The 64,446-nt window shown below is 37.0% G+C and overlaps 2 protein-coding genes across 3 annotated transcripts; one reads left to right on the forward strand and one right to left on the reverse strand.

Moving 5' to 3' along the window:
- The first annotated feature begins 3,536 nt into the window (after positions 1-3,536).
- LOC128203604 (uncharacterized) lies at positions 3,537-10,580 on the forward strand. Its single transcript, XM_052905090.1, has 3 exons — positions 3,537-3,951; positions 6,995-7,129; positions 9,890-10,580. The coding sequence occupies exons 1-3, from the start codon at positions 3,897-3,899 to the stop codon at positions 10,063-10,065; spliced, it is 366 nt and encodes a 121-aa protein (XP_052761050.1). The 5' UTR covers positions 3,537-3,896; the 3' UTR covers positions 10,066-10,580.
- A 26,082-nt stretch (positions 10,581-36,662) lies between these two features.
- LOC128246692 (claudin-10-like) lies at positions 36,663-57,105 on the reverse strand. 2 transcript variants are annotated; one of them, XM_052965047.1, is made up of 5 exons: positions 55,279-57,077; positions 48,700-48,859; positions 48,026-48,175; positions 45,400-45,626; positions 36,663-38,533 (listed from the first exon to the last, which is right to left on the reverse strand). In XM_052965047.1, the coding sequence occupies exons 1-5, from the start codon at positions 55,345-55,347 to the stop codon at positions 38,459-38,461; spliced, it is 681 nt and encodes a 226-aa protein (XP_052821007.1). In that variant the 5' UTR covers positions 55,348-57,077; the 3' UTR covers positions 36,663-38,458. The 2 variants fall into 2 exon arrangements, with proteins under 2 accessions (XP_052821007.1, XP_052821008.1); XM_052965048.1 differs by lacking the exon at positions 36,663-38,533 and having other exon boundaries at positions 44,751-45,626; positions 55,279-57,105.
- Between the last annotated feature and the right edge of the window lie 7,341 nt (positions 57,106-64,446).

Genomic DNA, 64,446 nt, shown 5'->3' on the forward strand with positions numbered 1-64,446 from the left:
ACCGTGGCTGCCGTGGCAATTTTTTTGAAAGTTTAAAATTCTGGCCCGGCATGCACGGCAATAACGGTCTGTCACGTGTGCATATCTCGTTCCCTCGCGCTGTCTCACGTTTATCCCGTTTTCTCCACAGTGGTCTGAAACGGGGCTACCGTGGGCTGGCCACCGGGAACATAGTGTAAACGTTGCATTACTGGTTTAATAAAAATCCAAATAATAAAAAAGTCTCAAGGAAACCACAGATGTTGCTTTAAAGTCACATTATGTTTTGGTGATGGAAGTTTATTTTCGTGTTTGTATATCAAAATGGCTCTTCTTAACCATTTTAACATTTTTACCCCCCCCCCCCCCCCAAAAAAAAAAAATATAAAAAAATGCATTTATCGCAATTACAAAATGCAACAAAACCAAAAGTTTCTATTAGTATAATCTAAATTTAGAGCGCACAACGTCATTACGAAATTTGCGTATCACGTGATATTATGCAAGTTACTCGTCAATAATAATCAACGAATGCGAGGTGTGCAGGGACAGTGCAGTTAGAAAGTTGCAGCTTTGTCAGCATTTAAAGCTCACAGAAGGACAGATGGATCCTATAGCAAATATCTGCATTAATAACATTAGGAACTCCTCGGCCATTTCCCATCAAAAACGACCGTTTTAATGTGTATCATGTATCCGTATTAATAACATTCGGAACTCCTCCGCCATTTTCCATCGAAAACAACCTCCGATATATGCCGGTTCATCATAAGAAGTAGTTCGTAAAATTTTACATAATAACATAAACTATTTGTTATAATGTGTAGTGTGTATTACAAAGTCAGTACACAGCTGCTTGTTTTTGAAAACTTTAATGTGGACTGAGAGCGCATGTGACATCATGCAGAGGTCTCACAAATCTCATGTACACTCGTTATGTCGAACTATGTTGTCTCGATGTTCAAGTCATGTCGAACCTTTTTGAATTTTTTCGGTTTAATTTTACAATCTATAATTCGGTTATATCGAATACGCGTTACTCGAAATAATTTACAGGTCCGAACGATTTCGACATGGCGAGTTTTTACTATATACATACATTTTGCTATAATAATTGTGTTGTTTATATCTAAGGGAACGGATTTTTAGGGAGGTAACTTTTAGAGTAAGAAGGATACTTCTGTGATTACTCAGAATTCATCAGTGCCACTTAATTGTTTTATACATAAATGAAATAGTACCATAAAGGCACAACACAAATGAATCAGAAAGACAATTAAGTTCTTTCGATTCAAATTTCGCACATGACTTAGACAATTTACCCAGTAAAGTAAGTATTTGACAATGGTAGAGTATCCTTTGACCAGGCTCCAATATAATTTCTCAATCTCAAGCTCAGCTCATGTTATGATTCAGAACTCATGTCGAATCATTTTTAAAAAGCGCACTATTATATACATTATATCATTAAGGCCAAAAAAATAAATATGTCTGGTTCAGGAAACCCGACCGACCCTATTTTTTACCCGCCGACCCTAAACTTTTTTTTCGAAATCGCGGCCGAAAACCGCTATACTGCGTATTGAAAATTTTCTTTTCTGTAGTTATGGCTCTTTGGGTTAATAAAGCGCGTTTATATCGATCTTTGGGTTAATAGAGCGCACAACAATGGCGGCGCCCATGGCGTGTTCACCAGCCACTTTGATGGCCATAAAACTCCAAAAATGTGAACATGGAGCAGAGCGGCAGGTCATGAAAGCGGTCCAGCATGGTTGCACAGCTTCGGAAGTATTCGAGGAGCTCCATGGGCCAACCAACCCCAAACTGTTTGCCACCAAATATGAAGCCGCAACTAGTTTAGGCCCGGGCGGAACGTTTTGGCAGGTGAAATGTGCCTTCCTTTGCTTTTGAAAAAAAGATCGAATTTAATATTTGTATTTTTGATGTCTTTTAAAATTAATACCAGAAAGGTACAGGTAGTTGATAAAGCCATAGGAGGTCAGATTTATTTAAAATAAATACTCAGCCAGTCAGATATATCAACAGTCAATTAATAATATTAAACTCACAAAGTATTGGATAATACTTTTGTTGCTCTTCTAACCTGGACCCCTAGGTCCTCAGTGCACTAAGGTTGCCTAGCTAATGCCTTATATGATTTTGTGCAACACCACTCACAATGTGCATTTGATACAATGACAGAATTCACAAAAGAGATGTATTAAAGTGACTTATCTTTACAAGATATTTTAAACAAAATTGTCGACAGAACTCTTTAAAAAATGGAATTTTTATAAAATACTAGGTTGTACATGAATCTCTTTTGTGAACTCTTTGTGCAGGTTAGCATTGTACAGAGGGTGACTAAAAGGCATAGGGTACATAAACAGCAAGCATAGAAAAGGAAAATAATGTGAATAAACAAAGATGATACATGGTTAGATAGATTAGATAGATTTATTTGACATAAAAATTGCATATAACATGACAAAAACAAATTTAAACATGTATAAACATATATAACATTTATGTCAAGGATAACACAAAAAAGAGCTAAAATAAAACCTTATTTCCATTGTGGTCCTTACAGATAATACAGGGTTGAAATGCTCTGTTATTATGTGGTTAAATGACTGCATTGAAACAAGCACACATCACAATACCACATGCTGGGAGTTACAAAGTGATCTGACTGCTCTGTGCATCGTCTACTTATAGACAACATACGTCCAAAAAAAAAAAAAAAAATGGAAAAAATGCCTACCCTCCTAATTTTTTGGGACAACGTTTCCTGAACCAGACATATTTTTTTTTTTTGGCCTAAGCGTCATTGCACAATTTTATAAAGAAATTCATTTTAACGCTGCACTCTCACAGATTGAACGTTTTGACAACATTTTTTTGTCTTGGAACGAGCCTGTTTTTGCCGAACCAGTTTTATAAGAATGCTGACATAAACTTAGATCACAGATTTTATATTTAAGTTAAAAAAAATGATGTTTTATGCATTTTTCTTAAACTGTTCAAGTCATAAAACATTTATTTTCGAACGGAAATATAAAAATCTACGATCTGATTTGTTGTCAGCAATATTATATCATTGGTTTGCAGATATTTATGCAAAAGTTTGCTCTTTCCAAGACAATTTTTTTTTTTAAAAGTTGTCAAAACGGTAAATCTGTGAGAGTGCAGTTTTAAAAGCACAAAATGTATTTAAATCAACACACAAATCTTAATAAATTGGACTTAAGTATATGTTCAATAACTTATTGTTCAAATATGTACATCAATATTATTTATGAAAGACAATTTAAAAAAAACAACATTATGAGCATTGTTTTAATATTGTTCATGGTATGCAGTAATATGAGCCGCTATAAAGCAGGCTCTAAAGCGTTGCAACCCATAGATATTATAATACGACTTGATTGATTATGGCCTTCAAGTTTATCTGAAAAAAAAATCTCAAATACCTCAATACCGTAGCCAACTTTTAATAACAAAACAACTCTTGAAGAATTACGTCAGTTAGCATTTTTGTTAACGACCATCTCAGATAAAGCCAAGTATAAGGAGCTGGACTGTTCGTGTATAAGGCAAGGAGGCTCACCCAGACAACGCCAAGCATAAGGAGCTGGACTGTTCGTGTATAAGGCAAGGAGGCTCACCCAGACAACGCCAAGCATAAGGAGCTGGACTGTTCGTGTATAAGGCAAGGAGGCTCACCCAGACAACGCCAAGCATAAGGAGCTGGACTGTTCGTGTATAAGGCAAGGAGGCTCACCCAGACAACGCCAAGCATAAGGAGCTGGACTGTTCGTGTATAAGGCAAGGAGGCTCACCCAGACAACGCCAAGCATAAGGAGCTGGACTGTTCGTGAATAAGGCAAGAAGGCTCACATCTTCAGTTCTTCAAAATGACTTCCAGCGTTGTTGTGTTATTTCTGATCGGAGCAGTTGTTCTTCTGGCAGGTACGTGATTTTTTTATTTTTGATGTTCATGAATTTGCGTATATTCATGTTATTTCTTATATATATGCATACATATCAATTACAATGTACTATATTGATAAACAACCGTCTTGCCGATATTCAGGGACCCGTATATTTTTAAAGCGACGGTGGTTTTGTATAATTTCGGAAAGTCGCGGTTATCTTAGGGTATTGCGGCATCCGTGTGTTATTGTCACATATTCTTCGGGACCGTACTATAGGTGCCTTATGAAGTTTTCTCGACTCAAATTGCAAGGCGCCCGTGCCTAAGTCGCATGGGTACCGCATGATTAGGCCTAAAAATGGTTCGGGTTAACCGACCCTATCTAGGATGTAGGCGCCGACCCTACCGTTTTTTATTGTCCGTTGGTGAAAAACAAAAATTGATAATAAAAATGCCTACATACCCCACCGTTGGCCGTATTCTGCTGCAACCCTGCATTTGATCCAGTTTCAAACACCGTATTGGGCACTTGACGGACTCCCATGCACATCGCAAGATCGTCGAAAGGTGATCATGAACATGCTTCGGGTGTCGAACATTTGAGGTCTCAAATGCTCGTCCCTAAGTAGTCCGACTTCCGTATGAACGCTGATTGGAGGGGGTCGGATGTTGCCGTAAATGCTCTCATATCCTCGCCCCTAACTCGTCCGTCATCCTAATGAACGCTTAGGGGGCCGCGTGTTACCGACCAATGCTCTAAAATGCTCGCCCCTATCTCTCCTGAGCACTGAGGGGGCCGCGTGTTGCCAAACAATACTCTCAAATGCTCGTCACAGACTCATCAAGCATCTGTGTGAACGCTGAGGTGCCCGCAAGTTGCCGAACGATGCTCTCAAATGCTCGTCCCTAATTTGTCCGTCATCCGTATGAACGCTGCGGGGCCTGCTGTTGCCGTAAAATGCTCTCAGATGCTCGTCCCTAACTCGTCCGGCATCCGTATGAACGCCGAGGGGGGATGTTGTCGTTGAATGTTGTTCATAGGGTTTCTATGCGCTTAAGGCAGGTTTAACTTTCTACGAAACATAGTTAACCGTTTATTCCACCCTAAAAGCTCACGATAAACGCTTTATATATATTAATGATATTATGTCGATGGCACCCACAATTCGAATGATTCCACAAAAATTCGAGCGCTCAAGCGTGAGAGTATAATTTCGAACACGAGGGAAGTTTTGTGCTAACGTGCAGTTTTTAAAAGTTAATAGTGTTGTTATTTTCCATCATGCTAGTTACTGAACGGCTAAGCTCCGCCTAGTCGTAACCATTTCGATATGGGAGTAATGTAGAAACGAAACAAAGAAAACCCTCTCAAACATGGTTCGGATACATGGGTGGTCTGAAACATGGTACAAGTTCGGATACATGTGTGGTCTGACACATGGTACAAGTTCGGATACATGTGTGTTCTGAACTATGATACAAGTTCGGATACATGTGTGGTCTGAAATATGCTCCAAATTCCGATACATGTGTGATCTGAAACATGGTACAAGTTCGGATTTATGTATGGTCTGAACCATGGTATGAGTTCGGATGCATATGCGGTCTGAAACATGGTACAAGGTCGGAAACATTTGTGGTCTGAACCTAGTATAAGTTCGGATGATGTGCGGTCTGAAACATGGTACAGGTTCGAATACATGTGCGGTTTGAAACATGGTACAAGTTTGGGTGCATGTGCGGTCTGAAACATGGTGGAGGTTCGGATACATGTGCGGTCTGAAACATGGTACAAGTTCGGATACATGTGTGGTCTGAAATATGGTACAAGGTCGGATACATGGGTGGTCTTAAACATGGTACAAGTTCGGATACATGTGCGGTCTGAAACATGGTACAAGTTCGGATACATGTGTGGTCTGAAACATGGTACAATTCGAATACAGGTGTGGTCTGAAACATAGTATAAGTTCGGATACATGTGTAGTCTGAAACATGATACAAGTTCGGATACATATCTGGTCTGAAACATGGTACAAGTTCGGATACATCTTTGCGCTAAAACATGGTTCAAGTTCGGAAACATGTGTTGTCTTAAACATGATACAATGTCGGATACATCTTTGCGCTAAAACATGGTACAAGGTCGGATACATGTGTAGTTTGGAACAAGGTACAAGTTCGGATATATGTGTGATCTGAAACATGGTTCAAGTTCGGATATATGTGTGATCTGAAACATGGTTCAAGTTCGGAAACATGTGTTGTCTTAAACATGATACAATGTCGGATACATCTTTGCGCTAAAACATGGTACAAGGTCGGATACATGTGTAGTTTGGAACAAGGTACAAGTTCGGATATATGTGTGATCTGAAACATGGTACAAGTTCGGATATATGTGTGATCTGAAACATGGTTCAAGTTCGGATACATATGTGGTCTGAAACATGGTACAAGGTCGGATACATGGGTGGTCTTAAACATGGTACAAGTTCGAATACATGTGTGGTCTGAAACATGGTACAAGTTCGGATACATGTGTGGTCTGAAATATGGTACAAGGTCGGATATATGTGTGGTTTGAAATATGGTACAAGTTCGGATATATGTGTGGTCTGAAACATGGTACAAGTTCGGATATATGTGTGGTCTGAAATATGGTGCAAGGTCGGATACATGTGTGGTTTGAAATATGGTACAAGTTCGGATATATGTGTGGTCTGAAACATGGTACAAGTTCGGATATATGTGTGGTCTGAAATATGGTGCAAGGTCGGATACATGTGTGGTCTGAAACATGGTACAAGTTCGGATACATGTGTAGTTTGGAACAAGGTACAAGGTCGGATACATGTGTGGTTTGGAACATGGTTCAAGTTCGGATACATGTGTGGTCTGAAACATAGAACCACTTCGTGGTTGTTTTTTTTTCTACGGTGGAGTTTAATATGTAACTCTTTAGCAAACATGATGTTCTCTTTTTTGGCTAATGGGCTTCTCCCAGTATTCTCCATTATATCATTATTGAGTCGGCTGTTCACAATCTACTCAAATGTTTCTGTTTTGCACGTTTAGTTGGCCAGACAGATGCGATCGAGTGCTACGTGTGCGGGCTTAGCTTTGCCTGCAATGACAACCCAGATCTCGCTCACACCGATGTCACGACCTTGACAGGTTGCCAATCGTGCTCCAAGATCAAGATCAACCGCTGTAAGTTTACTCTAGCACATTCTCTTACGTGCGTCAATATCATTCTTACTTATATTATCGTCAATGGTTACCAACTCACAATGCTATTATTGCAGGCGTATAATAATCATGAATGTATCTTGATACGAAACCGGCCTCATTTGTTTAAAAGGAATGACTATATTTATTAATCGTATATATGTAATCGAAGTGCTAAACCAGTTGTTTGTTTTACTCTGATTGCTAAGGCGGTATTATCCGTTACGGGGTAACTAGTAGGTGACCGACTTACCCCGTAACGTATATTTCACGTCTACAATCTGTTAGCATTGATCAGTTTATAAGAAATATTTCTTTTTATCTTCGGAATCGGAAAATAGACGCATTAAAATTATTTCGATACGATATACAGTATATAGTTGTCCAATATGGTTAATTATAGAGTCACCACATGATCAGTCCTGTACCAATGGCGTTGCGTCATTCGCGTTGGAAGTGGATACATTGTTATGCAGTATATTATTCCGAAAGTTAAATTTGTGTTGTTCTACAGAAATTACTGTTACGATTAATTATGAATGTAACCTGCTTGTTACTCTACAGGATAATAAAAATCATGTTGTCTCTCAAAGCTTATAAGTAGCTATCATGTGTTTCCGGTACGGATAGAAAAATCCGACCCGAGGGCACGTGCGTAAGCCGGGAACGAGGCTTGCGAAAAAACTGATATTTTTTCTTGCATATCTAAATATATATTAATTTGTGGAAAAAATGACGTTGAAAAAGATTTTTTTTTGTACAATCACACCAAAAAGCGCGTTCGACGTTGCTTTCCGACGTCATAATGTGCAGTAATTTTGAATTACTAAAACTAGCGTTTTTAACGATTATTTATGTTCAATTTTATTTTAAAGTCTTGCAAACATTTATATTTGATTGTGCTTAATTGAAATGGCATAACATATTTTTCATAAACCATACATCTAATGAAATAAGAAGTGGCGCGTTGTTGCGCGTGACTCATTTACATGGGGTATGTAAGATACATGACCGGTATGCAAGAAAAATCGTTCTGTTATGGTACAGGATATTATAAATCATGTTGTCTCAAAGCTAAACCGGTGTTTTGTGTTACAGTATATTACTAATCGTGTTGTCTCTGAAAGCTAAACCGGTGTGTTGTGTTACAGTATATTACTAATCATGTTGTCTCTGAAAGCTAAACCGGTGTGTTGTGCTACAGGATGATATAAATCATGTTGTCTCTGAAAGCTAAACCGGTGTGTTGTGCTTAAGTATATTACTAATCATGTTGTCTCTGAAAGCTAAACCGGTGTGTTGTGCTAAAGTATATTACTAATTATGTTGTCTCTGAAAGCTAAACCGGTGTGTTGTGCTAAAGTATATTACTAATCATGTTGTCTCTGAAAGCTAAACCGGTGTGTTGTGCTAAAGTATATTACTAATCATGTTGTCTCTGAAAGCTACACCGGTGTGTTGTGCTAAAGTATATTACTAATCATGTTGTCTCTGAAAGCTAAACCGGTTTCTTGTGCTACAGGATGATATGAATCATGTTGTCTCCTATAGCTAAACCGGTTTGTTATTATACAGGATATCATGAATCATGTTTGTCTCTAAAAGCTAAACCGGTTTGTTATGCTACAGAATATCATGAATCGTGTTGTCTCTGAATAATAAACCAGTTTGTTATGCTACAGAATATCATGAATCGTGTTGTCTCTGAATCGCGTTGTCTCTGAAAGCTAAACCGGTTTGTTATGCTACAGAATATCATGAATCGTGTTGTCTCTGAAAGCTAAACCGGTTTTTATGCTACAGAATATCATGAATCGTGTTGTCTCTGAAAGCTAAACCAGTTTGTTATGCTACAGAATATCTTGAATCGTGTTGTCACTGAAAGCTAAACCAGTGTGTTATGCTACAGAATATCATGAATCGTGTTGTCTCTGAAAGCTAAACCAGTTTGTTATGCTACAGAATATCATGAATCGTGTTGTCTCTGAAAGCTAAACCAGTTTGTTATGCTACAGAATATCATGAATCGTGTTGTCTCTGAAAGCTAAACCAGTTTGTTATGCTACAGAATATCATGAATCGTGTTGTCACTGAAAGCTAAACCGGTTTGTTATGCTACAGAATATCATGAATCGTGTTGTCACTGAAAGCTAAACCTGTTTGTTATGCTACAGAATATCATGAATCGTGTTGTCACTGAAAGCTAAACCAGTTTGTTATGCTTCAGAATATCATGAATCGTGTTGTCTCTGAAAGCTAAACCGGTTTGTTATGCTACAGAATATCATGAATCGTGTTGTCACTGAAAGCTAAACCGGTTTGTTATGCTACAGAATATCATGAATCGTGTTGTCACTGAAAGCTAAACCAGTTTGTTATGCTACAGAATATAATGAATCGTGTTGTCTCTGAAAGCTAAACCGGTTTGTTATGCAACAGGATAATATGAATCATGTTTGTGTCCTATATCAATACCGGTTTGTTATTCTACAGGATGTTATGAACCAAGTTTGTGTCCTATATTAAAACCGGTTTGTTATTCTACAGGATGTTATGAATCAAGTTTGTGTCCTATATCAAAACCGGTTTGTTATTCTACATGATGTTATGAATCAAGTTTGTGTTCTATATCAAAACCGGTTTGTTGTACGCCATGAGTGATTGTTATTATTAATCATATACATGTACATATATAACTATATATATACATCCCAGTGCTTAACCATGCTGTTGTTTTTGCAGTTGTAACCCGAGAGTGTTTATTGACCGCCCACGCGGAAAGTTGCTCAGAAATCGATCTATTATCGACCCACACGTGCTACTGCAGCACAAACCTCTGCAATAGCGCCAGTCACGTGACTGTATCCATGGCTATCGCTCTTGTCCTCGCCTTCGTCGCTATGCTGTTTAGATTTTAAGGATATATGGATATTTCAAAATGTCTCCCAAGTTGATCATGTATATGTCTTTACATATACTCGTAAACAATGTATATACATGTTTGCAAGTCACATTATGAATTCGTGTATTTAAAAATCGGAGGGAACACACAGATGTTGCTTAAAGATGCACTCTTAGTCCCAAAAGAGATTTCCCACAATTAATAAGATTGTTTTAATATTCCAAATAGGATGAATAAATGTCAAACACAGTGGTTCTTATGAAGGATACCGAGTTTAATATGAAAGAAATGAGCATAAAACACGTTATTTCTACCTTATGAGACTATAGTAGACTACAGTATATCTTTTAGCATTCACCAATCATTTAATATTTTTGCGCTTTCTGCTATTATATTCACTGTTACAATCTTGTTATCTGTAGTCATTAGTTTCCATAAGTGCATTATTTAGTAAGTAGTTTAATGTTTATCAGTCAAATTATTTATGTTTGTTGGACATGTGTATGTATCGATTTTAAATAAAAGTGTATGTATTTGCATATTTAACAAGTTACTTGTTTATGAATATCATTGAATGCTTGCATTTAGTGATGCGCAGGGACGGTGCAATTAAAATGAGACAGCGATTAAGGATAAAACTGCACATTCGGAACTCCTCGACCATGTTCCATCGAAAACAACCTCGGATGTAAATGAGTGGTTACCGATGTCAGGAATCCAAACAGTTTAACTACGATGCAAGAAGATCGCTTAGCAATTCCAATCTAGCAGTTAACAGTGTGTGTATACCACGTGATAAATTGCGTCATAAATGCTACGTCGGAAGGCAATTATTTGTTTCGAATGAAGACTTAAAACGAAGATAACTTTACTATTTCTTCACCATTTTAACTGAAACATAGCACAGTCTATGCCTCTTACGGAGCCCCGCCTTCAGTATTTGCCAGCGTTTGATTCAGAGTTTAGTTTCTTATAACACTTCGACAAACCTTTTCACAATACGGCCGTCTGACGGAGCACTGTCAGGACATTAATTTGGACACAAGTTTGTCGAAGTGTTTGATGAAACTAATCAAACTTAGGCAATAAAACGAAGGCGGGGCTCTTTAAGCGGCATAGACTGCCCTTTGATTTATTTAAAATGGTATAGTAAAAGAAAAGTTATCTTCGATTTAAGTCTTTATTTAAAGCAAAATATTGCCTTCCGACGTAGCATGTATGACGTAATTTATCACGTGGTATACATACACTGGTGAAACCATTCGGAGCTCCTCGGCCATTTTTTTCAAAAACAACCTCGGATGTATTTGGACGGTTTACATACTAAAAAAGACGTACGTTTAAGTCCGCTGCAAGAAAACGCGTAGTGATTTTATTTAGCTGTTTAACTTTTTGACTTTACTCTTGGAAATCTTAATTATGTTTGCAATAATATACTTCACTGGCAATCAGTTTAAACTTAGATCAATAAATACAATTCTAAAACACTACATTTCTAAAATGATTTAATTAAAAAAAAATACGAACTACTTTAACTGATGTACCGGCATACATCCGAGGTTGTTTTCGATAAAAATGGCCGAGGGGCTCCGAATGTTGTGAAACTTAATAACTTTACTCTTGGAAATCATAATTATTTATGCGATACAGTCAAACCCGTTGGCTCGAACTCCCAGGGACCGGCGAAAATATCCCGAGCCTCGAAAAATTCGAGCCAAGCGGGAACGTTAACCTTCAATATAAAGAAACCGTCCCATGCATCTGATTCGAGCCAACGAGTAATTCGAGCCAAGCGAGTTCGAGCCAACGGGGTTCGACTGTATAAACATCAAGGATAATCAATAACGACTTAGTAATACACAATACACGTTAAAACAGTTCAATAATCAATTATATAATTTAAGATTTTACGAACTACTTCTTCGGATGTACTGGCACACATCCGAGGTTGTTGGCTCAAGACCACAGTTATCTGCCCCACGTTGACAAAGACCCGGATGTGAATAAAGAAAAAATAGTTCTTGTGTTAAAGTATCAATATCTAATTAAAATTTAATGAAAAGAGGAAAGAAAGTTATATTTGCAGAGTACTTAACTGAATTTGACACTCCATTGCATAAATTGTTGTTTCCAGTGTAAATATTGAAAAATCGTAGCCAGTGGAAGTCTGAAAATTAGCTGTTTGTAGCCGATTGACTCCTTGGTGTTAGAGTTATATATTTGTATTCGATTTTGACAGGTGGGTCAATTGTCAACTTGGTGTTTTCTTGTCATTATAGTTTGTGTCTTGAATTGATCGTCGCTAACTCGTCCGGCATCCGTATGAACGCTGGAGGGGCCCGGACGTTGTCGTAAAAACCGTTCAAATGCCCGCCCCTAACTCGTCCGTCATCCGTAAGGATGCTGAGGTGGCCGGATGTTGTCGTGAAATGGTCTCAAATGCTCGTCCCAAACTCGTCCGTTATCCGTATGAACGCTTAGGGGCCGGCTGTTGTCGTAAAATTATCTCAAATGCTCGCCCCAAACTAGTCCGGCATTCGTATGAACGCTGAGGGTGTTGTTGTTGTGAATGCTGTTCATAGGGTTTCTATGCGCTTAAGGCAGGTTCAACTTTCTACGAAACATAGTTTACCGTTTATTCCACCCTAAAAGCTCACGGTGAACGCTTCTTATATATTAATGATATTATGTCGATGGCACCCACAATCCGAATTATTCCACAAAAATTCGAGCGCATCAGTGCGAGAGTATAATTTCAAACACGAGGGCAGGAGTTTTGAACTATACATGTATATTCAAGATAACGTTTAATAACTAACGTGCAGTTTAAATGAATAGTGTTGTTATTTTCCATCATGCTAGTTACTGAACGGCTAACCTCCGCCTTCTCGTTACCATTCCGATATGGGAGTAATGTAGAGACGAAACAAAGAAAACTCCCTCAAACAGAGAGGTCTGAATCATGGTACAAGTTCGGATACATGTTTAGTCTGAAACATGGTACGAAGTCGGATACATGTGTGGTCTGAAACATGGTACAAGTTCGGATACATGTGTGGTCTGAAACATGGTACAAGTTCGGATATACTAGTATAGGTGGTCCGAAACATGGTTCAAGTTCGGATACATGTGTGGTCTGAAACATGGGTCAAGGTCGGATACATGTGTGGTCTGAAACATGGTACAAGGTCGGATACATGTGCGGTCTGAAACATGGTACAAGGTCGGATACATGTGCGGTCTGAAACATGGTACAAGGTCGGATACATGTGTGGTCTAAAATATGGTACAAGGTCGGATACATGTGTGGTCTGAAACATGGTACAAGTTCGGATACATGTGTGGTCTGAAATATGGTACAAGTTCGGATATATGTGTGGTCTGAAACATGGTACAAGTTCGGATATATGTGTGGTCTGAAATATGGTGCAAGGTCGGATACATGTGTGGTCTGAAACATGGTACAACTTCGGATACATGTGTAGTTTGGAACAAGTTACAAGGTCGGATACATGTGTGGTTTGGAACATGGTTCAAGTTCGGATACATGTATGATGTGAAACGTAGTACCACTTCGTGGTTGTTTTTTTTCTACGGTGGAGTTTAATATGTAACTCTTTAGCAAACATGATGTTCTCTTTTTTGGCTAATGGGCTTCTCCCAGTATTCTCCATTATATCATTATTGAGTCGGCTGTTCACAATCTACTCTAATGTTTCTGTTTTGCACGTTTAGTTGGCCAGACAGATGCGATCGAGTGCTACGTGTGCGGGCTTAGCTTTGCCTGCAATGACAACCCAGATCTCGCTCACACCGATGTCACGACCTCGACAGGTTGCCAATCGTGCTCAAAGATCAAGATCAACGGCTGTAAGTTTACTCTAGCACATTCTCTTACGTGCGTCAATATCATTCTTACTTATATTATCGACAATGGTTACCAACTCACAATGCTATTATTGCAGGCGTATAATAATCATGAATGTATCTTGATACGAAACCGGCCTCATTTGTTTAAAAGGAATGACTATATTTATTAATCGTATATATGTAATCGAAGTGCTAAACCAGTTGTTTGTTTTGCTCTGATTGCTAAGGCGGTATTATCCGTTACGGGGTAACTAGTAGGTGACCGACTTACCCCGTAACGTATATTTCACGTCTACAATCTGTTAGCATTGATCAGTTTATAAGAAATGTTTCTTTTAATCTTCGGAATCGGAAAATAGACGCATTAAAATTATTTCGATACGATATACAGTATATAGTTGTCCAATATGGTTAATTATAGAGTCACCACGTGACCAGTCCTGTACCAATGGCGTTGCGTCATTCGCGTTGGAAGTGGATACATTGTTATGCAGTATATTATTCCGAAAGTTAAATTTGTGTTGTTCTACAGAAATTACTGTTACGATTAATTATGAATTTAACCTGCTTGTTACTCTACAGGATAATAAAAATCATGTTGTCTCTCAAAGCTTATAAGTAGCTATCATGTATTTCCGGTACGGATAGAAAAATCCGACCCGAGGGCACGTGTGTAAGCCGGGATCGAGGCTTGCGAAAAAACTGATATTTTTTCTTGCATATCTAAATATATATTAATTTGTGGAAAAAATGACGTTGAAAAGATTTTTTTTGTACAATCACACCAAAAAGCGCGTGCGACGTTGCTTTCCGACGTCATAATGTGCAGTAATTTTGAATAACTAAAACTAGCGTTTTTTAACGATTATTTATGTTCAATTTTATTTTAAAGTCTTGCAAACATTTATATTTGATTGTGCTTAATTGAAATGGCATAACATATTTTTCATAAACCATACATCTAATGAAATAAGAAGTGGCGCGTTGTTGCGCGTGACTCATTTACATGGGGTATGTAAGATACATGACCGGTATGCAAGAAAAATCGTTCTGTTATGGTACAGGATATTATAAATCATGTTGTCTCAAAGCTAACCCGGTGTTTTGTGTTACAGTATATTACTAATCGTGTTGTCTCTGAAAGCTAAACCGGTGTGTTGTGCTAAAGTATATTACTAATCATGTTGTCTCTGAAAGCTGAACCGGTGTGTTGTGCTACAGGATGATATAAATCATGTTGTCTCTGAAAGCTAAACCGGTGTGTTGTGCTAAAGTATATTACTAATCATGTTGTCTCTGAAAGCTGAACCGGTGTGTTGTGCTAAAGTATATTACTAATCATGTTGTCTCTGAAAGCTAAACCGGTGTGTTGTGCTAAAGTATATTACTAATCATGTTGTCTCTGAAAACTAAACCGGTTTCTTGTGCTACAGGAAGATATGAATCATGTTGTCTCCTATAGCTAAACCGGTTTGTTATTATACAGGATATTATGAATCATGTTTGTCTCTAAAAGCTTAACCGGTTTGTTATGCTACAGAATATCATGAATCGTGTTGTCTCTGAATCGTGTTGTCTCTGAAAGCTAAACCGGTTTGTTATGCTACAGAATATCATGAATCGTGTTGTCTCTGAAAGCTAAACCGGTTTTTATGCTACAGAATATCATGAATCGTGTTGTCTCTGAAAGCTAAACCAGTTTGTTATGCTACAGAATATCATGAATCGTGTTGTCTCTGAAAGCTAAACCAGTTTGTTATGCTACAGAATATCTTGAATCGTGTTGTCACTGAAAGCTAAACCAGTTTGTTATGCTACAGAATATCATGAATCGTGTTGTCTCTGAAAGCTAAACCAGTTAGTTATGCTACAGAATATCTTGAATCGTGTTGTCACTGAAAGCTAAACCAGTTTGTTGTGCTACAGAATATCTTGAATCATGTTGTCTCTGAAAGCTAAACCAGTTTGTTATGCTACAGAATATCATGAATCGTGTTGTCTCTGAAATATAAACCAGTTTGTTATGCTACAGAATATCATGAATCGTGTTGTCACTGAAAGCTAAACCAGTTTGTTATGCTACAGAATATCATGAATCGTGTTGTCTCTGAAAGCTAAACCAGTTTGTTATGCTACAGAATATCATGAATCGTGTTGTCACTGAAAGCTAAACCGGTTTGTTATGCTACAGAATATCATGAATCGTGTTGTCACTGAAAGCTAAACCAGTTTGTTATGCTACAGAATATCATGAATCGTGTTGTCTCTGAAAGCTAAACCAGTTTGTTATGCTACAGAATATCATGAATCGTGTTGTCACTGAAAGCTAAACCAGTTTGTTATGCTACAGAATATCATGAATCGTGTTGTCACTGAAAGCTAAACCAGTTTGTTATGCTACAGAATATCATGAATCGTGTTGTCACTGAAAGCTAAACCAGTTTGTTATGCTACATAATATCATGAATCGTGTTGTCTCTGAAAGCTAAACCGGTTTGTTATGCAACAGGATAATATGAATCATGTCTGTGTCCTATATCAAAACCGGTTTGTTATTCTACATGATGTTATGAATCAAGTTTGTGTCCTATATCAAAACCGGTTTGTTATTCTACATGATGTTATGAATCAAGTTTGTGTTCTATATCAAAACCGGTTTGTTGTACGCCATGAGTGATTGTTATTATTAATCATATACATGTACATATATAACTGTATATATACATCTCAGTGCTTAACCATGCTGTTGTTTTTGCAGTTGTAACCCGAGAGTGTTTATTGACCGCCCACGCGGAAAGTTGCTCAGAAATCGATCTATTATCGACCCACACGTGCTACTGCAGCACAAACCTCTGCAATAGCGCCAGTCACGTGACTGTTTCCATGGCTATCGCTCTTGTCCCTGCCTTCGTCGCTATGCTGTTTAGATGTTAAGGATATAAATTATGGATATTTAAAAATGTCTTCCAAGTTGATCATGTATATGTCTTAACATATACTCGTAAACAATGTATATACATGTTTGCAAATCACATTATGAATTCGTGTATTTAAAAATCGGAGGGAACACACAGATGTTGCTTAAAGATGCACTCTTAGTCCCAAAAGAGATTTCCCACAATTAATAATATTGTTTTAATATTCCAAATAGGATGAATAAATGTCAAACACAATGGTTTTTATGAAGGATACCGAGTTTAATTTGAAAGAAATGAGCATAAAACACGTTATTTCTACCTTATGAGACTATAGTAGACTACAGTATATCTTTTAGCATTCACCAATCATTTAATATTTTTGCGCTTTCTTCTATTATATTCACTGTTACAATCTTGTTATCTGTAGTCATTAGTTTCCATAAGTGCATTATTTAGTAAGTAGTTTAATGTTTATCAGTCAAATTATTTATGTTTGTTGGACATGTGTATGTATCGATTTTAAATAAAAGTGTATGTATTTGCATATTTAACAAGTTACTTGTTTATGAATATCATTGAATGCTTGCATTTAGTGAGGCGCAGGGACGGTGCAATTAAAATGCGACAGCGATTAAGGATAAAACTGCACATTCGGAACTCCTCGACCATGTTCCATCGAAAACAACCTCGGATGTAAATGAGTGGTTACCGATGTCAGGAATCCAAACAGTTTAACTACGATGCAAGAAGATCGCTTAGCAATTCCAATCTAGCAGTTAACAGTGTGTGTATACCACGTGATAAATTGCGTCATAAATGCTACGTCGGAAGGCAATTATTTGTTTCGAATGAAGACTTAAAACGAAGATAACTTTACTATTTCTTCACCATTTTAACTGAAACATAGCACAGTCTATGCCTCTTACGGAGCCCCGCCTTCAGTATTTGCCAGCGTTTGATTCAGAGTTTAGTTTCTTATAACACTTCGACAAACCTTTTCACAATACGGCCGTCTGACGGAGCACTGTCAGGACATTAATTTGGACACAAGTTTGTCGAAGTGTTTGATGAAACTAATCAAACTTAGGCAATAAAACGAAGGCGGGGCTCTTTAAGCGGCATAGACTGCCCTTTGATTTATTTAAAATGGTATAGTAAAAGAAAAGTTATCTTCGATTTAAGTCTTTATTTAAAGCAAAATATTGCCTTCCGACGTAGCATGTATGACGTAATTTATCACGTGGTATACATACACTGGTGAAACCATTCGGAGCTCCTCGGCCATTTTTTTCAAAAACAACCTCGGATGTATTTGGACGGTTTACATACTAAAAAAGACGTACGTTTAAGTCCGCTGCAAGAAAACGCGTAGTGATTTTATTTAGCTGTTTAACTTTTTGACTTTACTCTTGGAAATCTTAATTATGTTTGCAATAATATACTTCACTGGCAATCAGTTTAAACTTAGATCAATAAATACAATTCTAAAACACTACATTTCTAAAATGATTTAATTAAAAAAAAATACGAACTACTTTAACTGATGTACCGGCATACATCCGAGGTTGTTTTCGATAAAAATGGCCGAGGGGCTCCGAATGTTGTGAAACTTAATAACTTTACTCTTGGAAATCATAATTATTTATGCGATACAGTCAAACCCGTTGGCTCGAACTCCCAGGGACCGGCGAAAATATCCCGAGCCTCGAAAAATTCGAGCCAAGCGGGAACGTTAACCTTCAATATAAAGAAACCGTCCCATGCATCTGATTCGAGCCAACGAGTAATTCGAGCCAAGCGAGTTCGAGCCAACGGGGTTCGACTGTATAAACATCAAGGATAATCAATAACGACTTAGTAATACACAATACACGTTAAAACAGTTCAATAATCAATTATATAATTTAAGATTTTACGAACTACTTCTTCGGATGTACTGGCACACATCCGAGGTTGTTGGCTCAAGACCACAGTTATCTGCCCCACGTTGACAAAGACCCGGATGTGAATAAAGAAAAAATAGTTCTTGTGTTAAAGTATCAATATCTAATTAAAATTTAATGAAAAGAGGAAAGAAAGTTATATTTGCAGAGTACTTAACTGAATTTGACACTCCATTGCATAAATTGTTGTTTCCAGTGTAAATATTGAAAAATCGTAGCCAGTGGAAGTCTGAAAATTAGCTGTTTGTAGCCGATTGACTCCTTGGTGTTAGAGTTATATATTTGTATTCGATTTTGACAGGTGGGTCAATTGTCAACTTGGTGTTTTCTTGTCATTATAGTTTGTGTCTTGAATTGTTCAAGAGATGCCAGTTCCATGTTTTTCAATTAGGACGTGTACGAAAGTCAAAAGCCACGTAAGTGTCTATATAAACCATACAGTAAAAATAACTGTGGTCTCACGTCTGTTTTCGATAGAAAATGGCCGAGGTGTTCAGAATGGTACATTTTTAATTGTCCATAAATATCCGATAAAAAATGGCCGAGTTGTTCCCAATGATTACAATGGATTAACTAAGGAATGGTTTCTTACGAAAGTACCTCAGCAGTAGAACAGACTTGCTTAATTTTGGTTTATTGAAATTGGAATTTGAAGTCAGCGAAACCAACATAGCATATCAAAACAACGAACACATGAACCTATTACAAAAATAATTTGGAACTTATTTGTAACAAACACATAAGTATTTAAGAATACTGAGGAATGGACTTTTGGGAAAACTCCTTTACAAGTAGCGTTATTTTACAATTATACTGTCCGATAAAAATTGAGCATGGAAAAATATACCCGTTCTGAAATAACCCCAGACATATAGCATTCTTTTTAAAGATGACTTAATACTGAAAATTGTCACAAGCTTTGAGGAAGTATCTCTCTGTATTACAGTTACATTTACCAGTATATCTCAATAATACCAGTTTTGAATTTAGAAATAACCACAGAAATAGTATTTTTTTAATAATGATTGTAATCTCCGATTCTTTGAGATAGTACCTCTTGTATCACGGTTTTTATATTAAGCAGTATAGGTACACAATAATGTTAATGTGCTGTCATAGAAAGTTTGGCGTTATCGTAGATAATTCATATAAGACACAGTTTCTTTTTTCTGCTAGTATGTGTTTGGTAAATATTCACACCTAAGGTAACTTGTTCTCTTTCCCATAACAATTTAGCTATACAGGCTATGAGTTCATAAAATTGTATACACACTTACCATTGCAATTCTCATTTTGTCATGCATGTATGACATGAGTTTACTGAATAAACTTGAAACTTGAAACAGAGAAAGTTGCTTAGCTTTATTATACAGAAAGTTTCAAAATATTCGACTCAATAGGTTAAGCTTATATTGTTACAACTGGCGAAGAGATCTGGGGTTCTAAGTTTTCTCTTACTATTGAAAGTAAACATCATCACTATAGGCAGCTACTGCTTGTTGTGAATACATCGACAAACATTGAAATGGTCTAAGGTGAGAGCGGTAGAGTGCAACTACGTGTATGTCTCTCCAAGACAATTTGGTAAAAAATATACATGTACATAACACGTGAATGAACCGTTTTATATTGAATTAGCTAATGTTGTCTGGGGGAACGCTCCCCAAATGACACATGACGGCGTTTAGAGCCTATATGTTTACGTTTCTGAGGATAAAGACGTACGTCCGAAGCTGCGCCCATCTAACGTTATATCCTGGATCCACACCAAACTAATATATTGACAGTTATAGACGGCGGTTGTAAGCTTCGCCATTATAAGACACGGGAAGACATTTATAAAGCGCGTGCAGACCATATCTAGCGTGCAGATCATTATAAGGGGGCTGGTCATTAGAGGCTGCAGGCATACCATTATAAGGTGCGAACGGACCATTCTTAGACACCAACAGACCATAATAAGGGGCAGGCAGGCACGGGCAGACCATAATAAGGGGTAGGCAGGCACGGGCAGACCATAATAAGGGGCAGGCAGGCACGGGCAGACCATAATAAGGCGTGTGCGTACCATAATAAGGTGGTTGATCATTACCGCGGGCAGACCATTTTAAAGTGAGGGAAGACAATTATAAAGGGCGGGCTAACCATTATAAGGCGCAGACAGACCATAATAAGGTGCGGGCAGACCATTATAAGGTGTGTTATAAAGCGCGGACAAACCACTAAATGGCGTGGTCAGACCATTATAGGGTGCGAGCAGACCATTATACGATGCGGACAAATTACTAAAAGGCGCGGTCAGACCATTATAGGGTGCGAGCAGACCATTAAACGATGCGGACAAACTACTAAAAGGCGCGGTCAGACCAATATAGGGTGCGAGCAGACCATTAAACGATGCGGACAAACTACTAAAAGGCGCGGTCAGCCCATTATAGGGTGCGAGCAGACCTTTATACGGTGCTGACATACCATTAAAAGACGAGAGTAGACCATTATTTTGTGTGTTATAAAGCACGGACAAACCACTAAAAGGTGCGGTCAGACCATTATAAGGCGCAGGCAGACCATTAGAAGGTGCGGGCTGACCGTTATAAGGCGCGGGCAGACCATTAGAAGGCGCGTTCAGACCATTATAAGGCGCGTTCAGACCATTATAAGGTGTAGGCAAATAATTTTAAGGCGCGGTCTAACCATTATAAGGCGCGGGCAAACCATAATAATGCACTGACAAAATTGTATAAGGTGCGGGCAGACCATTATAAGGTGCGGGCAGACCATTAGAAGGCGCGTTCAGACCATTATAAGGCGCGGGTTAACCATTATAAGGTGTAGGCAAATCATTTTAAGGTGCAGGCAAATCATTTTAAGGTGCGGACAAACCATAATAAGGCACGGGCAAAATTTTATAAGGTGCGGACAAACCATTATAAGGCTCGGGCAGACCATTTGAAGGCGCGTGCAGACCATAAGAAGGCACGCACAGACCATAAGAAGTGAATTTTTTTTTATAAAGGCTAATATGTTTTATATGTACACACATAATGTTTTTTTCTTAATACTATTATAGTGATATGATGTAAACATAACAAAATAAATAAAAAAAATATTACATGAACTTATATTGTGTGCATTTAAAGGAATTCGTTCATGGATTGTACAATACACTGGGTGCGGATTTTCTATGCACATTTTATCATGAAATAAAGTGTGGCAAATCAATAGAAGTCCAAAAATAAGATACTTACAGCTGAAACCCTTCAACAAATGTTGATATATACTCAAATATTGTCTTTAAAGTGTACAATTTTGAAATGCGTTACTAACGACATTCAACAAAAGGATGTAGCTTGATTTGTTGACACGATCACGTGATGTTAGCAATGTTTCAAATAACGGTTTAAATTCCGTCAGCTTAGAATGAGTCCCTGTGGGCAAGTGGATAAAGTGTCGGTGTTCTTGACTCCCCTATAAAACCAGTTAGTTGTCTTTTCTTTTATACTTTTATTGTATTTGTTTGTGCAAATTTGGTATTAAAGAGTAAAATAGTTATAATATTAGTGTGTTCAGATGCATTACCGGGAAAATTATTATTGGTGCCAAAACCTGACCAAGTCCCTTTAATGAAAAAATGATAATCCAAAATGGCTGATTAAGCAGTCATAAAAAGTTCACTGTGTTAAGACAAAACAAAGCCGACTCTAACGACATGGGCATATAAAATCCTATTATTTTAATACTATAAGACGTTCTGATTCGTAAAGCAGATTCATTTTTTCTCCCCGTTCAACACAAAATGGAGCTTAGAAGAATAACATTAGGACTTCTATTTCTACTCTGTTTCGGTAGGTGGTTAGTTAATACAAATTTATTTTAGCTCGTTTGTGCATTCGGAGCTCCTCGACAATTTTTATCGAAAGCAATCTCGGATGTATTTGGACGTTTTACATACTCAAAAAGTGGTACGTTAAAGTCCGCTGCAAGTAGATCGCGTAGTAATTTTATTTAGCATTTAAACTTTATGACTTAACTCCTGGGAATATTCATTATGTTTGCAATAATACACTTCACTGGAAATCAATTAAAACTTAGATCAATAAATACAACTCTAAAACACTACATTTCATTAATGATATAATTACGAACTACTTCAACTGATGTACCGGCATATATCCGTTGTTGTTTACGATAAAAAATGGCCGAGGAGTTCCGAATGATCGTTTTGTGAAGACAGCTGAAAGCTGATACGAGTAGCGGTCAAGACCGTTCTCCGGGTAGAAATTATGCACCAGTCAATTGTAACCATGGGCCCTCCATGTCCGGGGGTATACCGGGGATAGCCGGGGACATGGACCGTGCTTTTACCTTTCAGGTGGCCCCGCAGTACCCGGGCTTGGCTGGACCGTAAGTCAAAGTCCCCGCCATTCCCCGGACCTGAGGGGGGGGGGGGGGGGCGTGGTTACAATTGACTGGTGCATAAGATACTGGTGTCCGTTTTGAGACGCCATTAATTTAAAAGTATCCCTGGTTGTGATCCCTGGTACCCTGGTGGACTTGGTCGACTCCTACGCCGTTCTCGTTAGATAGTTGTGTTAAAAACTATCTGAAATATAATCAACATGAAAGTATTATGTTTAATATTCTTTTTTGTATCGCAATTTACTTTAAAGGCAATTTTTCAGGATATGCATTTCCACGATGTTTATACCACGGGATTTTGACATTATTTGTTAACAAGATCTTATGGGGATTTCGGGCATTTTTCAGCCGGACATGAGGTGTACAAACCACGTGATACTGACGTCATTTGTTAACTAGATCTTATGGGGATTTCGGGCATTTTTTAGCCGGACGTGAGGTGTACAAACCACGTGATACTGACGTCATTTGTTAACAAGATCTTATGGGGATTTCGGGCATTTTTCAGCCGGACATGAGGTGTAAAAACCACGTGATACTGACGTCATTTGTTAACTAGATATTATGGGAATTTCGGGCATTTTTCATTTTTCTTGTCCTGTTGCAACCGTGTTTAATTGTAAAGAACTACTCAACATATTATTCACTTTTGACATATGTGTGTTAGATTATAAACCTATATTTCCAGCCGATGAGATCCCATATCGGCCTCCGATAAGTACAAAGTTTAAAGTTAAGATTTTTCAACAGATATGCCGACACAATTGAGTCCCCAGAGGTAAAACAACGTAATAATCTAAGTCACTTGGAACATATTGCATACACTTTTAATGAGTATCTTGCTCCGCCATTCTTAGACAGTCATTTAATAGATATTACATAATGTGTTCTAACTATAACATATAATACTACTCAACACAAATACTTGTTCTTGCATAGAATGGTCGTTCCAAGACAGGTTCACTTTATTTGTTTAAATTAAAAAAAAATCATTTGAACTTTTCGGATGCCTTTTAAAGCAGGGTTTGGCACCAACTTTCTTTAATGACTTCATGTATTAATTTCCGAATATCCGGAACGGGAACCAACGTGTAAAGTGCGGCAACAGGTGGAATTTCCGAAATGGACTTTTGCATCTTTTTCATACATTTATAAATTGTGTTGTACAGGTCAATTTGATTATGGTAATGCGATTCATTTCCACCGGTGTTGTACTAGTAAGTTGTTTAGGGTAATGCGATGCAATATATGCTGTGTTGACTAGTAAGCTGTTAATGTTAATGCGATATATTTCCTCTGATTTTGTACTAGTGAGTTGTTTATTTGAACACTTTATCGTACCGCACGTAAAATTCCTTAAATTTCAATTATTGGATTTATCAAGGTCAATTGTTTGTTTGTTGTTTTTAATCATCGTAATAACCAACAAAAACAAACGAATAGTTATAATAGAGACTATATTTCTCCCACCTCAGATAAGTAGATCCAATAATTTAACCATGCTAGATATTCTTATCTTGCCCACGGGCGAAGATAACATGCCCGTATGGAACTCTTTTGTTAATGGTCACCACATTGTAATTACCTCCCTTGTTGAAGACTGTCGTAAGTAGCATAAAGGAAATCTTGTCTTATGGTAATATTTAGAACGCTAATTAATTATTTCTCGCTTCAAATGTCACCATAAAACAGTTTTCAAGCACCATTCAAGAAATAATACTTCATCCTCCTTAGAACTATTTAAAAAGACCGATTTGACTATTAACATTAACTGGATCACTGCGCGCATATCCATGACAACCACGTGCTCGTAAACCTCGTTTCCGCAAAACACCCTACGCTCGGATCGGAATGAACCTATCTTACACTCTCGGCCATGGAAGATACTTATAATCCAGTTCTTTAACTCAACGTTGTATTACACAGTCCATTCACGCCATAGTTTAAGATTCACTTTTACTCCCAAATAAGATATACCGCAATTACAGTCGAATCCCGTTGGCTCGAACTCGCTTGGGTCGATTTCCCTGTTGGCTCGAACTGGATTTATGAACTGATTTCTTAATACTGAATTGAAGCTTACCCGCTTGGCTCGAGCCTCTGAGGCTCGAAGTATATTGCCGGTGTTTTGGAGTTCGAGCCAGGGTTCAACTGTTATACAATTGTTTTAATTTGTCCAAAATGATTAATAAATATCGAAAACAGTTCTAAAGAAGGATTTGCTGTTTAATTTGAAAGAAAGGTGCATATTAAACGGTAGATTCTACCTTATGAGACGATAGTTGATCGCTGTAAATCTTTAAGGACCCGCCAGTCATTTAAATCTGTGCGTTTTACGCTATTAAATACACGGCTACAAACTTGTTATCAGTCATCAAAATTTTCAACACATGCATTTTTTAGTAAGTAGTTTAATGTTTTTCACTCAAGATATATGTTTGCTAGACATGTGTATGTATTAATTTTAAATTAGAGCGTCACTTTAAACGTTTAGAACTAATCAGATCTGGATTTATGTTGAAAGGTCGGCCATTCATTGATACAATGTAAGTAATGTATGTTTTCGTGAAGGATTATTCTTAAGAAAATAAAATGGCATTGTTATAAATACCTTGAGAATGATGACGTATTAAATAAAGAACCATGTGTGTGAGATATAGAAATCAATTTTGAATTAAAAGGCAATACAAATTTTCTTCAATATTTAGCGACATTTGGGTGATATAATATTCAATGACATCTTGGTGAAACAATATTCAACGACATCTTGGTGAAACAATATTTAGCGACATCTCGGTGAAACAATATTCAGCGACATCTTGGTGAAACAATATTCAGCGACATCTCGGTGAAAAAATATGCAGCGACATCTCGGTGAAACAATATTCAGCGACATCTTGGCGAAACAATATTCAGCGACATCTCAGTGAAACAATATTTAGCGACATCTCAGTGAAACAATATTTAGCGACATCTCGGTGAAACAATATTTAGTGACATCTCGGTGAAACAATATTTAGCGACATCTTGGTGAAACAATATTCAGCGACATCTTGGTGAAACAATATTTAGCGACATCTTGGTGAAACAATATTTAGCGACATCTGGGTAATACAATATTCAGCGACATCTTGGTGAAACAATATTCAGCGACATCTCAGTGAAACAATATTTAGCGACTTCCAGTGAAACAATATTCAGCGACATCTTGGCGAAACAATATTTAGCGACATCTCGGTGAAACAATATTCAGCGACATCTCGGCGAAACAATATTAAGCGACATCTCGGTGAAACAATATTTAGCGACATCTCGGTGAAACAATATTCAGCGACATCTTGGTGAAACAATATTCAGCCACATCTCGGTGAAACAATATGCAGCGACATCTTGGTGAAACAATATTCAGCGACATCTTGGTGAAACAATATTCAGCGACATCTTGGTGAAACAATGTTCAACGACATCTTGGTGAAACAATATTCAGCGACATCTCAGCGACTTCTTGGTGAAACAATATTCAGCGACATCTCGGTGAAACAATATTCAGCGACATTTCGATGGTACAATATTTAGCGACATAGCGGTGAAACAATATTTAACGACATCTTGGTGAAACAATATTCAGCGACATCTTGGTGAAAGATTATTCAGCGACATCTTGGTGAAACAATATTCAGCGACATCTCGTTGAAACAATATTCAGCGACATCTCGGTGAAACAATATTCAGCGACATCTGGGTGAAACAATATTCAGCGACATCTCGGTGAAACATTATTCAGCGACATCTCGATGAAACAATATTTAGCGACATCTTGGTGAAACAATATTCAGCGACATCTTGGTGAAACAATATTCAGCGACATCTTGGTGAAACAATATTTAGCGACATCTGGGTAATACAATATTCAGCGACATCTTGGTGAAACAATATTCAGCGACATCTCAGTGAAACAATATTTAGCGACGTCTCAGTGAAACAATATTCAGCGACATCTCGGTGAAACAATATTCAGCGACATCTCGGTGAAACAATTTTCAGCGACATCTCGGTGAAACAATATTCAGCGACATCTCGGTGAAACAATATTTAGCGACGTCTCAGTGAAACAATATTTAGCGACATCTCGGTGAAACAATATTCAGCCACATCTCGGTGAAACAATATTTAGCGACATCTCAGTGAAACAATATTTAGCGACATCTCGGTGAAACAATATTTAGCGACATCTTGGTGAAACAATATTCAGCGACATCTCGGTGAAACAATATTCAGCGACATCTTGGTGAAACAATATTTAGCGACATCTGGGTAATACAATATTCAGCGACATCTTGGTGAAACAATATTCAGCGACATCTCAGTGAAACAATATTTAGCGACGTCTGGATGAAACAATATGCAGCGACATCTGGGACATACAATATTAAGCGACATCTAGGTGAAACAATATGCAGCGACATCTAGGTGATAAAATATTAAGCGACATCTGTGTTATACAATATTAAGCGACATGAGGGTGATACAATGTTGTTGTTTTAGACATAGAAAAGCAACTGAATAATATAATGGTATATAAAGCTTTTAATGTTGAAACAAACCTGAAAGTAAAAAAAGTTTTAATAAGAAAATGTAAAATTCTACATTGTAAAATGAGACGGTCTTCTGTTAATTTCTCAAAGCGGCTGACTTTCGGACAAGTTTGTATTGTTGTTGTTGTTTTAGTTTATTTGTTGTTGTTTTAGTTTATTTGTTGTTGTTGTTTAGGCCTAGCAAGTATAGTATTAGTCGATTGGTTCTGATAGTACTGTAAACATAATAGATCTAACACACGCTTGGCCTAAGCAGTTCAATAGTTGAGTATTATTTAATGCCTGTATACACAGCATTACGACACACCTAATACAATAATCAGAAATATAAAAAGAACTACGTTGTCTTTAAAAATGTTTTGATTTCTTACCTACTCTCGTCGCTACGGATACTATGGCACAACTGAACCTTTGTATCCCGATATCAACTCAGAATTAGCCGCCCTTTCTGTAATATTATTACAGTCGAACAAAATATTACATAATGAAAATAAATACTCTGAGCGCATACAAAAATATAATCGATATCTTGGTGCCTTTAAGATGTGGATTGTATGCCCACGTAGCTATTAATTAAAAGTCCCCTTCATAAAGTCTAATATATTTTTAATCATATCACAAATTATTTTTGTTTTGATCATTAAAGTTAAAGAAGATAAAAATTATAATGAATTTAAATTAAAGATTTTTTTTACATATATCAAGTAGATTGACCATCTAAAATCTACGATCTACGACCCATGTCGATCAATTGTTCATGTATCTTAGATGGTCGACCTACGATCTACGACCCATGTCGATCAACTGTTCATGTATTTTAGATGGTCGAGCTGCGATCTACGACCCATGTCGATCAATTGTTCATGTATTTTAGATGGTCGAGCTGCGATCTACGACACATGTCGATCAATTGTTCATGTATTTTAGATGGTGGACCTACGATCTACGACCCATGTCTGTCAATTGTTCATGTATCTTAGATGGTCGACCTACGATCTACGACCCATGTCTATCAATTGTTCATGTATCTTAGATGGTCGAGCTGCGATCTACGACCCATGTCTATCAACTGTTCAAGTATTTCAGATGGTAGACCTACGATCTACGACCCATGTCGATCAATTGTTCATGTATTTTAGATGGTCGAGCTGCGTTCTACGACCCATGTCGATCAACTGTTCAAGTATTTCAGATGGTAGACCTACGATCTACGACCCATGTCGATCAATTGTTCATGTATTTTAGATGGTGGACCTACGATCTACGACCCATGTCAATCAATTGTTCATGTATTTAAATAGTCGAGCTGCGTTCTACGACCCAGGTCAACCAATTGTTAATGTATTTAAATAGTCGAGCTGTGATCTACGACTCAGGTCAACAAATTGTTGATGTTTTTAGATAATCGAGCTTATATCTACGACGCACGGTCAACCAATTGTTCATGTATTTAAGATGGTCGAGCTGCGATCTACGGCCCATGTCTATCAAATGTTCGTGTATTTTAGATGGTCGAGCTATCATGTAACTATCTAAGACCCTTGTCATTCAATCGTTAACGTATTTTAGATGGTCAAGCTACGATCTACGACTAAGGTTAACCAATTGTTAATGAATTTAAATGATTGAGCTTATATCTACGACCCAATTCAATCAATTGTTCATGTATTTTAGAAGGTCGACCAAGGATTTACGACTTTGATCAACCAATTGTTAATATTTAAATGGTCGAGCTTATATCTACGACCACGGTCAGCAATTGTTAATATTTAAATGGTCGAGCTTATATCTACGACCCAGGTCAGCCAATTGTTAATATTTAAATGGTCGGGCTTATATCTACGACCCAGGTCAACCAATTATCAATATTTAAATGGTGGAGCTTATATCTACGACCACGGTCAGCCAATTGTTAATGCACTCTTGTTGGTCGAGCTTCTACATGTATTTACAACCAAATTCTATTAATTCAATTAAATTTCAGACGGTTGAACTACGACCTACGAGTTACTCGTCAATTAAATGTATTTAATGTTTTAATTCGGCTTATTTTAATTTAGCCGTTTTAGCTTACACTTGCTTCACAACGTTGCCAACTCGGGGTGAAGTGTGGGTTACTATATTAGTAGAATCTATAAGTAGATACGTGATTAAGTGCATACCCAGTGTTAGTGAACCTTAGAAACCCAGGTAAGCTAGTGGGTTTTAACTAAGTTTTCACTGGTTAGATTTCCATACAAAACACAACGAAGGGGCAGTTTGGTTGGTTTCGCGTGACGGGTCTACGTCCAGTACTGAATAAAATAACTGAAGGAGAGAACGCGCCGAATCGAAAGAGAAATCGAGATATATATTAATTTTGCGCTTTTTGCGCCCTTTCATGTTTTCGTGAGCGACTTTTATCCTAAAAAGGTAAAAACACGGCAATGTGTTGCTTTCGTATTAATATTTATAGTATTCTGGTATACATGCTTGAACATACGAACGCACGCCAAGGCAATTCTTCTTTGACGTGTTTTTGCATAGGTGTTTTTTTCGAAATGGCAGATAACAACCATAACTACACCTACATATACTTATATCTAATAACCGTGTCTGTCTCGCGCCTAGTATTTGTTTGATAATGATTCTTGTACTTTCAACATGGATCTTCACAAGCGACTCCAGATTAAATCCTCCAAGATAAATTATTATTTCAATATAGGAGAAATAAGTTTTAAATGCACCATTTCGGACTTTTCAATTGTTTAAATTGTCGTTGGTGAGTACCCCCAAACCCCTACCAGCACGTTTTATCAAATAAATTTCGGTTCTGAAGGTCAAAAGGTTACACCTTTCAGAGTGAACCGTCTCCGTGGCCTAGTGGTTAAGCATCCGCATACGGAGCGGAGGTCGTGGGTTCGATCCCTGGCCGCGTCATACCAAAAGACGTTAAAAATTGGTACAAGTAGCTCCCTTGCCTGGCGCTCGGCATTTAAAGGGTAGTGCTTGGAAAAGTGGTGTACTCAGTACTGGTTTAACCCAGGAAAGTTGTACCCCTCGTATCGGTGCTTTACACCGAACAAGGAAAAAGATTCAAGGGGTCTCTTTGAAAAAGAGCTAGGGTATCGCACCCGGACTTCCTTGTATCCCACCACTATCTCTTCAGCGTGCTGTCCCTTCAGCAAAAAACAAGGGACCCCGTTGGAAGTAAGTGCTTGCACTTTCACGGGTTATCCTTGACCGCAAGGTCTAAAGAAATACATGCATACATACAAACGACCCTCAGATGAACAATCCTGGGTTCGTCCATAATCTTTGTTCAAGTTTAGTCGTCTGTTATTCTGTAATTCCCAGTGTAATTGTTCGTCTGACACACCTTCAGGTTACTGTGAGTCAATCGGAGCACCTCGGCAATGCTGCCGTTTTGTTTTTCGAAGAAAATTGGCCGAGATTTCAGATTGACTGTCTGTATGACCTCGTCATTTTTGCTTTATTCCCAGTACGAACAGCTACGTCATTCAGCTGCTACGAGTGTCAAGCGGGCGGCTCCGGTGGCTCGTGCAATGACCCACCAGTTCTCACAGACGACTCAGTCACAGAACAGAGGAACTGCCTCACGTGTGAGAAGGTCAAGGTCCTTGGAGGTAAGGTCATTATTCTAAAAATAGATAGTCGGTCAGCTTGTGTTCGCCGATGCTATTTTTCTATTTTTTAGTATAGATGGCGTAAAACACTACTTGAACGGGTACGTGTACGTGTGGTCTACTTTTCGCGCACTACGTCATCAAGGTATGTGTTCATTGAACACGTAAAAATGAGCTGCATGACAGCACATGGAAAGTTGTCTATGCAATTATCAGCGACCTTATAAAAACAATAATGCAAAAACGACTACAGGGACAAGCAGTAGTCATACGTTGAATTTAAGTTTAAAGAGTAGTATCGCAGACGATGTTTAAAATCATCTGCAACTGTTACTCGAACATGTAGCTACACTTACTAGATGCACACGTCGTGCAACGCAACCTCTCTAGTAACTTCTATCGAACACGTGTTGCCAATGAAACCAAAGGTACCCTCTCATTGATTTGGAGCAAAATGCCTTATGCATTAAATATACATTTACCTTCAATTGGTACCTAATGTATAGTTATGTGAAACTCATAAGACCTGGTGACCCAATATAGTTTGGTGTCATTTGAAAGAGTTTAATGAGCAGTGAAAGAAAATGTGAACGCTTTACCCAAGAAAATAGTACAACTAAAAAGCCTTAACTAAACGCAGGACTGGTTAATTTGTTTGTCATGTTGTTACCGCCTCATATGCCGACATTGTATAAATGAAGTTGGCCCACTGTTTGTTTATTCGAATTATTTCAGTTGTAACACGGCAGTGTCTTGAGACGTACAAGTCTGAGGGTTGTTCCACAACTAACTATGGTATCACGTCATCCGAGACATGCTACTGCAACACAAATTTATGTAACAAAGCCAACAACATCGTCATCAATTTTTCAACAACCCTCGTTGCTGCGCTGATGTCTTTTGTTCTGATTGTTATGCAGTAGATTCTTAAAGGCCTAGTTTAATGTTACGCATGATAGTCCCCTGCTGTGCATCTCCAGCTAATAGCACTGGTGTGACAGTAGGGGCCAATTTCCTTGTGTATTTGTTTATTGGTTCATGACCATTTAGGGTACATTTCTATAATAAAACCCTTAAAACTGCATTTAAGGATGCACAGATCGGTGATCTGATAAAAGAGCACAAGGCAATTAGATGAAGATCAATACACAGAGGTTGTGTACTATAGACTTATTGTGGGGGGTCACATATAGAAGGCTTAAACTAGGCCTTTACATGACAATTTGTTTCGATTGCGTTGCATGGAAGTTTTTTTTTGTTGCACGGAAGTATGTGTGTTTTTTTTATAATAAAGCTGTTCAATTATGACCGAGTGTTATAAACTGATATAAAAGCATATGTATACATATTTGGTTTTTGAAATTACAGACAAACTTTGTTTTCATTTTAAAATGCATTCAATTTTGTTAATTGTTAATCACAGACTAGTTACATTCCAGTCCTTTTTTGGCACAGTTTTTGAGTGTGTGTGCTTGCGTGTGTGCATGCGTGCGTGTGTCTTACACTCTACACAGTTTCACTCAAAGGAAATCAATGAAGGATATGAGTGTTATAAAACTGACATTTGCCGTTATAACAGAGATATTGTTTTGTTTTCAAATACTGTTGTACATATTTCTGAGGGTGTGACCCTCCCCTTTTTGTACGCAGTGTTTAATGATTTTGGATTTCCAGTAAATGATACGGACTTACGGTACGCAGAAACTCACCACTTTCGCATGATTTGGTTCAAATTCTAGTAACGCAGGATTGAAAATGGGGAACGAATGGGTACGCTAAGGGGGTGGGTCACGCCCTTTTTAATAGCCTAGGATCGTGTAGTGCTAAATTTTGTGAGGGTGCGTAGGACAAAACGGTTAAACAAGAGAAGACATGTTGTTTTATGTTGTTAACCTTTGAAGGATATTTTAGTCACTAGATTTGATATATAAAGCTAGCTTTTTGTTCACGACGGATCGTTTTTCTCGGAAAGAGTTCATGGTTACATTGAATTCCACTTAATTATGTATTGTAAATGTTTGTGTTGTCTACTGTACATTTCGTGTTTACTATTTATCACGAACAAATTGTTTATGTATCATTAAACTACGGAACAATAACACTTTTCATGAAAACCCAATGTTATTTCGTTGTCAACATAGAGTTGTTGCGTGCTATGCATGTTCTAGACAAATTTTGATTTTTCTCCAGAACTTTATTTAATGCAACATCTAGTTCGTCATGTGCGGAACTTCATGCTTCGATTAGTTTTTGTTTAAACCTCTTAAATGAAAATAAATTTACCATTTGCATTATTTTCAATTCATTGGCACCACGACGGAAGACGCGTTGGAGCGCATGAATGTTGTGACTCCAATGATTGCCAGGCGTGATTGATCTTGGAACAACCGCAGACAGTATTTTTTGTTCAGGATTTGCAGCCAATCTCATTTCTTAGAAAATTAAAGACTGTAAGAAAATCAACTGTACCGGAATCACAATAAAACAAAATGCAATTGTTTGTTTAACAGCCGAAAATTTCATTTTTCATAAAGCGTTAGTAACGCTTTTAACCATCATCAATTTTCAAACTTAAATATAAAAACTGCGATCTGATAATTTGTCACCAGTCTTATATCTCTGGTTTCCAGACATTTAGGCAAAAACTGGCCCAGCCCAAGACACAAATAAAACAATCAGTCTGTGTGGGTGCAGCTTTAAACAAGCTTTTTGCCTAACATCAGGCGTCGGGTAGCTCGTTTGAAATGCGCTCTATTTCTCCCACCTCAGATACGTAGATCCAATAATTTAACCATGCTAGATAGTCTTATCTTGCCCACGGGCGAAGATAAAATGCCCGTATGGAACTCCTTTTTAATGGTCACCGCATTGTAATTACCTCCCTTGTTGAAGAATGTCGTCAGTAGCATGAAGGAAATCCTGTCTTATGGCAATATTTAGAACGCTAATTAACTATTTCTCGCTTCAAATGTCACCATAAAACAGTTTTCACGCATCATTCAAGAAATAATGCTTCATTCTCATTACAACTATTTAAAAAGACCGATTTGACTATTAACATTAACTGGATCACTGCGTTCATATCCACGACAACCACGTGCTATACGCAATTATTTTCACTAAGCACAAAAGAGTTCCAGCAAAAAATACATTTTTACTTAATCTTGTTTAACTGAGGTGGGAGAAAACGCATCTACCATAGCCGCTCGTGTAAGATAGGTTCATCCCGACCCTCGCGCAGGGTGTTTTGCGGAAACTCGATAAACCTCGTTTCCGCAAAACACCCTACGCTCGGGTCGGAATAAACCTATCTTACACTCTAGGCCATGGAACATACTAATAATTTCACCCCATGGGCATTTCAGCTTACCTTCTTAATTCTAGGTATGATTTATGTGTCAAAGTGTTTGTATACCACGTGATAAATTGCGTCATAAATGCTACGTCGGACGGCAATATTTACACATTCAGTCTTTAACTAGAATTTGATTGCAAGTTTAGTTTCTTTGAACACTTCGACAACCCGTTTCATATTACGGCCGTCTGACGGAGCACTGTCAAAACATTATTTTGGAAACAGGTTTGTCGAAGTGTTTGAAGAAACGAATAAACTCATCAAATTTCGGAATCAAAACAATTGTGGGGCTCTTTAAGCGGCAAAGACTGCCCGTTGTTTCATTTAAAATGGTTTTGTAAATGAACAGTTACCTTTGATTTAAGTCTTCGTTTTAAGCAAATTATTGCCTTCCGACGCAGCATATATAACGTCATTTATCACGTGGTATACAAACACTGTGTCAGGGGATATAAAACATGATTTAAACACGATTCAACATTTTCCAAGAGTTACATTAAGGTCTGATATCGCTCACCTGTCCTCAAACCACAAACCAAACTCTTCACACCGCTAAGATGTACTGGGTATGATACGAATGAAGGGGGGTGTATGAGCACATGGAACCGGCCATCACAATTCAATAAATAGAACACTCTTAGGCCTAAAAATAATTGTTTGGTTAGGGTTACATCCTTTTAAAAAATAGGTAGGGTAGGTAGGCTTATTTTTTTATTAGGCTTTATATAAGAATGTCATTTCATCAGAATGGTGTTAAAGTAATCTTCTGTATAAGCATTTAAGGTTTTCAACAACAAAGTGGAAAGCAATTTAGAAAAAATATATATACATTTTTTTTTTAGTTTTTCCATTTTTTTTTAAACTGACTATAAAAACGGTAGGGTCGGCGCCTATTCCGTAAGTAGGGTCGGGTTACCCGAACCAAATGTATTTTTAAGCCTTACTGATATTCAAGAACTTAGTTTTTATTAAGTGGCAACGTACTGAACTTGTTCGTCTCGACTTGCGTAGTAATACACGAACATGCATGTGTCTAGCATAAAAAGCGAATATGCTTTTCTACTGATCCAAATATTTGGCCTTGCGGTAAAAAAATCCCATCTCAGATAAGCAGATCCAAAAGTTTGGCCATGCTGGAAATTCTTTACTTATCCACGGGCAAGTACCCGTATGGTACTCCATTTTTATTGTCATCACAAAACTACCTCCCTTGTTGAAGACCGTCGTCTGTAGCATCATGGAAACCTTGTCTTGTGTCAATATTTAAAATCCAAACTAATTATTTCTCGCTTCAAATGGCACCATAAAATAGTATCCACGCACTATTCAAGAAATAATACTGCATTCTTCTCAGAATTATATAAAGAACGATTTGAGTATTTACATAATCGGAATCACTGCGCGCATATCCATGACAACTAGGAATGATCACTCATATATATATATATATATATATATATATATATATATATATATATATATATATATATATATATATATATATAAATAATTATATATATATATATATATATATATATATATATATATATATACGCAAATTATATTCACTGCGTACTAAAGATTTCCAGCGGAAGGAAAACCCTTTTCACGTTATTTTGTTTAACTGAAGTGTGAGAATAAAATATTTCATGGCCGAAAGTGTAAGATGAGTTCATTCAAATCCTCGTACAGTTTGTCCTGCGGAAACTCGGGAAACCTCTTTTCCGCCAAACACCCTAAGCTCCGGCTGGTATGTACCTATCTCTCATCCTCGACCGTAATGGGCAATGAAAGATCCTGGTAGTTGCTGGTTTGTTGCTTTATTTTATTTTGAAATTTTATAATAAAATCGAATGTTGGGAGTAATGATAAACTAGGTAATTGTTTAATAGCTATCCAGTTTATTTTGTTTAGCAAATGAAGGCAACAATGGACATGAAATGAAACAGATCGCTTTCATGATGTTTTCTGTTGAAAACAACTCTTTCATCAGGATGAATGCAATGGTCTTATATTTCATGAAAATGTCAAAAATACTTTTTTAAATATTTCCAAATCTCGCTCATCACACAATCAATAAATGTCGATATAAACTATGATATAAAATCCAAGAAACTGTTAGCGTTACATAATAATGTACTAGCGTACATATTGTTCATGTTTAGCAAAGCAACTTAAATATTTACTTTGTATACATATATATATACATAAATTGTCAGGAGATTTTAAAGCTCCACTCTCGCAGATTTCCCGTTTTTACAACTTTTCTTTATTTTTGTCTTGGAATGAGTGTATATATCTGCAAACCAGTGATAAAAGACTGTTGGCCAACAGTCAGATCACAGATTGTCATATTTCCGTTTGAAAGTTAATGTGGTTTTTTTTACTAAAAGCGTTACTAACGGTTTAAGAAAATGCATAAAACAGCATTTTTTTAACTGAAATATAAAAATTTGCGATCCATTTTTGTCAGCAGTCTCATGCCACTGGTTTACATGCATTTTCACATAAATTGGCTCGTTCCAGGACAAAAAAATAAAAGTCAAAACATTCAATCTGTGAGAGTGCAGCTTTAAGGGATGAGCCTTTAAAACACTATTTACGTAACACTTCAAAACGTTCATATATCGAGTCCACCAGAACTGTTTATAATAACGGCCAGTGACATTATTCATTGGCATTTCTGTGTTTCCTTTAATATAAAAATATAAATAAACATGTTTAACGAATGGTGGTCAACGATTCATTCCCATTCTGTCAACGATATATTCCAATATGGTAACATATTTTTAATCATTTTCTTTTCATGACGTCACAATCATTGTCCAACATTCCTGTGTTTTTAGGTGTTTCAAAAATAACTTGACCGGGCCTTGTCGATGTACACATGTTGGTGCCTCAAAAATAACTTAAAAGAAGGAAGGTCTACCCTTGACCGGGCCTCGTTGTTTTAAAATCCTTGTCGATGTACACATGTTGGTGCTTCAAAAATAACTTAAGAGAAGGAAGATCTACCCTTGACCGGGCCTCATTGTTGATAGAATCCTTGTCGATGTACACATGTTGGTGCCTCAAAAATAACTTAGGAGAAGGAAGCTCTACCCTTGACCGGGCCTCGTTGTTTATTAAATCCTTGTCGATGTGCACATGTTGGTGCCTCAAAAATAACTTAAGAGAAGGAAGGTCTACCCTTGACCGGACCTCGTTGTTTATAAAATTCTTGTCGATGTACACATGTTGGTGTTTCAAAAATAATTTAGGAGATGGAAGGTCTACCCTTGACCGGGCCTCGTTGTTTATAAAATCCTCGTCGATGTACACATGGTGGTGTTTTAAAAAATAATTTAGGAAATGAAAGGTCTACCCTTGACTGGGCCTCGTTATTAAAATAAAATCCTTGTCGATATACACATGTTGGTGCTTCAAAAATAATTTAAGAGAAGGAAGCTCTACCCTTGACCGGGCCTCGTTGTTTATAAAATCCTTGTCGATATACACATGTTGGTGCTTCAAAAATAATTTAAGAGAAGAAATGTCTACCCGTGACCGGGCCTCCATGTTCATAAAATCCTTGTCGATGTACACATGTTGGTGCCTCAAAAATAACTTAGGAGAAGGAAGCTCTACCCTTGACCGGGCCTCGTTGTTTATAAAATCCTTGTCGGTGTTCACATGTTGGTGCTTCATTTGAAACACTCGTCCGCATAAGCAATGTCGGATTCAGTCTCGGATCTGGCAGAATCACTCTCAGTCAGTTTCTGAAGGTAAACAAAAACTGGCATTAATTTTTAGAAATTGAATCATCAAATTTCAAATTTTTGAGTAGATTTTTTAAATATTGACTTTGAGGACTTAATATTTTTGTCTTAAAATCGAATTTCCTACAGAAACACCGAGAGTGATTTAACCAGCCTTCGTGAAACCTTTGTTTCTTTGTGCAATCTTACCAGCAGTTTTTTAAGCATTTGGTAAAAAAAATCCTGACGAGGACTGAAGTAACAATGATTGGACGTTTAGATAATTAAAGACAAATGTAAAAAGAGTTTTTAGTTATTTTTGGACAACAGTGTAATAATTTAGTAACTGTATAAAGAGTGATTCGGATTTGGGTTCGTAGACAGTTCAGTTTTGAATGATATTTGCTTATTAAAGTTCAGCTAATTTGTAGTGTTATGAATTATGTTCTGTCATTACATTGATATTGGTTTTTTTTTGAAATTAGAACAGTGTTTAGAGCTTTTTCTTATCAAACATGGACAGTTCTTTATAGATTTATAGAAATATCCACAAAACATAACCGTATTCTTTGTAGATTTCATTCAAAACATTTCATTAAATGGAAAAGGAAAAAACAGACAATTGGAGTAGAGGTTCATAGAAATAAACTTCAAACGCATGTTCATTTTAACTATTGATAGCAGAATAATTTAAGACAGGTTACAAATTCGACATAACCATACATTCGAGAGATAACAGTTCGACATAACGACTCATTCGAGATATGAGAGTTCGATGAAACGAAACATTGGAAAAATAATAATTCGACATACAGATACTTTCGAGAAGTGGGGGTTCGACAAAACGATGGTTTCGAGACACAAGAGTTCGACATAAGGAGTATCCATTGTATTTTTATTTGAATGATAATACTCAAACAATCTTTGAAAGCAAATCAACGGTAAACATGGAATACAATCGAGGTAGTGACAAAATGCATTGGCGCCGGAGTAACAAACTTCCAAACGTTGTTTTTGAAAAAAAAATCTTATTATTTCCAAACAAATATTACAATATCAAAAATATAAATCATTATAAAAAAATATGTTTTTCATAAAGATACTATGGTTCTGTAATTGGCAAGTAAATATAGACAGTAAAGGGAGTAAAAGCAACATGTCTTTGTATTATAATATAGTCGAAACCCCGTTGGCTCGAACTCGTTTGGCTCGAACTCCTCGTTGGCTCGGACTGTATGTTAAGGACCGATTTCTTTATTCTGAAGGTGAGCATTTCTGCTTGGCTCGATGTATTTTCGTTGGTACCTGGGAGCTCGAGCCAACGAGGTTCGACTGTATTTTACATTTTTGATGTTGTAATTTTTATTCAGAATTTTTCAATATTTTTTTTAATAATATTTTGACGTTTTTTACTCTGGTACCATTGACAAACTGGAATCAAACACGTCTGCAAACATTCAACTGAAATAAAACGTAAACTTCTCCAACATGAGTTATTTATACGTATATATTCTATCGTTTTATGACAAGCGTTCATATGTCACGTTCTTAACAATAAATTGCATAATTAAAAAGAGTTTAAACATATGTATATATATAATATATATAGCTCTAATTAATGTCGGTTGTCACTCAAACGTGATAAAACTACTAGAACCAAAATAGAAAACATTTCAAGCAAAACCGGTTTAGATAGATCGTATTTATTTTTCGAACTTAGAAGCCGTTTTCTCAGAAACAGAAACATTCGGCTTGCGGAAATAAGCCGATGATGTGTTTTGGAGCGAATGAAAAAGGGCCATTCTTACATATTTACATGAGGCCTAAAAAAATGTCTGTTTCGGGTAACCCGACCCTACCTATAAAAATGCGCCGACCCTTATTATTTTTTTCCGTTTCTGAGCAAAAAAAATATTCGTTAGCGAATAGAGAGTTACAAAGGGCGGATAAACGCAGATTTTAATCAGAATTATTGTTTATATGATAAAACAAAGTCAGGCAATGACAGTAATGTAGAGAAGACTGCCATGTGCAAGAAAACACTCTGAACTTAAGACAGATTTTGAAAAAAAATAATCCCTACCTAACTAGAAATTTTGGGAAGGTTACCCTAAACAAACAATTATTTTTTTGGCCTGATGGAATTGTAAAACTTATGTTCTTGAGCAAGCAGGTGTACCTACATAATAAATTACATAAATATAACACAACAAAGGCTCATGATTGAGAACAAAAAGATATGATACATGAGTATATTGTAAATAAATAAAATAAATGAAATTAGGCCTGGAGTAAAAGAAGTTATATTGTGTATATATATATATGATAAATGAACTAAGGCCTGGAGTAAAAGTAGTTCTAGTGTGTATACATATTATAAATGAAATTGACCTTGGGTAAAAGTAGTTCTATTGTGTATTAAGATGGTAAATGAACTTAGGCCTGGAGTAAAAGTAGTTCTATTGTGTATAGATATGAAAAATGAACTTAGGCATGCAGTTAAAGTAGTTCTAGTGTGAATAAATATAATAAATGAAATTCGGCCTTGGGTAAAAGCAGTTCTATTATGTATAGATAAAAATTATAAAAAATGAAATTAGGTCATGTGTAAAAGTAGTTCTGTTGTGTATAGATACGATTAATGAACTTTGGCCTGTCGTAAAAGTAGTTCTAGCGTGTATAAATATAATAAATGAAATTCGGCCTTGTGTAAAAGTGGTTATATTGTGTATAGATAAATAAATAAAATTAGGCCTTGGGTAAAAGTAGTTCTGTTGTGTATAGATATAATAAAAGAAATAAGGCCTTGGGTAAAAGTAGTTCTCATGTGTATAGATATAATAAAAGAAATTAAGCCTTGGGTAAAAGAAGTTCTATTGTGTATAGATATGATAAAAGAAATTAAGCCTTGGGTAAAAGAAGTTCTATTGTGTATAAATATGGTAAATGAACTAAGGCCTGCAGTAAAGTAGTTCTGGTGTGTATTAACATAAGAAATAAAATTAGGCCTGGAGTAAAAGTAGTTATTTTGTGTATAGATATGATAAATGAACTAAGGCCTGCAGTAAAGTAGTTCTGGTGTGTATTAACATAAGAAATAAAATTAGGCCTGGAGTAAAAGTAGTTATTTTGTGTATAGATATGATAAATGAACTAAGGCCTGCAGTAAAAGTAGTTATTTTGTGTAGAGATATCATAAATGAAATTTGGACTTGGGTAAAAGTAGATCTACTGTGTATAGACAGCATACGTAAATTCAGGCATTCGGTGAGGAAGCTCCAGCAAAATGTTATTTTGGCAATCTGCTTGGAGTAAAATTATTCCTTTGGTGTCTTGCTTTTATTAAAGAATTAATATTTCTTTGTTCGTTTTGTTACTTGCTTTTAGTTGAAGTAGTTAGTTTGGCAATTTGTTTGTAGTAAAAGTATTTCGTCTGGTAACTTGCTTGTATCAATTTTGGCTGTTTGCTTGTAGTAAAAAAATATTTTGGGAACATGCTGGTATTAAAACTTATCTGCTGTAAGTGATAAAAAGAGTTAGTTTTGCAACTTGCTTGTCTTAAAAATTGTTCTTTTGGCAATTTGCTGTGACTTAAAAGTGTACAAGATATGTCTGTAACACACAAATATTGCAGAAATATCAGTACAAATCAATGCAATTATCGTTTTCAACAAAAAATATAAATCATACGACGGCACCCCATTCAATCTGTATATCAAAACCAACATAATTTTAAACAACAAATATGAAAATCAAATGGCACTTGATTTCGTGAATTGTGGTGTTGTGACAACCATAGGCGGCAGTATAAGTCATACATAATAAAAATTATAGTTGAGGATATGATAACATTATGTTATAAGAAGGCCCCCCAAATGGGTTTACCCTCGTCCAATAAATCTAAATGTTTCAAATATTTAAAATCAAAATGAGCACATTTGCATGGATGCACAAACTTTTTCGCGAAAACTGTGCTTAAGAATACTAAACACTTCGAGGAAACTCGAACGTTAAATAGTATGTTTATCGTTTTAATATTTAGCGAGCAGTTCGGTTTTCATCATCTTTATCTGATACTACCACCTATGGAAACAACTTTGTACATCCAAATACCTCCTATGGTTTGATGATAATCATAAAGATGATTGAAAATAAGTTAAAGGTAAACAAATATGGCGAAAGTGCATTTTAAAGCTGCACTCTCACAGATTGACCGTTTTGACAATTTTCATTTTATTTTTTTGTCTCGAAATAAGCAAGATTTTGCGAAAATGTCTGGAAACCAGTGATATAATACTTCTGACATACGATCAGATCGCAGTTTTTTAATATTCACGTTCAAAATTTCATTTTTAAGGCTAAAAGTATTACTAACGTTTTAAACATAATGAGTTTAGTTTTTGTCATAAAACATTATTTTTAACGTAAATATGAAAATCTGCGATCTGTTCTTTTGTCAGCAATCTTATCTAACGGGTTTCCAGACATATACGCAAAATTTGGCTCATTCCAAAGCAAAAAAATAAAAAATGGCAAAACGGTAAATCTGTGAAAGTGCAGCTTTAAACTTCCGGGTCTGTGAACGCGGTTGTGTCTTGGGATATGTAGCACAAATAAATGGTGGGAATGTTGTAAGTCATAACAAGGAAAATTCGGAAGAGTGAAAGTCGCAAATAAATCATGGCCTCAATATCACATACATGTAATTAATCAATTCTCAAGGTCAACTCATTTCACCACATACTAGCAAAGAAGGGCTCGAATGGCTATGTTAAATTCCTTATTAAGGTGCATTTATACACACAGATTATGTAAATACAAAGTTTTTATCATAATGGTAAAAAAAAATAATTCTAGAGTTAAACATATTCTTAATAATTTCACACAATAATGCATTATACCCAATTGGTTTATGCATAATTAGTTAACATAATTTTAACACTACACAACCATTTCATACTTTAACAAATTGGCTTTTAAAAGAAGAAATAACATGCGAATGTTTATTCCTTTTCTGCTGCTTTTCTGTTGTAATATATGAACAGAACAGAACTGAACATTATTAAGAAATCAGATAAAATGGATTGAGAATGAGATTGAGAAATGATTTCTGTATTTTGTTGTTACGGAGTTCAGGGACAATATTACACAGGAATCTTAAATTGAAAATCTACATTTTCCACAATTTCAACAATTCTTCTTCACACTAATTTCCTTAAGATGCCTCTGTAATGGTCACCCTGTCCCTGGCTTTATAAAGGGACTAGGCACCATAAGATTAAATTGCAAGAAAAAAAAAGAAAATTGTCAAAAACTTACATAAAATTGTTAATTATCGATGTGTACCACACATTCAATATTACTTACTGGTTTATCACAACGCGTACGACACATGTATCTTTCGCATTTTTATCCAATTCGAAATTTACTGGGTCTGTCTAACACGTAAATCTCAGTAAATCTAAATTATCGTCTTTATAGACTCGGATATTCACATACTAAATATACACACCACTGTATACTTGGAAAGCATTATGCGTTATCTTAAACGAGTAAACTTAGCTAAGACGGCGACAAAATAGTACTTTAATCATGTAAAATAATGTATAATCGGCCTCATTCTAGCTCATATTGATAATTCTAGGCTTGTTTTCAGAAAATATTGAATTTGATGATTTTGGAATCATATGGTGTTTAGTCCCTATAATATCTCTCAGAATCACTTCCGCTCAGTACACATATAAAACATGTCAAAAAAAACACTTTAAATCAATGGTTATCAAAAATGGTAAAAAAATAAATAAATAAAATGTTCGTGATTTAAGAAATGGAATATATATGGAATCAGTACATCAATTTATAGCAAGGGAGACAATGTTCCACACAAAAAAATCATATCCATTCGCAGACAGACATAAATAATGAAGTTGATTAAATGTATATGTAAGCAGTAGTTTTCTTCTTAAGTGCTATGAAGGGAGACAAATGTTCCACACACACACAGACACACTATCATGTCTATTCGCCCACAGACAGAAAATAAGAAAAATTAATTAATCCCAAGTCGACCATTTTGTTACAAGATTTCTTAACTTGTAATCACGCAATATTCAACTCCGGTATAACTGATTATAGATCTAAGGCAAATCTTTTTAATCACTGACATCTTGAGGAAGATAGGGTAGGTACGTCGGCATAACTTTTTTTTTTTTTTTTGGGGGGGGGGGGGGAGGGAAACCGTGATTATGTACTAAATTTTATGACCTATATCACGGTATATCTCTATTTTAGAAAATATTAAATATAAATGGTCAAATTTTAACATGTTCACTCAAATATTCATTCATTTAGAAAATAACTAAATAAATCTGCTTTTCGAGCAAAAAAAGGGTGTTGGGTCAAAAGGGAAAAAAGTTGGTCGGGTTGGTGGGAAAGGAATTTTTTTTGCTTAACTTCATATTAAGACTTTTTTCGGCGTCTAAAGAATCGTGTCTGTCTGCAGTCTAGACTAAATTAATTTAGAAAGACTGGATTTTACTTCCAGGATATCTCTGAATATGCTCAATAATTCGATAGAATCACGTTCCAAACTTAGGCAGAATTTGATTTTATCTGATAAGCCAATCTCTCGGGAAAGTTGATGTTTTCCAACTGATTAATTTCTAACATGCTATGATTCATCTTTTTTTTCTTAACCTTAACTTCTGAAAGACACTGGAATCGAGCATCCGAACAAATATTTATAAAGAACGGTAGTTGAGAAATACCAGGGACTTGGACTCACAAGTGGGCGGTTAACCAGTCTGCATTTCGCGCCAAAAATAATTTTGGTTATCAATAAAATATTCATCATAAAAATTGCAAATCTATAAGCCCTAGATAATGACCTCATCATCATCTTCGATTCCGTTCTCATATTCGACCTTCTCGCGATACGTGATTTCGTCGGCGTCTTTGTCCAGGCACAAAAGTAGGGCACTGGTCAGCATGAGTCCAGCAACTAGCCAGCCGATCCAATATGTCCAGCCGACTGACCACACCTCGCCCGCCCGCTCGCCCATCGATTCCGAGTACTTTACAGGGAAGATTATAAGCGCAGTGATGTCAAACATAACTGAAAAGAGTGAGGAAATTACGTCATCAATTTCAGTACCACAACAATCCCCACAGATATAAGTATTAGTATATTTTTGGACCGACTTTGACTTTAATTAAAGCTGAACTCTCACAGATTTACCGTTTTGATAACTTTTTTTATTTCTTGTCTTGGAATGAGCCATTTTTTTCGTTAAAACTAAACATCATATAAAACTACTGGCAAAAGATCAGATCGCAGATTTTCATATTTCCGTTCGAAAATTAATGTTTTATGACTAAAAGCGTTACTAACGGTTAAAGAAAAATGCATAAAACATCCTTTTTTGAACTTGAAGTATGAAAATCTGCGATTTGATGTTTTGTAAGCAGTCTTATATCACTGGTTTCCATGCATTTTCGCATAAATTGGCTCGTCCCACGACAATATAAAGTTGTCAAAACGTTCAATCTGTGAGAGTGCAGGTTTTAAAGATGAAGTTACTCAACGCAGACTATATGTTCATAGGCACAACGCTTTAAAATCATTATTGCAATCTGTACGTGCATTAAAAGTGAAAAGAAAAATGCATTGAATGATGTTCAGCGTCAGACAAACATCCATTCGGAACTCCTCGGCCATTTTCCAACGAAATCAACCTCGGGTGTATGCCGGTAGTAGAAGTAGTTCGTTAAATTTTTAAAAAATAGTATTAATTAATTGAGTATTAACGTGACGTGTATTTTGTATTATTAAGTCTAAATTGAATGCCATTGACGTGTATTATTGCATAAATAATTCTAATTCCTAAGAGTTAGGTTATTAAGATGAAATGACTACGCGATCTACTTGCAGCGTAGTTGAAGTGTTAAGATTTCTGACATTGTAAACCGTCCATTTACAACCGATGTTATTTTCGATGAAAAATGGCCGAGGGGTTCCGAATGACCAACACCCCGTTGTTACAGCTGAAGTAACATTTTTGGGACAACCCTCGTTTAAAACGGAAATAATAAAACTATTGGAAAAAAGAAAATGCTGACGCATTATATCATGCATTCAAATCACTTTCAGACAGTGCAGTATAAAGCGCTTGTCATTCAAAACCATTACGCAATCATACTTGGAATGCAATTGCATTTGAATGATTTATGAACAACGGTAATTAAATCGGATTTTGAAATGAATTGCATAGGGTAAAAAACACAAATTCTGCTAAAAATGTCTACTTAATTTGAAACCAAATGTCTACTTAATTTGAAACCAACAGCATATAATCTTGCCATGTCATGTTATGGCGTTGTTTATTTCGCATTTATCATAACACTATCTAGAGTAAACAACAAAACATAAAATCTTGCAAAGGAAAATGTCTGTTAAGACGAAAATATTAGGAAGTGAAATCATTTATAGTTGTAAACACTAAACAGTTTATGATCGAAGAAAAATTTATCATGTCTTTATCTCTGGGAAAAAAGTTGCGTATATAAATATATTTTTATATAAGATATATATTTCTTGCAAAGGTTCGGTCAAAATTAAGACTACTTCTAGCACTCTTCAACTATCAGTTTTCGAAGCCTTGTCCATTTACAATATATGATATTACCAAATTATTAGATTAACTAGATTATTATAGAAACTATAAGGCTGTTCGGTTAGAGCAGTGGTTAGCGCACTCGCTTCTCACTTAGGCGACCCGGGTTTGATTCCCGGCCTGGGCGCGTGTGAGGTTGGTTTGTGGTCACCAAGCTAGATTAAGTGGGTTTCCTCCGGGTACACCGGTTGTCAACACATTTAACGAGACCACACTCTCGCATGCCAACGAGATGTTGTTACACCATGTTTCACAATCGTTGTAAAATATATAAGTTTAAACTGACTTAAATATTCAACTAACATTACCAGTGACTACTGGTACACCCAGGCGCATAGCTAGCCCTCTATTCATGATGGCTCATAATTGTGCCAGGGGGTCGGATAATTTTGAAATCCATATTGCATTCTGGGCGTTCTGATGTGCTTTAAAACTGGAAAATGGACAATTTTAGGAACATGTAGTCAAGTACGCATACTGCAACTTTGGCGGTTTTTTTTTTTTAAAAAAAGAGGGAAAAAAGGTCAGAATCATGTGGATTCAGCCGCGAACTCGCGTTTGCTATATTTTCAACCAGTAACCCTAATGCACATACAATAAGTTAGCATAAAAATGTTGTCTACAATGCAACCCCGTAGGTCCGAACTCGCTTGGCTCGATTTTCTCACTGGCTCGAACAGGATGTTAAGGACCGATTTTATTCTGTTAAATGTAAGGATTATCGCTTGGCTCGAATTTTCTGAGGCTCGAGGTATTTTACCGGATCCTATGAGCTCGAGCCAACGGGGTTCGACTGTATTTACAAAAAAAAACAAGAATGATACGTCTTAGTACGACTTACCTCCTAGAAAGTAAACTAGCATGGCGATAAAGTAGCACCGGTACCGCGTGCTCATTTTCTCATTATTGAGGCCCCGACAGACGGTCACACTTGCTATAAACGTCATGATGAGGCCCAGGATGACAAGTCCTCGACATGCGAACACGTATACTGAAACAATACAATTACATATCATAGATACTTAGTAAACTATATGTGTCGTTAAAGTGGCCATTAAGGCCCCTAATATCCACTCGACTACCCTTGCTATGAATGTCATTATTTGGTCCTTGCAGAATAACCAAAGATACCTGTAGACCTCATTAAATATTGCTATCAATCCAATGATTTATAATATGTTTGAAACTCAATTACTAAAAATACACTATGGATACAGTTTTAAATTGCTATTTCTATTTTTGTTGTTCATTTTAAATGAAATCAGGCGCCAACGGACATATGCAATCTTTTAAGGTCAAAAATTTAATTCATAATATATTTCTCGATATAAAGGAGACACATTAAATATTTTAAGATGGTTTCATGATGTACGTGATTGGATGATTTATGCCACTCTGTGATTGGATGGTTCATGCCAATCGGTGATTGGATGGTTTACGTATATGCAAATTCAAAAAAAGTACAATTGACAATGCCTTAATACATTCGTCGGAACCAAACCTTGAAATTCTTACCAGGCGGGTTGAACTTTGTACAGTTCACTCTGCCGGGGGATGTTTCAATGCATTCTTCCCAGAGGCCCTGTCGCCAGCCGTCTTGTTCAATCCAGTCTGAGGCCCCGATAAAGAGTCCGCTCACCAACATAGAGACGAACCCTATAATTGCAGCACCAACCTGGGGAGAAGGGAACATAAATGCATGTATAGTTTTCATGATATATACATATATCTCTGACCAAGTATATGTATAGCTCCAAATCGATATTTTAGTTTTCGGACTATAAAGCCCCTCTAACGCCAATTTTTGGATCCGCCCTAATAAAACATTTATATACAATACTTAATACAAATAAGTGAAGTTGACAGCATTCAATCATATGAGTTTTACTCGTTTTTTTTTTCTTCATGCCACCGAATTTACTACACCCATAAAAAGAAGGTGTAAAAGAAATAACGTTTGTTTACGGTTTCCCGGACACCCCCCCCCCCCCCCCAAACCTTTTTTATTGCTTTGAGAAATATGTTTTATCCTTTATTTGATATTTTCTTCTTTAAAAAAATAAAAAAGAAGGGATCTTCGCGTCTAACGATACTAATACTGATTATATAGTATTTTCTAACATTTAATTTATAGTTTTTGTTAACAGAACAATCTAAAAACAAACTATTTTCCTTATGAAAAAGTACCATACATACCAATTTATTTTTTATACGCTAAAGTTATTGAAAATGTACACGTGCGTTAGGAGTAGTGGGTGACACTGTTTCAATAACTCAGGTTAGGCGTATAATGTAATAGAATGGAATCCCGTTTCATGCCCATAGAACACTCTTATTTGTGCGCAATATTTTCAGGGACACCGTTCAATGTCTAGCGTGTGGTGGTGGTGGTGTTAGTAGTTTATACTCCGGGTCCCGGCGTGAGCACATTGAAGGGTCCCAGAGTGACAGTTCAACCACCGCAGAACAATCCTGGGCAGAACCAGTACTAGGTACCTTCACCCCTGCAAGGAACTGACATCTTCTTTACATGCCAGGGGCAGTGGTACAGTGCGAATGGTCGTAGAAAGGATTTCATAACCAATCACAACAGAAGTAACCTGGTCCGCCCAGGAATCGAACCCGGGTTGTCCGATTTAGAGTCCAACGCTCTACCGATATGTCTAGAGTGTGGTATGAGTCAATATTCTTGTAATTGATCCGCATGCTTGTTACTGAACGGTTAAGCTCCGCCTTCTAATAACCGTTCCGATATGGGAGTTAATTTATAGACGAAAACAAAATTTCATTATCAAACATGGTAGAAGAGGTAATTAGCTTGTCGTTTAAATGAAGACACAAATCGTAATATGTTGTTACTAGCCCAAGTGTCGTCGGCGTCAGTGTACAACGCTTTAACACCAACACTCAACAACCGTTTAAGATATGCACATGGAACGTAATACGCATGTTACAAGAGGCAATGCACACGTGTGAAGCAAAGTCTATAACTCTGGCTATTATAATCGTCGAGTTACGCCCCTTTTTCACTTCACAACAGATCAGCATTACCATACGCTTGTCATGCTCTTAGTTTGACAATTGCGGTGGTTGCCATGGGTGGGTCTAGGATTTGGCTTTAGAGGGAGCACAACTTAGTGGACGCAGCCTTGAAGGAGCTCGCCCTCCCCCTTTGAACCGAAAAATGTGCTTGAACATTTCGGCGCCTGGGTGCACCTTCCCACTCTTAAAACCGATATTGATTGCGGTACATGGTGTTTGCTGTGTCATAATACTGATATTTTAGCGGTACCTGATAAAAGCACCATAGAAAAAAGTCATTGAATCTATACTATCAACATCTATGTGCGTTTTCACCTTTAACTATTCCCACGTTGATGCCAGAGATGCACGTGTAGATGGGATTATTTGTCAAGCTTTCAACATGAGCACGTGGCTTTCATTTACCTGTAATTTCCTACCTGTCTAGTTTATTTCTCGGATCACCGACTCAATGTTAATGCCTGCTATATTGCATACAATGACTGGATTGTATGTGAAAGTATGTTAATGTTTGCCGCATTGCATACAGGGACTGGGTTTTATGTGAAAAGAAAGGCATGTAGCCGACTTCTACACACGCATGCATGCACGCAAACAGATGTATAAAGCTTTACTTTCACGGCACCCCGGTTGCCTGCCAAACGATCGATGGTTTTTCTGGCCCATTACCGAGAAATAAAGACATGTGCTGTGGGTTTATTATTTATTCTTTGGTTGAGTCACTGCATGTTTGCTGAGAAATCCTAACCACTCAATGGTAAAAATGCCTGAACAATGTAATAATACCTGAATGTTTGGTTAGGCGAAAACAGTATGGTTTACGTTTGGGTTACATCCTTTTCATAAACATGTACGCTAGGAAGGCTTTTTTAGTTAATTTTAAAATTATTCATATAACAACGATTGTGAAACAAGTAAGTACCGCATTATTTATATTTATCACTCTCGTTGGCACGATGTTGCACGATAGTGTGGTCTTGTGTTGGGGGTTGTGGGGTGGCTGGGGCGAACCGGAGTACCCCGAGGAAACCCACGCTCGGGATAGGGTACGAATGTTACACTCAGCCTGGCTGTTACTTATTTGTCTTTGGTCAAATATTGTTTAATATGCTGATATTTTGCTCCGAAAATAGTTCTGACAAAATGGCGGTCTCGCCGAATCGTCCATTTTCAAAACTCACATGCGCTTTTTTTAATAATTAGACATTATGCCGGAAGGTAATTTTCATCATTGGGGATTGGTGATTCAGTAATCTTCTTTATGGAGCTTAAAAGGTTCCTAAACAGCATATTAAAATACGCACATTTTAACCAACGGACTATAAAGACGGTAGGTTCGACGCCTAATTCGTACGTAGGGTCGGGTAACCTGAACCAAATATTGTTGTTTTTTCGGCCTTAGCTAAAATAAAACCGGGCGTTGTTGAATGAATGAAATTGATCGTTGCTGTAAGGACTTACTCGATACAAAAGGAATAGAAGGTGAAAAACAAGTCACAAACTGACTAACAGCCAATAATTGGCAAATAACTCCAATCTGGGCATATAAAAGTCCATTGGCATTGTTTATTTTGCTGTCCAGATTTCAGCCTATTACAAGAATATGGATTTGTTGCCCGTTCTCTCTGATGACATCTTAATAAAAGTGAATATATGTGCCCTGAGTACGAAGTTAGAACAAAAGGCCGTATCAAAAGTTTTCGACGTTTTTTCGAAAACGGAACCCAAAACATATGGTCAGTTAAGTACGGCCTTTTGTGTAAGTAATGATCTATGAGTTTACCTGCGGTAATGTACGCAATGACAAACACGCCATGACCAACAGCTGCACTGACGCTAATACATTCAACATGTTGCCGACAGGGGCGTCCAGAATTGGACCCCAGAGAAGAGTGACTCGAGGGTGAGAAAAAATGTATGCTTTTAACGTAGTTCGGGGATGAGGTTTGGGTATACATATTTTGCTGATTCCAGTCCAAGCTGGTGTTTCTGCTGTGTTCTATTGCTAAAGTAGGTAATTATTTAATTGATATAAACAATTCACTTGGACAATTTAAGGGCACCTGACGGACTCGCTAGTGCTCACAGTTTAATTAAGTAAATGCTTTGTGAATATCCAAACTACAAAACTCTCTGCAGACGACTTGCTTTCATGTTTAACCATATAAATACTTCTGATTATAACGGCTGTCAGAGGGCACTTCTTCTCATCGAATGTTCGCGTAAATCACACAGGCAATATGACTTCACATTACATAGTTGTTAATTAAATTCCATTACATGTGTCCTCGCTATACAAACGCTAATATTATTTTACAAATAACAGCGATTTTGAAAATATATAATTTCTTTAAAGTGACACTCTTATTCAAAATCAATGCATACACATGAATAACAAACATACATTTTGAGTTATAAACCTTTAACTACTTCCTAAATAATGCATTTATGGAAAATGTTAATTACTGATAACAAGATTGTAACCGTGTATTTATTAGCTAATAAAAACGTTGAAAAAATATTAAATGATTGGTGAGTGATAAAAGATTTACTGTGATCTTCTATCGTCTCACCAGGTAGAGACCTATACCTTTCTTTGAAATTCAACACGGCATCCTTCATAAAAACCATTTTTTTCGACATTGATTCATTCTGTGTTGTAAATAAAAACAATTGTATTAATGGTGAAAATATATCGCATAACCATAAACAACCTACTAGTACAACTCCAATGGTATGGTATGGTATGGTATGGTATGGTGTTGTGTTGTGTGGTATGGTGTGGTGTGGTGTGGTGTTGTGTGGTATGGTATGGTGTGACGTGGCGCGGTGCTGTTTCGTATAGTGTTGTATGGTATGGTATGGTATGGTATGGTATGGTATGGTATGGTATGGTGTGGTGTGGTGTGGTGTGGTGTGGTGTGGTGTGGTGTGGTGTGGTGTGGTGTGGTGTGGTGTGGTATGGTGTGACGTGGTGCGGTGCTGTTTCGTATAGTGTTGTATGGTATGGTATGGTATGGTATGGTATGGTATGGTATGGTATGGTATGGTATGGTATGGTGTGGTGTGGTATGGTATGGTATGGTATGGTATGGTAAAATGATATTTCGTACAGCACAGCGCAGTGTTTTAAAGACAAGTGTATATAATGGTTATGTTGTACAGTGTACCATGGCGTATGTACAAAACAGTATAGCAGTGTACAATGTATACAGTATAGTTCAGTGCATTGTTATGTAGTGTACGTATAGTTTAGTGCATTGTTATGTAGTGTACGTATAGTTCAGTGCATTGTTATGCAGTGTACGTATAGTTTAGTGCATTGTTATGTAGTGTACGTATAGTTCAGTGCATTGTTATGCAGTGTACGTATAGTTCAGTGCATTGTTATGTAGTGTACGTATAGTTCAGTGCATTGTTATGTAGTGTACGTATAGTTCAGTGCATTGTTATGCAGTGTACGTATAGTTCAGTGCATTGTTATGCAGTGTACGTATAGTTCAGTGCATTGTTATGTAGTGTACGTATAGTTTAGATAATTGTTATGTAGTGTACGTATAGTTTAGTGAATTGATATGTAGTGTACGTATAGTTCAGTGCATTGTTATGTAGTGTACGTATAGTTCAGTGCATTGTTATGTAGTGTACGTATAGTTCAGTGCATTGTTATGTAGTGTACGTGTAGTTCAGTGAATTGTTATGTAGTGTACGTATAGTTTAGTGCATTGTTATGTAGTGTACGTATAGTTCAGTGCATTGTTATGTAGTGTACGTATAGTTTAGTGCATTCTTATGCAGTGTACGTATAGTTCAGTGCATTGTTAGGTAGTGTACGTATAGTTTAATGCATTGTTATGTAGTGAACGTATAGTTCAGTGAATTGTTATGTAGTGTACGTATAGTTTAGTGCATTGTTATGCAGTGTACGTATAGTTCAGTGCATTGTTATGCAGTGTACGTATAGTTCAGTACATTGTTATGTAGTGTACGTATAGTTCAGTGTACGTATAGTTCAGTGCATTGTTATGTAGTGTACGTATAGTTCAGTGAATTGTTATTTAGTGTACGTATAGTTCAGTGCATTGTTATGTAGTGTATGTATAGTTCAGTGCATTGTAATGTAGTGTATGTATAGTTCAGTGCATTGTTATGTAGTGTATGTATAGAACAGTGCATTGTTATGTAGTGTACGTATAGAACAGTGCATTGTTATGTAGTGTACGTATAGGACATTGCATTGTTATGTAGTGTACGTATAGTTCAGTGCATTTTTATGAAGTGTACTTATAGTTCAGTGCATTGTTATGTAGTGTACGTATAGTTCAGTGCATTGTTATGTAGTGTACGTAAAGTTCAGTAAATTGTTATGTATAAGTACAATGTAGCGTAGTTAAGTGGCGTATAAACGCCAGTAAGTAATAGGAAGTACAATGCTGTATTGCTTAGTGTAGTGTAGTGTAGTGTAGTGTAGTGTAGTGTAGTGTAGTGTAGTGTAGTGTAGTGTAGTGTAGTGTAGTGTAGAACAGTATTATGAAGTACAATGCTGCGTAGTGTAGTGTAGTGTAGTGTAGTGTAGTGTAGTGTAGTGTAGTGTAGTGTAGTGTAGTGTAGTGTAGTGTAGAACAGTATTATGAAGTACAATGCTGCGTAGTGTAGTGTAGTGTAGAACAATATTATGAAGTACAATGGTGCGTAGTTTAGTGTAGTGTAGTGTAGTGTAGTGTAATGTAGTGTAGTGTAGTGTAGTGTAGTGTAGTGTAGTGTAGTGTAGTGTAGTGTAGTGTAGAACAGTATTATGAAGTACAATGCTGTGTAGCGTAGTGTAGTGTAGTGGATTATAGTGTTGTGGATTATAGTGTAGAGTAGTAGTGTAGTGTAGTGTAGTGTAGTGTAGTGTAGTGTAGTGTAATGTAGTGTAGTACGTACAGTGTAACATAGTACAGTGCTGTCGTGCTTTGCTCTGAATAGCAAATATATAGTTTACTGACTTAGTTGTATGTAAGCCCAATCCAGACGTGCCAAAATATTTGTTTATCAAAGCTACAACATTACCTTAAATGGTCGGATGATCATCACAGTTTCCATAGAAGCTGTCGGTGCCATTTTCTCCGTCTCACTCATATTGGCTGATTAATCCGCTGTCAAATATTGTCAGGTTCTAAGAAATTACTTATATCTGCCTATGTCCCAAGCACTAGTGGTGGATTAATATGATATTAAACCACCTCTTTCAAGTCTTAGAAGTTCTGTAATATTCCAAGTAATTGTGTAATCTGTACACTGTAATCTGTAACCTGTCAAATAATCCTTTGAAAGTTTCGACTTCTACACTACAATATCCTACAAGTGTGTCAGTTGTATTCTAATCCAACAGCGCCAGCAGATTTACCGATTCTACTCAACTCGCCTCAAAAGTTTTCTATACAATTACACCTATTGAACTTATTTTTCCTTAGCACCTTTTCATATTGAAATACAGGATCTTACGTCTCTGCATTGAGTTCGACTTGTGCTAGTGAAAGTCGAACACTTAAGCCATCGATTTTGCCTAGTTTCTTTTTCAAGGAAAGTCATAAAAGAACACAGCTCTCTTAATGCTCTATTCTCCTAATGAAAATGTCACAGAGAAAAGAATAAATAGCAGGCACAAATAAACCTGACCCCCTATGGAGTGTTAACTTCTTACCACAAACACATACTACTGATAACGGTAGTCTAATGATAGTCTGGTAGTGATTTAGAATATAACTTATGAGGAATTACCGGTAACAGTACACGAGATTTTCGTCAGAAACATGATTTGGCTTCAAGACTCACGAATGTTTGTACAGAGCCAGCGAGCAACACAATTATATTCTATTATACTACCTGCAAGAATTCCTCAGAGTTCCATAGTCTTTCCCCGCCTGTCTGTTTCTAATTAACACCACCGCATGTACAAATATAAGACATCAACCTTGGCGGCATGTGGTAAACTATTGGCCACATTATCTTTATCCGTATCAAGATCTGTAGGTCTTATTTGTAGGTCCGTTAATTAATCATTATTTCATCACTCGATGCAGTAGGTATGTAAGCCGTGTTATTCATCATTTTCGCCGATATTATGATCTAGATTTGTCGGTCAATTGTTAATATATCATTAATTTCACTGCAGTTGTGTTATACATAAACATGTTTTGTACTTTCAACCGAAAAATGAAACGTTGCACCAGATTTGTCGATCAATATCTGCTTGCAGATATCTTGATTAATGACTATTTGTATCGCTTTGTGCAGTGAAATTATGTTATATATGCACTGTTTACCGAAACTCGAACGTTAAATGAAATCTTTTGATTATATCAACTTTAATTAATCACTAATTCCATCATTTTTTGCATATTCACTTTTCACCGAAAATCAAATGTTGGCAGAAATATGTCGATTAGATCAACTTGGAGATATATAGATTAATCACTAATTCCATCGCATGGTGATGTAATGTTATTGCATATTTACTTTCCACCAAAAATCAAACGTTGGATGAAATCTGTCAATCAATACTACAGTAATCGATTAATCACTTATTCCATCGCATAACGCAGTGAAGTTGTCTTGCGAATATTAATTTCAACCGAAAATTAAATGTTAAATGAAATTCGTAGTTAAATTATGTTGAAAGAAATGTTGATAACTCACTTATTGTATCGGTCCGTGTAGCAAAGTTAGCTGTGTTTTACATATATACTTTACAATGCTATTTGTAAATGGTCTGGATCTCTCGATCTGTCATGTTGACAGCCGTGTTAATATTATCATTAATTCCGCCGCTTCATTCCATTTAGTTTTATCTATCCAGACATATAACCATTGAAGAAGAAACTCCTATCAACTATTATTTATTTCCGTTCTTTTGGGGCTAAGGTTGCTCTTGTTTGATATGCACCCTTTTATTAATGACACACCTTATATTCAATCCGATGCCTAAATCCTCCCCGATGTCTTCAAATTTAAAGGGACTAGACACCAGATTGTCCCAAAATCGGCAAATACAGTATTTCCTCCAAGCAAGCCAAGATTTATCAATACGAACTTGAATTAGGCCGGTAAATCATTGTTTTTCATGATTAAAAGAATATTTCGTAGCCAGTTTAAAAATAGCACTTAATGATTTCCCAGTATATAGTGTGTATGTTTAGCGTGTGAAACTCACGTGAAAACGAAGTACAGCTACATATACTGACGCTATTTTTAAATTGACTAGGATTTACGTGGTAGTCAGACCCAGTATATTTTGCGTTGGAAAGATTTGCAAAAACTGTGAAAGATACATGTGTCTTAAGCGATGCGATACATCTGACAGAAGGTAAAATTCAATGCGTTGTTAAAGCTGCACTCTCACTGATTTACCGTTTTTACAACTTTTTTATTTTTTGTCTTGGAAAGAGCAAATTTTTGCGTAAATATTTGCAAACCAATGATAAAAGATGCTGACAAAAAATCAGAGCGCAGATTTGCATATTTCCGTTAGAAAATTAATGTTTTATAGCTTAAACCGTTACTAACGGTTTAAGAAATATGCCTAAAACATGATTTTGTTTTAACTCAAATATAAAAACTGCGATCTATTTTTGTCAGCAGTCTTATATCACTGGTTTCCATGGATTTTCGCCAAAAATGGCTCGTACCAAGACAAAAAATGAAAAAGATGTCAAAATGTTCAATCTGTGAGAGTGCAGCTTTATAAACGATATAATTATCATGTAAGTTTTACCAGTATTCTCTTATTTCCTTGCAATGTTATCATAACATAACATAACATAATTTTATTCGACGTATACCAACAAGGTACATAGTCATACAATATAAATACATTTATATAACGTGAATTCAACATGTCACATAATACAGATTCGATACAGGCAATGTCTATACGTAGATATGAATAATTGTCCATAGGTAAAAAAAACATATATGCAAATGATAAAACATGAGGATGAGCTGATATAAACTAATCACTATATGTAATGGAAGTTCTATGTTTAAGAGCTTCTTTTATATATTTGGATAATTTAAATACAGTATTTTTGTTGTCTGACTTAAGCAGTTCTATAAACTTGTACATGCTTGGTCTGATATAAAAATATTTTTTAATGTATTTCCTTCTGATGTCATTATAACAAGGACATATTAATATGAAATGAAATTCATCTTCTAGATCATTTGAATTACAAAAAGTACAATAACGTTCATTTCTAGGAATGTTGTTATTAGCATATCTACCGGTGTGGATCCTTAATGAATGAGCAGACACTCTTAATCTAGTAATATAAAATCATGATAAATGTTATCATCTGGTGTCTACTCCCTTTAAGGAACATATGTCACTATTTGAAGGCAGGTTTCTTTATGTGATTCTTAAATGATTCATGTTTTCTAAAATAAATCCCCCGCGATTTCTATGAAATTAAGAAACATATGTTTCTATTTCAACGCACTCGAGTATTTTTCTGACGCCACGAATATTATTTCTGACGATTAGAATGTTAATACTAACGTTATGAATGTTATTTCAGACGCGAAGAATGTTATTTCAGACGCCAAGAACGTTATTACTGACGCTAAGAATAGTATTGCTGGATTGTTAATTGTATCTACTGATATACATGTCAGTAAATCGTCAATATTATATACATGGCTGGAAAAATCTATGATTGCATACGGAAGAAATCATTAGGTATTTCTATATATACCAGGTGTCTCTGTTTTTGCAAATCCAATAAGAGCCTTCGCGTACAAACCATGATTAATTTAGTCAATTTACCTAGGAAATCATTTACGATGAAGCAGAATTCTTCTGTAAGTATTTGTTCAGACAAAACATTTCTTTTGCGGTATTTGGGGAGCCGTTTGTTCCCAGGGGCGTAACTATAGGCGGTCTCAATTTCGGTACGCCCGAACGAAATGGCAAGCGCATAAATCTGGGCATAGATCATAAAATGCAAAACAAAATCGAAGGTTGTGTGGGTGTGTATAATTATGAATCAGGACTGTATCAAATGACAAACACCGTACAGGTATTCATTGCATTTTGCAGTTTCCGTTTAGCAATATTCCGCATTATAGCCGAACCCCGTTGGCTCGAATACGCTTGGCTCGAATTCCCCGTTGGCTCGAATTGAATGTAAATGACCGATTTCTGTAAACTGAGGGTAATTAAGTATTCCCGCTTGGCTCGATTTCCCCGTTGGCTCAAACTGAATGTAAATGACCGATTTCTGTAAACTGAAGGTAATTAAGTATTCCCGCTTGGCTCGAATTTATCGAGGCTCGATCTATGTTTCCGATCCATGTGTGTTTTATGTCAATGCCAGATTTTATTCTGATGTCTGCTTGATCGGACAGAAATCTTTGATTAAACCTATTGCGATTATAATATCGATATGATAGAAACCTTATTGTGATACCAATTCGCCAGACAATCGATCGATGGATCGATATATCGTAGCAACCCTAATATACATTTAAAATTCAGCTGTTTATAGTTTTATCGTAAGTTCACTGAATGTCGGGGTTCAAAATGAATGATTGAATATGATTCTTTTATTACTGTACTCCCGTGCCACACTCGGAACACCTCGGCCATTTTCCATCGAAAACAACCACGGGTGTATGCCGGTACATTAGTTGAAGTAGTTCGTAAACTTTATGATAATACTATTAAGCAAATGTATAATTTAACTGTTACTTGTATTACTAAGTTCTAACTGATTCCAAGTGAAATGTATTATTGTATAAATATTTAAGATAATTTAGAGTAACTTAGGTACATAATTAAAATTAATACGCGATCTACTTGCAGCGTAGTTATACGTAAAGAGTTTAGACACTGTAAACCGTCCATATATATCCGAGGTTGTTTTCGATGGAAAATGGCCGAGGTGTTCCGAAAGCCCGCACCAAACTGAGACCAAATTTAAGTCCATGAACTCACTCAAGTTAACGAGTGTACATTTCAAAATTCTTTATGTACGCCCCTGGTTCCTGTAATATTTATACGCCAACATTGGACCATAAAAGCCACTGCCGTCTGCTGCACAATAACATTCACATGAAAGGCCTTAACAATTAGCGTTGATTTGAAGGTTGTCGAACAATACAGTGCCCCTGAAGGCTCTCAGAACACTCTTTAAAATGTTGGTTTGTCAATTGTTATATGACAGAATAATTGCCGCCATTAAACTTGACTATAAATTAACCACTGGCTATTTAATATCTTTATACAGCTCAACCGAAATTCCAATATATTTTCGTCTTATACAAGCTGGGAGTAGGATTTGTAAAGTTACGCTCTTATTCAAAATGGATACATACACATTTGTAACAAATCAATATTGACTGATAAACCTTTAACTTCTTACTAAATAATGCAATTATAGAAAATTAAATTACTGAAAACAAGATTGTAACTGTATGTAATAGCATGAAGCGCAAAAAAATAAATGATTGGTGAGTGCTAAAAGATTTACAGTGGTCTACTATAGTCTCTTAATGTAGAAATACCGTGTTTAATGCACATTTCTTTCGAATTAAACTCGGTATCCTTCATAAGAACCATTGTTTTTCGTTATTTATTTATCCATAAAGGAATATTAAAACAATACAATTTATTGTGTTGAATCTTATTTGGGATTAAGAGTGCATCTTTAATGGTCCCAGATACAAGTATGTTTACTATGGCCAGTGTCCTTGATTTTGGACCGATACTATTTTGTAAATAAAACACGGTGTTTTGCTTGCAACATCATGGTCATCAAATTTTGTAAATAAAACATAGGGTTAGTCATGCACGCATGGTGATGGTTGGTCTAACAATCGCACGGTTGGGCATGCACGCATGGCTTAGGTTGGTCTGACTTCCGCAGGATTGGTCATGTATGCATGGCTAAGGTTGGTCTAACTTTCGCAGAGCTGGGCATTCACGCATGGCTAAGGTTGGTCTTACTTTCGCAGAGCTGGGCATTCACGCATGGCTAAGGTTGGTCTAACTCCCGCAGAGCTGGGCATTCACGCATGGCTAAGGATGGTCTTACTTTCGCAGAGCTGGGCATTCACGCATGGCTAAGGTTGGTCTAACATCCGCAGAGCTGGGCATTCACGCATGGCTAAGGATGGTACTATTTCCGCAAGGTTAGTCATGGCATGGCTAAGGTTGGTCTTACTTCCGCGGGGTTGAGCATGCATGCATGGCTAAGGTTGGTCTAACATCCGCAGAGCTGGGCATTCACGCATGGCTAAGGTTGGTACTATTTCCGCAAGGTTAGTCATGGCATGGCTAAGGTTGGTCTTACTTCCGCATGGTTAGTCATGCACGTATGGCTAAGGTTGTCTTTTTTTCGCAGGGTTAGGCATGCACGCATGGCTAAGGTTGGTTAAACTTTCGCAGGGTTAGGCATGCACGCATGACTAAGGTTGGTTTAAACTTTCGCAGGGTTAGGCATGCACGCATGGCTATGGTTGGTTAAACTTTCGCAGGGTTAGGCATGCTCGCATGGCTAAGGTTGGTTAAACTTTCGCAGGGTTAGGCATGCAAGCATGGCTAAGGTTGGTTAAACTGTCGCAGGGTTAGGCATGCACGCATGACTAAGGTTGGTTTAAACTTTCGCAGGGTTAGGCATGCACGCATGACTAAGGTTGGTTAAACTTTCGCAGGGTTAGGCATGCTCGCATGGCTAAGGTTGGTTTAAACTTTCGCAGGGTTAGGCATGCACGCATGGCTAAGGTTGGTTTAAACTTTCGCAGGGTTAGGCATGCACGCATGACTAAGGTTGGTTTAAACTTTCACAGGGTTAGGCATGCACGCATGGCTATGGTTGGTTAAACTTTAGCAGGGTTAGGCATGCACGCATGACTAAGGTTGGTTTAAACTTTCGCAGGGTTAGGCATGCACGCATGGCTATAGTTGGTTAAACTTTCGCAGGGTTAGGCATGCACGCATGACTAAGGTTGGTTTAAACTTTCTCAGGGTTAGGCATGCACGCATGGCTATGGTTGGTTAAACTTTAGCAGGGTTAGGCATGCACGCATTGCTAAGGTTGGTTTAACTTTCGCAGAGTGAGGCGTGCACGCATGGCTAAGGTTGGTTAAACTTTCGCAGGGATAGGCATGCACGCATGGCTATGGTTGGTTAAACTTTCGCAGGGTTAGTGCACCATCTTGCACAATTTATGTCACTTTGCTTCTGCAGCGGGTTTATTTGTCAACAAAATATCTCCACTGATCCTTATCCAAAGAAAGTTTTGAATCAAGCATTGTATGTTTACCGTCACCGTAGCTTTAATATTAGAAAGAAGGCTCTCTCTGGTAAACACATTCATGTTAGTGGAAAACATAGTCTTCAACCGAATATTCATTAGTCTGGTGATTGTGTCTCAAACATCTGTAGAAGGTAGACAGGCCGCAGTGTGGTCAATATTTAAGCCTAGAATTTGGGCTCCCTTTTCGTCTTTTTTCCAGCACATTGCAATCTGCACTTACATTTCATTTTACATAGCTATTCCTATGATGTTGTTTCTAATGAAGATTGTTTTAAGCGAACAACAGAGAAGCAAATAAATTACAAGCATATACTTTCATAAAAACATTTTCAATGATTTATGCAATATATCATTGTACATATATTTCATATACCATTTGGAATGCATATAATTATTTCAAATAAACTAATGTGTTTATTTTTCAACAAACTCAAGAGAGCAAAGAGCTCTCTTTTTGGAGGGAATGTGGCTTGTTGAGAGATCTCTGTGGAGCAAGCGAATCTTATAAGAGTGTGTCTCTTTGAGCAAAGAGCTCTCTTTTTGGAGGGAGTGTGGCTTGTTGAGAGATCTCTGCAGAGCAAGAGAAACTTTAAAGAGTGTGTCTCTTTGAAAAAGGAGCTCTCTTTTTGAAGGGAGTGTGGCTTGTTGAGAGATCTCTACGGCGCAAACGAATCTTTAAAGAGTGTGTCTGTTTTAACAAAGAGCTCTCTTTTTGGTGGGAATGTGGCTTGTTGAGAGATCTCTGCGGAGCAAGCGAATCTTTAAAGAGTGTGTCTCTTTAAGAAAAGAGCTCTCTTTTTGGAGGGAGTGTGGCTTGTGGACAGATCTCTGCAGAGCAAGCGTGTCTTTGAAGAGTGTGTCTCTTTGAGCAAAGAGCTCTCTTTTTAGAGGGAGTATTGCTTGTGGAGAGATATCTTTAGAGCAAGCGTGTCTTTGAAGAGTGTGTCTCTTTGAGCAAGGAGCTCTCTTTTTGGAGGGAGTATTGCTTGTGGAGAGGTCTCTGCAGAGCAAGAGAGTCTTTGAAGAGTGTGTCTCTTTGAGAAAAGAGTTCTTTTATGGGAGTGTTGCTTATGGATAAATCGCTGCGGAGCAAGCGAATCTTTGAAGCGTGTGTCTCTTTGAGAAAAGAGCTCTCTTTTTGGAGGGAGTGTGGCTTGTGGAGAGACCTTCGCAGAGCAAGTGTGTCTTTGAAGAGTGTGTCTCTTTGAGAAAAGAGCTCTCTTTTTGGAGGGAGTGTTGCTTGTGGAGAGATCTCTGCAGAGCAAGTGTGTCTTTGAAGAGTGTGTCTCTTTGAGAAAAGAGCTCTCTTTTTAGAGGGAGTATTGCTTGTGGAGAGATATCTTTAGAGCAAGCGTGTCTTTGAAGAGTGTGTCTGTTTTAACAAAGAGCTCTCTTTTTGGTGGGAATGTGGCTTGTTGAGAGATCTCTGCGGAGCAAGCGAATCTTTAAAGAGTGTGTCTCTTTAAGAAAAGAGCTCTCTTTTTGGAGGGAGTGTGGCTTGTGGACAGATCTCTGCAGAGCAAGCGTGTCTTTGAAGAGTGTGTCTCTTTGAGCAAAGAGCTCTCTTTTTAGAGGGAGTATTGCTTGTGGAGAGATATCTTTAGAGCAAGCGTGTCTTTGAAGAGTGTGTCTCTTTGAGCAAGGAGCTCTCTTTTTGGAGGGAGTATTGCTTGTGGAGAGGTCTCTGCAGAGCAAGAGAGTCTTTGAAGAGTGTGTCTCTTTGAGAAAAGAGTTCTTTTATGGGAGTGTTGCTTATGGATAAATCGCTGCGGAGCAAGCGAATCTTTGAAGCGTGTGTCTCTTTGAGAAAAGAGCTCTCTTTTTGGAGGGAGTGTGGCTTGTGGAGAGACCTTCGCAGAGCAAGTGTGTCTTTGAAGAGTGTGTCTCTTTGAGAAAAGAGCTCTCTTTTTGGAGGGAGTGT

The sequence above is a fragment of the Mya arenaria genome, chromosome 9 (assembly GCF_026914265.1).
Source record: "Mya arenaria isolate MELC-2E11 chromosome 9, ASM2691426v1".
Lineage (NCBI taxonomy): Eukaryota > Metazoa > Mollusca > Bivalvia > Myida > Myidae > Mya > Mya arenaria.

Coding starts and splice junctions, on each gene's coding strand:
- LOC128203604 (XM_052905090.1), top strand. CDS start 3,897: ATGACTTCCAGCGTTGTTGTGTTATTTCTGATCGGAGCAGTTGTTCTT. Junction 3,952..6,994: donor AGCAGTTGTTCTTCTGGCAG/GTACGTGATTTT, acceptor TTGCACGTTTAG/TTGGCCAGACAGATGCGATC. Junction 7,130..9,889: donor CAAGATCAAGATCAACCGCT/GTAAGTTTACTC, acceptor TTGTTTTTGCAG/TTGTAACCCGAGAGTGTTTA.
- LOC128246692 (XM_052965047.1), bottom strand. CDS start 55,347: ATGAGTGAGACGGAGAAAATGGCACCGACAGCTTCTATGGAAACTGTG. Junction 48,176..48,699: donor TACAAAGTTCAACCCGCCTG/GTAAGAATTTCA, acceptor GTATTGTTTCAG/TATACGTGTTCGCATGTCGA. Junction 38,534..45,399: donor GAATCGAAGATGATGATGAG/GTCATTATCTAG, acceptor GTTTACCTTCAG/AAACTGACTGAGAGTGATTC.